Below are 72,089 nucleotides of genomic sequence, written 5' to 3'. Positions count from 1 at the left end.
GACTCAACAGAGATCTTGGGTTAATATCCACAATGCATCAACACCAGTTGTGTGAGCAAAGGGATGACTCAACTGAATAGCAGGAGATGGATTTCACATCTCTTGTATCTGCCAATTGCCTTATCAAAGGTCTTTTCCTGCTTGGCACAAAGATAAACATACACAAGCATTGCCTCTTAAGGAGGACTTCAGACAGGTGCCTGACCAAATAACAGGCCAGGTCTTCCAGACTACATGGAGTTAGAGACATTATACCTCAATGCTCAAGCTATCAATCAAATCAAAAGCAAGTTCACAATGAACTATAGCAACTAAGGTACCTGAAAACAATCCAACACAATCAGTATACAACTCAAAAAAGAATGTCAACAGACAACAGACAGTCAACTGTACACAAGCAATGCATCAAGCAAAGCACAAGCTCAACTCAAAGGAGCTAATCCACCTACAAAACAACTTAATGTTAATCAACATCAATCAAATATCAATCCAAATGAGCAAATAAATCAAACTCCACAAGGCCATATGCTTCTTGTCCTGAAAACACAACTCAAACATAAGCACTAACCACTAGGACAAGGCCTAGGGTCAAAGGGGGAGAAATAACTCAAAACAGAACATGAAAATTGGCATGAATCAAGTTTAATCAATGAAGAACATCATCCAAGTGGTCTCATATCCATATCATCAACCAATTTCATTTCATACACCACATAAGGCAAAGCATGCAAGTTGGAAGCTCATTGAAGCAAACAGAATGAACCAATCCACATCAACTCAAAAGTGACTCAATAAATCTCAAGAAAAATCATGGCTAAACAGCACTCATTACATGATCAACACACCAAAAATCAAGGCATTTGGACAAGTATAAGCATGGCAAATAAATTCTATAAGGCAAGGCAAGGCAAAACAAGCTCAAACAAGGCACAATTTGCTACATCATCTTAACACAAGCCTAAAACAGAATCTACACATGATAAATGCCTCCAATCAAAGCCACAATAAACTTCAAAGTGTGTAGAATCAATGTGCAAAATTTCAAGTTCATAGGGTACACAACCAGCATTTCACAAATCTTTTAAATTCATGACTATCCAAAAGTCCCAACATGACCAATCAGTAAGTAAAATCTCAAAAAAATTGGAAATTCATTCCAAAATTCTACCAAAATTCACAAGCAATCCTAACACCTATACGAATCATCACACAAAAAATCAGATTATTTGGCATTGAATTGGCATGGCAAATAAAATCAGAAAGTGAAGAAAGCAATGGTGTGACACACATTGTCACACCTACCTTAACCAAAGCATATCTCCACAACCAGAAATGAAAAAAATGCAAACTCTATACCAAAATGACCATTAGGATGTCTATTTTAAGCACACAAAATTTCAAGAGTGTTGGATAAAATCTCATCATTTCACAATCAAAATGGAAAAGCATATCAAGAAAACACATGTATGAACATTCTCTAGGCAAAGTAAAAATCCAGGCGTGCACAATTTCTGGAAAAATCACCAAAAAATAGTAGAGATCATGATGAACATTATGAAAAAAAACCCCAGCTCAATTGGATTAATAATCAAGGAGTTATGAATTTTTGAAATGGAGAAAAAATTAAAAAAACAATGAAGCACATAGCATAAACATGGATGAGATAATGACCAAAAGTGCTAAAGTCTTATTTGAAGGTGCATGCGCCTGGACTCGAACCGAGGGAACATTTGAATTGTGGCGCGTTTCAATGAAACGCCGCGTTTCATTATAGGTGACATGGCACTGGGAAACACTTGTGGCCAATGAATCAGCCACGCAGGAGCCAAGTTGACCAATACATGGCGGTAAACAGAAAATCACATGCAGAGTACGCTGGACATGGATCAAACACGTTTCTGGGATTGAAACCCTAAGAAGTTCATCGTGTTCTTCACAGATTTTCCAGATCATGAACATTTGTTCCAGAAATCAACAATAGATATATCATCACACTCGTCTTAACACGCACATCACTAATCTAAACTCGATTTATCCTAATTCTCACTATCATGTCTGGATCGAGTAAAAGAAAATTCACACATCAATCTTATATTCAACATATCTCACTCAAATCTTGATCAAAATTAATGCCACAAAGCTCAGAATACTCATGGATTCAAGATCTACAACATGCATATCCTAATTGCATAAATTGTGAGATTCGAAATCTTACCTTCAAGAGATTGCAGAACTGAATTCGTGACTTTCAAGCCTTGAGAAGCAAAAACAGATGATCTTCAATGCTAGAGTGATGATTTGGATGAATGTTGGATGCTCAGTCTTGCTTGATCTTGCTCAAATCTACAGTTGCCATTGATGATGCTAGCTTCAACAATTCAAGAATCAGCTCAAAATCCTTGCAATCTTGCTTCAATCCAACTCAGTTATGGTTGTAGATGATGATTCAATCGTGGAAATAGCAAGGTTTGTGAAGAATTTTGATGAATCTTCAAGAAAGAGTTTGAGAGCACAATGAAGAAAAAGTTCAGATCTGGAAATTATGCCAAGTTAATCCAATTTTCTGTTATGATTTGCAATATATATGGTCTGTTAATCATGTTTGCTAATGAAGATTAAGCCATGCCAAAGAGATTAATGAAATGAAGGTGTTATGCAAATTTGGTCAATTCACCTTATGTGCATGGAATGATTGCTACAGTACACGAGTTCATGTGTTAATTCACCTTGAAATATCATTTTTAACCAAATGCAAATGTTGGAATGCATGGACAATGCTTATTTTTCAAATTGCAATTTTCCCTCCAAATTCAAATGAAATTCAAATGAAAAATGCAAAACTTTTTTGATGGAGATGCATGGTTTTTGATGTATGTTTTGGATAGCTCATGCCAAAATAGAAATGTTACAAAAAATCCCACTCCATTTGGCCTTGTGGTGTGAAAGTTATCCCCTTTTGAACTTCAAATTGACTTGGCAAAGATTGATCCATAACTTTCCAACCATACATGAGAAATTCATGTTCTTGGACTTTTTGGAATGGTGAGAGCAATATATTCAACTTTCATGTTGGACAAAATTTCATTTGAAGCTTTCTTGATGATGTAATCGTGAGGAGAAGACCTTTCCATTTTTGGCAGTTTCAAATTACAGGTCACTTACTATTTTTGGAAACTTTTCATCTGACCTCAAATCCTTCATTGTTGATGTTTGAAATGTCAAATGAGACTTGTATGGACATGAATGAGGCCTCTCTAACCATCTCCCACCTTCAAATCCATGATTTCATGCACAGTTGACTTTGGTTGACTTTCTAGGGTTTCAGATGAATTGCATCTTGACTGTTGATCTCTGAACATCCAACCTTTGGCCAAACCACTTCAAAATGATCCCTAGGTCATGTGAAATCAATGAACCAACCTTAGGGCTTTGTTTCAATAGGAAATGCACTTGCTTGCTTGCACAACTGGATCTCCTGACCAGTCTTGACTGATGAACTGATGACTTGGCACTTGGGCAATGGACAATGCAATGCTATGCAGTGGACAATGTAATGCTAATGACCTAATCATGAAAATGAATGTACAAAATGGGAGGTGCAAATTTGAGGTGCTACAGCTGCCCCTATTCAATCAACTGGGAACCCGAATGGATGAGAGCAACGACTGTCAGACTTTCAGGGTAAACAGGGATTGAATACCAAGAACCGTAGAAATTTGCACAATGCGGGGATCCAACAGTAACTGATGCTTATTACTGGGGATTTTGGTTTTCTCTCTCAAAGGTACAGCCACATCCAGACCTCGAAAGACGATGAATGGGAACAAAAATCACAACTAGACGTCAATGGAAGACCAGGAAAAACTTGACGTTTATCGAAACCAACGTAGAGGTAACCAGACATCAACGGATGAATGGAAAGAGATACAACCATCTAGATGTCAACGGACAAGTAGGAAAAACTCGACGTTGATCGAAACCAATGGAGAGGTAACCAGACATCAACGGATGAATGGGAATACTCGACCAGACGTCAACGGACGAATGGGAGAAGCTCGACGTTTATCGACACCAACGGAGAAGGAGACCCTACTGGGGAAGAGCGGAATACATTTAGATGTCAACGGACAACTAGGAAAAACTCGACGTTTATCAAAACCAACGGAGAGGTAACTCTACTAGGGACGACCAGGAAAAACTCAACGTTTACCAAAACCAACGGAGAGGTGACCAGACATCAACGGATGAATGGGAAGACTCGACCAGACGTCAACGGACGAATGGGAGAAGCTCGACGTTTATCGACACCAACGGAGAAGGAGAAGCTCGACGTTTATCGACACCAACGGAGAAAGGTGACCAGACAGGACGTTTACCGACGACTCTACTGGGGAACTCTAACTGAGGATCGACCAGGCATTAATGAATGACTGGGGAATAGGATATACAATCAGACGTCAACGGACGAAGGAGAAAAACTCAACGTTTATCGAAACCAACGGAGAGGTAACTCTGAGGGGACGGGTACAACTATACGTCGACGGACGCATAGGAAAAACTCAACGTTTATCGAAACCAACGGAGAGGTAACTCTTATGGGGAGAGGAAATATAACTCAAACAAACGTCAACGGACGACCGGGAAAAACTCGACGTTTATCGAAACCAACGGAGAGGTGATTCTTTGGGGAAAAGTGAACACAACCAATCATCAACGAACGATAGGGAAAAACTCATCGTTTATCGAAACCAACGGAGAGGTAACCCTGTGGGGATCAACAACCATTAACAAATGATCTGTGGGGAATATGCCACTATACGTCAACGGACGAATAGGAAAAACTCAACGTTTATCGAAACCAACGGAGAGGTAACTCTTATTGGGGATAATTCAACTAGACGTTCGCGGACGACTAGCAAAAACTCAACGTTTGTCGACACCAACGGAGAAAGGTGACCTCTGGGGAGGGTATTACGAACATCGAAAGATGATGTTTACCTACATCAAAAGAAGACCAGACATTAACGAATGACTGGGGTAGGACTCGATGTTTACCGACACCGAAAGATGGTGTTTACCGACACCAAAGAAGGACGACCAGACATTAACGAATGACTGGGAAAGGACTCGATGTTTACCGACACCGAAAGATGGTGTTTACTGACACCAAAGAAATAACACACGCGGGTGCTGACACGACACCGACCGGTATCACGAGATGACATCTATATACGTCGGGCAAGGCTAAACACTTGCAGGGGATCTCACTGGGGAGAATCAAGCTTTCCTTTCACCAACGGATGAGGAAAAAAACCTCTCTTGGGGAGATATCAATCCTGAATGCTGTCAGGAGCGACTGTAGCAAACGTGATGTACAGATGTTGAACGACGATCTGCCTCTGCCGGGGATACAGTCTGACTAGGTTAACACATGAATGCATATGTTTGAATTTTTCTATGGCGTAATGCTCCATTATGAATGGAAATGCTACGCATTTTTGAGGATGCAATGGTTACTATATGCCAAATGCAAAATGATGAACTCCGGCTGGGGAGCCAGACTGATCAGATACTCCAACTCTGAGGGGAGACTCTGCTTGAGGAATACTCTGCGGGGAGAGCACCGACTTCTCACTCGTGCTGGAGAAATAAAATTGTTGCTGGGGAAAGGATAGACTCCGTTGAGGACATCCTTCATAACCAATCCACTCGAGGACTCCGCTTGGGGAAACAAACAATGCGACTTTGTTGAGGACTAACAAAACAACTCGCTGGGGAATAAACCACGCGACTTGGGGAGCAAACCAGGCGACTTCACTGGGGAGAGCCGTCAATCCACAGGTAGGATAAACTCTGCTTTGGGAACTAAATGCTACTCCGCTAGGGAAACTCATTCAATCCACAGGTGGGATAACTGCTGGAGATAATCTTCACCAGACCTGATCCACTCGGGGACTCGCTGAGGAAAACCATCAACACAAACCTCTGCTCGGGAGATCTGCTAGGGAAAGCAACTCTGACGGGGATAACACACCACCCACTCTGCTGAGGAAGAGCATAACTCTGGTGGGGAAAGTAATATACCAACCACGTTGGAGAAAGACATCCACAACCCTGCTAGGGATGAGCGCTCACGACCACGCTGGGGATAGCAGTACTTCAAGCCCGACTGTTGGGGAACAGAACTACTTCATTAATAACTCCCCTGGAGATACAACATCCTTCCAACTCAGTGGGGATCTCAACTGGGGAAATATTCACTGGGGAATAAACCCACTTCCAGACCTGATGGGGATAGGCAATTCTTAGATCTGCTGGGGATAGAAGTTACTATCCAAAGGCGCCTTTGCAGGGGAGAATAGCTCTGAAAGCTCTCATACTTGCTTGGGAAATGTCTGCTGTGGAATCGTCCTCACGGATGGCGACCTACAAAACAGCACAACATACAGACCCCAGGGGTTCCCATGGACAAGATATACTCAAGTGTCCTCAACATTCAAAATGATTTTCAAATGTTTTATCTTTCAGCACATTATTGTTTAGCCTTCATGTTTTTGTATGCAATGTTTATCAAGAATTCGGACGTTTTTGCAAACAAAACAATAAAAATAAAAACAAGAGAGTTATTTATCTGAATAACGACTTTTATTGATTGAAAAAATGTGCCTGAAAAGGCAAATACATTGGGAAGCAATTCCTAGAAAGAGGTAATTGCGCACAAAAGGAAAAAATCTATCCTAATGGCAATGTGAACACGGCATCCACTATTTCCCAATTCTGTTATAACTCACAGATCATGAGTTTTCCTCCCAACTTCCTTGCTTTCTGAGAAGAATGACTGGACCGATCACATCTTTCGAGATGGCAGACGACGAAGCGCGATGAAGTACAGATAACTCAAACTGTAGTCTTCGCTTTAATCCCTCTTTTGGCTGGATCGCCCTTTCGGGTTTTCAATCCACCGGGATACCCATTTTTGCCTAAGCCGCCCTTGCGGGTTTTCGACTTACCGGGTGTACAACTTTTTCATTTTTATCCCTAATTTTTGCCCGAACCTTTTCTTTCTGTTTTTTGGTTCGTCGGGATGCCCTTTTTTGCCTGGACTCTTTTATTCTTTTTGTCCAGCGGGTCAATTTATGCGAAGTATTTTTTGACTACATCTGAGTTAACAGGGGACGGGAAATCTTCACCATCCATAGTTGTAAGCATCAAGGCTCCACCGGAGAAGACCTTTTTCACAACATATGGACCTTCATAATTAGGAGTCCACTTGCCCCTATTATCTGTATCGGGAGGAAGGATCCTCTTCAAAACTAGATCACCAGTTTGATAGCTCCGAGGACGCACTTTCTGATCAAAGGCTCTCTTCATCCTTCTCTGATACAACTGCCCCTGGCACACAGCTGCAAGTCGTCTCTCCTCGATAAGGCTTAACTCATTAAACCTTGTTCGAATCCACTCGGCTTTGTCCAGCTTGACATCTAACAAAACCCTCAGAGAAGGGATCTCCACTTCAACTGGTAGGACTGCTTCCATACCATCCACAAGGGAGTACGGGGTTGCCCCGGTCGACGTACGCACTGAAGTACGGTACCCATGCAAAGCGAAAGGCAGCATCTCATGCCAATCCTTGTACGTTACGACCATCTTCTGCACAATCTTCTTAATATTCTTGTTTGCCGCCTCTACAACACCATTCATCTTTGGTCTGTAAGGAGAAGAATTGTGATGTTCAATCTTGAAATCTTTACAAAGCTCTTTCATCATCTTGTTATTGAGATTCGAACCATTATCAGTGATAATTCTCTCAGGAACCCCATAACGACAGATGATTTCCTTCTTGATGAACCGGGCAACCACTTGTTTGGTAACGTTAGCATAGGAAGCTGCTTCCACCCATTTGGTGAAGTAATCAATCGCAACCAGGATGAAGCGATGTCCATTCGAAGCAGTAGGCTCAATCTTGCCAATCATATCAATACCCCACATGGCAAACGGCCAAGGCGAGTTCATGACATTCAGAGGGCTTGGTGGTACATGCATCTTATCAGCATAGATTTGACACTTAGGGCACTTCCGAGCGTATTTGAAACAATCGGATTCCATAGTCATCCAATAATAACCGGCTCTCAACAATTTGTTGGACATTGCATGACCACCAGCATGGGTACCAAACGAACCCTCATGCACTTCCTGCATCAACATGTCTGCTTCGTGTCTATCCACGCATCTGAGCAGGACCATGTCAAAGTTCCTCTTATACAGCACATCATCCTGATTCAAGTAAAAGCTTCCACCTAGCCTTCTCAGGGTTTTCTTGTCATTCTTTGACGCACCTTCAGGATACTCCTGGCTCTTGAGGAAGTTCTTGATATCATAATACCACGGCTTCTCATCAATCACAACAGACTCGGCTGCAAACACATACGCAGGCCTCTCGAGTCGATTCACTGCAACATGTGGCACATGATTCCACCAATGAACTTTGATCATAGAAGACAAAGTAGCCAAGGCATCAGCCATCTGATTCTCATCCCGGGGGACATGATACAACTTCACCTTCTTGAAGAACGTCAGTATTCTTCGGGTGTAATCTCTGTAAGGAATCAAATGCGGCTGGTTCGTATTCCAATCTCCATTGACCTGGTTAATCACCAGAGCGGAATCTCCATAAATGTCAAGAGTTTTGATCCTTAGATCAATGACTTCTTCTATCCCCATGATACAAGCCTCATACTCAGCTTCATTGTTGGTGACATCAAACGTCAATCTAGCAGAAAAGGGTATATGAGCACCTTTCGGATTGATCAGCACTGCACCAACACCGTTACCGTTCACATTCACAGCCCCATCAAACATCAGTGTCCACTTGTCATCAGGATCCGGTCCTTCCTCGACAAGAGGCTCTTCACAATCTTTCATTTTAAGATACATGATGTCTTCATCAGGGAATTCAAACATCATGGGCTGATAATCATCAATCGGTTGCTCAGCGAGATAGTCTGACAAAACACTACCTTTGATAGCCTTCTGCGACGTGTACTGGATATCATATTCTGTTAAAATCATCTGCCAACGGGCAACACGTCCGGTGAGAGCCGGCTTCTCAAAGATGTATTTCACTGGATCCATCTTAGAAATCAATAAGGTAGTATGGTTCAACATATACTGCCTCAGTCGGCGAGCAGCCCAGGCCAAAGCACAACAAGTTTTCTCAAGCTGTGAATATTTGATTTCACAGTCGGTAAACTTTTTGCTAAGGTAGTATATGGCATGCTCTTTTCGACCAGACTCGTCATGCTGTCCCAATACACACCCCATTGAGTTCTCGGTCACTGACAAGTACATTATCAGTGGTCTCCCAGGAACTGGAGGAATAAGGATTGGAGGTTTCTGTAAATACTCTTTTATCTTGTTAAAAGCTTTCTGACAGTCATCATTCCACCTGATTGCTTGATTCTTTCTTAGCAATTTGAATATTGGTTCACACGTGGCAGTTAGGTGAGATGCAAACCTTGCAATGTAGTTCAATCTCCCAAAAAACCCACGAACCTGCTTTTCAGTTTTTGGCTCAGGCATTTCTTGAATAGCTTTGACTTTTGCTGGATCAACCTCAATCCCTTTCTCACTGACAATGAAGCCTAACAGCTTCCCGGATCTCACACCAAACATACACTTGTTTGGATTCAGCCTTAGTTTGAACTTTCTCAGTCTGTCAAACAACTTCTGCAAGTTTACCAGGTGCTCCTCTTCCGTCTGCGACTTCGCAATCATATCATCCACGTACACTTCAATCTCTTTGTGCATCATGTCATGAAAGAGAGTCGTCATAGCCCTCTGATAGGTAGCACCGGCATTCTTCAGCCCAAATGGCATCACCTTATAGCAGAACGTGCCCCAAGGTGTAATGAATGTCGTCTTTTCCATGTCCTCTGGCGCCATCTTAATCTGATTATAGCCCGAGAAACCATCCATGAAAGAGAATACCGAGGATTGAGCCGTATTATCCATAAATACATCAATGTGAGGTAATGGGAAATCATCTTTCGGAGTCGCTCTATTCAGATCCCGGTAATCGACACACATTCTGACTTTGCCATCCTTCTTCGGCACGGGAACAATGTTGGCTACCCACGGGGGATAAGTTGTTACTGACAAGAAACCAGCATCAAACTGCTTCTGAACCTCTTCCTTGATCTTTACAGCCATATCAGGACTCGTTCTACGAAGCTTCTGCTTGACCGAAGGACAATTTTCTCTGAGAGGTAGTCTATGCACCACAATATCAGTATCCAACCCAGGCATATCTTGATAAGACCAGGCGAATATCTCCACGTACTCTCTCAGCATCTCAATCAATCTGCTCTTGACCTCTGTCTTCAAAGCAACCCCGATCTTAATGTCTCTTATGGCGTCCTCAGTACCAAGATTCACGACCTCCAATTCCTCCTGATGAGGTTGGATGACCCTTTCCTCTTGCTTCAGCAATCTAACCAATTCTTTCGGGAGTTCACAGTCTTCCTCACTCTCCTCTTCAGCTTGGTAGATGGGATTGTTGAAATCATACTAAGCCATAACAGAACTGTTCATAGTGGATGCCATAAGATCACTTCTGCATGTTTAATGCTTTGTTTTAGAAAAAAGAGTTCAATAAAGTCACAAAAACAAAAACATTGCCATTTTTATTTTTTGAAAATGAAAAACAAAAATAGAAAGACAGGGATCACAAAATTGTTTGCAAAACGTCCTTTATTAATGATAATCATTGAAAACATGTTGTGGCCCTACAATGAACCACTACGCCTTGGGCAGAACGTAGGGTTTTGTGCAGAAATGAAAAAACAAAAGAAAATTACTCTGTTTGAAGAGTAACTTGGACTACATCTTCTGCCGTCCAATTGCTGATCACTTCCCCTGGTGCACACGGGCGAACCCAATTGTCGAGATCATAATCACTGTCACCATCTTCACTACTGGCCGCAAAGACGTCACCGTGATTCATCAGCCCAGCGCTGGTAAAGGTACTTGGACCTGCTTGCACGCCCTGCTCCGCTTGCAAAGGTTGATAGCCAATTCCGAACTTATCCTCTTTGATAGGCAAATCCACCATCTTGCCCCAGCCTTTAGCCTTGCCAGAGTCAACAACCTCCTTAGCCTGCTTGTAAGACGCAATCGAAGCACCCGACTTTCTCTGATCAGCAAACGCCACTCTCTCGAGAGCAACAGTCTCGAATGCCTGGCATAAGATTTCATGGATCTCGCCATCCACCTCTACATATTTGAAAGAGGATAGGTGACTCACCAAGATATCTTCTTCGCCACGCACGGTCACAATCTGACTGTTCCAGACATACTTGAGCTTCTGGTGGATAGTTGACGAAACTGCCCCTGCTGCATGGATCCACGGACGCCCCAACAAACAACTGTAGGCGTGCTGAATGTCCATAACATAGAAGATGATATCGAAAACCTCCGGACCTATCTTCACCGGCAAGGTAACTTCACCAAACACAAAACGTTTGGATCCGTCGAATGCACAAACTATCAGGTCACTAGGAGTAAGCACAACCCCTTCAACAGATATCTTCTTCAAAATTTGCTTAGACAGCACATTCAGCGACGAGCCGGTGTCTACCAACACGTGAGACAATACAACACCCTTGCACTCCATAGTGATAAGCAAGGCTTTGTTGTGATTACGACCCTCAGGCGTCAAGTCTAGGTCAGTGAACCCCAAACCATGCCTGGTACTCACGTTGGCAATCACACCCTCCAGTTGGTTGACGGAAATCTCTTGAGGTACATACGCCATATTCAGCATCTTCAACAGGGCGTTACGATGTGCCTCAGAGCACAGCAGCAAAGAGAGAATGGAAATCTTGGACGGAGTCTGGTTAAGCTGATCTACAATCTTGTAGTCACTTTTCTTAATTATCTTCATAAACTCCTCCACATCTTTTTCAAATGAACCCTCAGGCACCTCCTTCTGAGCAGGTTCTTCGTCAACCACAGCCTGTTTGCCCTTCGACTTAGCAGAAGCCTCAGCATTGGCATCCCTCAACGGTTGAGGAGCAAACAAACGTCCACTTCGAGTAAATCCTCCTGGTCCACCGACATTGTCCACAACTGGACCTGCAACCACAGGAGTTCTACTGGGTACACTGATCGTCACAGGCGCTTGATTACCTGGTCTACTCTGATTCTCAGCCCTTCTGTTATTGCGGTAGGCGTTGTCATATCTCCACGGAACAGCCCGACTGTCAACAGCCCTTCTGACCGGAGCGACAATTGTCGTTGGACTACTGGCAGTTACAGGTGCAGAGATGGTAACAGGGGTACCACTAACTGTAGACGCACTAATAACCCTTTGTCCACGTCCTTCAGATGGTTTGAAAAACATAGTGACAGTTGACACTGAACCACGATCTCTAACAGCCCTACTGAATTGCAGACAACCCTCATCCATTAAACCCTGGATACCGGCCCTTAACTAATCACAGCCATTCTCAGAATTATCACAACCAACACAGCCCTCATCATAGCCTGGGTAGACACCCCCACTCAGCAAACGGCCCTTTACAACTGTCAGAGAAGTCTGAACATCCTCAACACAGACTACCAAATCCTCAGCCTCTGCCCCTTCAATGCTATTCACCCGGTGAGCACCATGCGGCGGCATAGGGTTATTCACAACATTCGGTACAGGAGCAAAATTGATAGTCTTGGCATCAATCAGGTCCTGGACTTTATGATGAAAAGTCCTGCAGTTTTCAATATGGTGTCCCGGCGCACCAGAATGAAAGTCACAACGCACATTGGCATCATACCCAGGTGGTATTTTTATCAATGGCGCCATGGTCCTTAATTCCACAAACCCTAATCTGAGCAACTCAGGCAGTAACTCAGCATAGGTCTTTGGCAAGGGATCAAAACGTCTATCAGGCATCCTCTGACTCGGCTGATACGGACGTTGTTGTTGTTGCTGTTGTTGTGGCATTTGTTGTTGAACCCTCTGTTGCTGCGGTTGTTGACGTTGTTGAGGTGCAGGAATTGTCACTGCGGCAACCTAACGATATTGATTTCTGTTTTGATTTCGGCGGTGTTGAATAGCATTAGTCTCACCCTCTCTTCGGCGAGGTGCCCCAGCAAAAGGTTTCTTGGAAGATGAGGACCCAGCATCTTGAATCTTACCAGCTTTGATCAAGCTCTCAGTCCTCTCTCCGCAGATCACTACATCCGAAAAAGTACCGAATGGGCAGCTCCCCATTCGATCCATAAAGACACCCTGTAGCGTGCCAATAAACATGTCAGTTAACTCCCTTTCCAGCATAGGGGGTTGAACTCTAGCAGCCAGCTCACGCCACCTCTGGGCATACTCCTTGAAGCTTTCTCCGGATTTTTGACAAAGACTCTGCAGCTGAGTCCGGCTAGGCGCCATGTCCATATTATGTTTGTATTGCCTCAAGATGGCCTCACCCAGATCCCTCCAGCATCGGATAGAATCTCTCTTTAGCTCCATGTACCAGTCCAAGGAAGCCCCAGATAGACTATCTTGGAAGAAATACATCCACATTTTTTCATCATCGGTATAAGCAGAGATCTTCCGATAATAAGCCTGCACATGAGTGCGAGGGCAAGAAGTACCATTATACTTGTCAAAAGAGGGTGCTTTGAATTTGTAAGGGATCCTCAACCCTTCCACCAGACCCATGTTGGTCACATCGAAACCCAAGGAATTCTGACATTCCATGGCTCTTATCTTCTCAGCAAGGGCGTCCACTTTCCGATCCCTATCCTCAACCCTTCCAGCAACTTCATCATCTTCACTCAGCAATGTGAGCATGTCCTCTTGTCTATCAACAATCGGAGCAGGATGACGAACAGGAGCCCGGGTAGCTCTGGCATTGACAGTCTCTGCAGCAAGAGGCTGTCCGTTGATTCTTATCCCCCTCAACTCATCCCTGACAGCGTAATCATTGGCAAGAGCAGCAACATTAACGTTGTCATGAACTGGGATGCCCACCGGCGACGCGCGGTTGGACTGCGGAATCACGGTCTCTTGTCTCTGAACCAGGGCTCGAAGCTCCTCCTGACCTTGCGCAACCCCTTGCATCATTGTCATAAACTGGGCCATGTTCGCCCTCATCTCAGCCAACTCTGTCTGAACTTGATCCATATTTCTCTGTTGATTGAGTCTGGTTGAATAACGATGCGGTCTTCGATCAGCTATCCTGCCTGACACGGGAACCAGAGTGAGAAGTCGCGAACAAGAGCACCTGTTATGCAAAATGATATGAGTATGATGCTAATGCATATGATGCACATGATATGTTCATTTCTCAGGCATTCAAAGAGCCTGATTCATCTTCAAAAGATGGCAACCTGCAACAAGAACAACACAGGAAGCACAGAAACAACATACACAAGAGCAATGAGTACAGAGTGAAACACCAACAACCTCATCTATAAATGAGCAACAAGATCATACAACAAAGATTCAAAGATCCAACAAAGTACAACAACGAATCCCACCCAACAAGCCTGGGGGTGATTCTTCAACATACACATCAGAAATACAAGCTAAGACAAGCGACTTCCAGGAATGAGCGTCTTCAAGTAGTGACACTGGTCTATCAACAGTTCACACTCTGAACATTCTGGAAAGGGAGTAATCTTCTCCTTCAATTGCCTTCTAAGCTCCACAACTTCTCCTCCGAGTTGGTTCTCTGTTGCAAGTCTCTGGTCGGCTTCCTTCTTCAACTGGATATCTTTGTCTCTGAGTTGCTTCTCCAAGTCTCTGATCTTCTTCAGATAACTGGCTTCAGCTCTCTGCAATCTCAAACACTCTCGGTGCTCTGCATTCAGCAAGTTCTCCATCTCTGCATAAGATCTCTTCTTGCTCCTTACTCCACCAACATCCACATTTTGAATGTCTCTGAGTTGATGAGTCAGGTTCAACCTATCAGCTTTGGCTTGATACAACTCCATCTGGGCATCTTGCTCTTTCTCCTTCAATCTGCGATTCTCCATCTGGGCTTGCTTGTACTGCTCAGCAGGTATACTCTCAGCAAGGATCAAAGGTGGTTGCACTTGCAAAGGATTCATCCTATCATAGGGCAACAACAAAGTTTCCACTCTCTTCTTAACCCAATCAGTGTAATCAGGCATAGCAATGGCAAACTTCTTCCCTAGAATAGATCCATCCTTAACACCAATAGACTTCCAAGCTCTTCCAATCTGCTCGAATCTAGCAGGGTCACTCCACTTCTCAAAATACACACTCTCAGCTATCTCAGCTTCAAGTGGTCTTCCACTCATCACGAACCCCAACTGGCGAAGAGAAAGAACCGGGTTGTAATTGATGCAACCCTTAGTCCCCACAAGTGGCACATTCCAGAATTCTCCACAACTCATAATAACATCACGCACATCCATCCGGTAAGGTTGCCATCTGATATCATATGAAGTAAGAGACATGACCCTCTGAGTCCACCTATGAGTGCTCTGAGCATCCACAAAAGGTCCACTGACTGGCAGGAGAGACAAGAACCATCTGAGCAGAAGTGGGAGACAGCATCTGATAGCTCCACCCTTACCATGCCTACTGTGGATAGCATAGTAAGTGTCAGCTAACAGAGTAGGAACCGGGTTTCCTCCAATGAAGATGATGACTGCAGCATAATCCATAAAGTTGGGCATACTCGGAAACAAAACAATCCCATAGATCATAATGGCTAATTGAGCATGAAAAGCTTCCCAATTTCCCTTCTCTGCTTCTCCTCTAGCAATCCTCAGTAAGAACTTCAAAGGCAATCCTACAACATCCCCACTGGATCTCCAATTATCACTGACTTCTTTGACACTCAGATGAAAAGCTCTGGCAACAACCCTGAAGTCAACCTCCTTCGGAACGTCCAAGAAAAGAACCTGATACCGGATCGGAATATTCAGGAGAATGGAGTACTCCTCGAGAGTAGGCGCCAACTGATAATCCTGAAAGGTGAAACAACGGAGCTCTGGATCGTAGAACTGAAGAAGAGTCTGCAACGGCACTGGATCGACTACCATCCTCAACAGTGTCAGAATATCCCCATACTGATCCACAAACCCCCTCTGACTACCACTGGTCACAAGGTTACTCAACTCTATCAGAGACGTCAAAGGCTCACGGTGAAAGCTGTAGGAACAAGTCTTCCGCTTCGGCTCTGGGACTGTTGCCATCTCTATCAGTGAATAGACTCTGGAATGTACCTGAGAAATGATATGCATGTAGGGATTAGCTTTTTTCTTTTCTTTTTTTATTCTTTTAAATTTCTTTTTGTTTTTTTGTTTTTTTGCGTATATTTGAAAATAAACATGCTATGATGCAGATGATGCAGACAAGACTGGCAGGCTGTGCATCTCGGAACACAGGATCAAAGCTTCGGCTCGAACTCGGAACCACAATTCATCTGAAACCCACAATCATCTGATAAACTGTCATCTGAACCCAATCTGAGGAACCAAGTCACCAACAGGATCACAAGTCACCAACAAGTCACCGACAAGTCACCAACTGTACCTGTAATAATGATCATTCCCTCCCCACTCACGGGTGTCATCTAGGCCAGGGTAAGGTCAAGAGAAACGCAACATAAATAACCTTTCGCAGAATATTATCATATACATACCCGAAGTATGCAACGATAATATCCCACCAGGGTCTGAACTGCTCGTGATATCAATGTTCCGCTAAGTGGCGCATACCACCCGCTTCCCATGAATCACTCTATTCCTAGGTTTCCTAGAATTCACTCATAGCCTGGGTATTGGGCCTTTTACCTCGAGTAACTCCCACCCCCAAACAGAGAAACACAGCACAACCAGCACAAATGAATATGAATGAATGCAAACATTAATGCACACATAAATGCAAACAATAAATAAATGAATGCAATAAATAACAGCAAACAGCAACCAAAACCCTAACCTAGAGAGCGCTAGGAGAGACTCGCTTAGGGAAGATGGACCAGCAAGAGATCAACTTCTCTATTTCCCCAGCAGAGTCGCCAGCTGTCGCATTATGCGAAAAAACCGGCGGGAAACGAAAACAACAGAGCCGCCATCATGCGTTATTTATCCCAAAAGAGGGAAAGGAAACGCTCGAAGTAAACCTGGAAAAGACATGGTCTCGCGATCAAAGAGAGATGGGATCGGGAGTCGGTTATGCGAAGGGAAGGTATTAGCACCCCTACGCATCCATCGTACTCGACGGGATCCACGCACAAAAGGAAAGAAAATGGTTGCTAAACACTGCTCAAATAAACATCAAACACTGGCTGAAAGAGACACCGAAAACAAAAGAAACTAACTCGGCAGGATATCGCATCCTAGGCCTACGTAGTCTATCAGGCATAGACATCAGAGTCGACGTAGTTCGGGACTAGGGGAAAACATGCTCGCTAGGATGTCGCATCTTATGCATACGCATCTTCTTAGACTAAAGAAGAATCAGAGCACTCGTAGCTCGGCTATAGCACGCAAGACAAAACAACACAGGAAATTGACTGCCAACCGCTGGACTTACGTCAAACTCCACAATTACATGATTTTGTAGTAACAAGTTTGCCTTTTTTTTATTAGTGTCTTCTTTACAATGATATAAAAGAAAGGTCCAAATGGACAAAGAACAAAATAGCATAATCAAAAACAATATTTTATGAAATTCTAAACATAAAATATAAAGTAAATGACATAAAATAAAGGTATAAATATAATTGACTTTGAAGTAAAGGTTAATACAATTAAAGTGTTAGTAGAAAATGTAAAGATGTTTTGGTCATTTTTGGAGAAAACTCAACTATCCACTCATAAGAATAAAAATATGGTCTTAGGCATCATTTATAAGAAGGGCTCCAACTTGGATAAAACTCAACAAGTATGTCACTAGCTCTCACAAATGAAAAAGGAGCAACATTTTCACACAATACCATAAGGAGTAGGAGACTTATAATCTCACTTATAAAAATGCCATTTGCCTTTGGGATAAATTTAGCACTATGTTAAGCAATTGTAATTGGACTTATGTAGATGTCACAACCATCTGAGACCGGCCAATAATAATGTTTGTGTTAATACACGCTAGAGAAATGAATGATAAATCATTCTCCTAAAGCCATGCCACATAAGAAAAGAAAAAGAAAGAGGATGATCAAGCACAAAGGCTAGGAGGATGGCCCATTACTTACATCCACACTTCATGACACTTAAGGAAAACTTATGCATCAATCATAAGTACCTTAAATGATTCATGATCACTTTGAAGGTAGATTTGAAATGATGAAAGTTCATCAAGTATCAATCCACACATCATTGACGGTAGAGAAAAACAAGAAAGGGGGGTTTGAATTGTTTTCACATGAATTTAAAATATTTTTGCAATAACACACACATAATAAATAATAACAACACAAATGATTTAGCGTGGTTCGCTTGAAATTCAAAGTTACTCCAGTCCACCCGACCAAGGCAATTTCGCCTTCAATAAGGACTTAAAACACTAATCTCAACAGATTACAAAATTCGTCTAAGAGTTCTACAACCTCTTAGTTCTCTTAAGTCTACAGACCTAAACAAGTCGCTTGAGGAATCAGAAACAATTTCAAGAATTACAAGTGTTTGGCTAGATGGTTCTAGATAAGAAGTATAAACATGCTTTAAGAAACATGAAAGAAAACCACACAATATTGAGCAATAACTCTTGTATGGAAACTATTTCTTACGACAATAATGGTGAAGAATATTCAGAGTATGAGAATGTTGTTTATCAAAGTTATGTGTTCAGCAAGTGTCGCATTACGCGAAAAAACCGGCGGGAAATGAAAACAACAGAGCCGCCACCGTGCGTTATTTATCCCAAAAGAGGGAAAGGAAACGCTCGAAGTAAACCTGGAAAAGACATGGTCTCACGACCAAAGAGAGATGGGATCGGGAGTCGGTTATGCGAAGGGAAGGTATTAGCACCCCTACGCATCCATCGTACTCGACGGGATCCACGCACAAAAGGAAAGAAAATGGTTGCTAAACACTGCTCAAATAAACATCAAACACTGGCTGAAAGAGACACCGAAAACAAAAGAAACTAACTCGGCAGGATATCGCATCCTGGGCCTATGTAGTCTATCAGGCATAGACATCAGAGTCGACATAGTTCGGGACTAGGGGAAAACATGCTCGCTAGGATGTCGCATCCTATGCATACGTATCTTCTCGGACTAAAGAAGAATCAAAGCACTCGTAGCTCGGCTAATGCACGCAAGACAAAACAACACAGGAAATAGATTGCCAATCGCTGGACTTACGTCAAACTCCACACAAACAGGCAAACATGGAAACCGAATGCCAATCGCTGGACTTACATCAGACTCCGAACCAACAAACACACACGGGAAACCAACTGCCAATCGCTGGACTTATGTCAGACTCCAACAAGGAAACTGGAAACCGAATGCCAATCGCTGGACTTACATCGGACTCCGAACCAGAAAAGGAGAAACAACTCACACAAAAAACACAAAAGGGCGCCCGGAGAGATCAGCTCATCTCCTGCCTACGTACCTCATCTGGTATGAGGATCAGGGCGACGTAGTTCCCCTACGCAGGGACAAAGGACTAGCCTAACCAGATACAAAGGGAGACACAACTAGGGAGACTACGACTCGAGCCTAGATGTTATCATGCATATCATCCCTAAGTTAAGGTTGCTATCTAACTTGCACAGGGAGCAAGCTAAACCTAAGCAGCACAGGCAAAGCAATCACACAAATAGCACACACTATATACAAACAAAGTGGGCTCACACAAGGGTTAGGCTGTGAAACACAAGCCATCTGGAATCAGGTGATGTTAGCTCTTAACCCTAACATTGAGAGTTAGGGTGAAGCAGATGAGATAGGAAGTGAGGGGTGTGCCTCACAGCTCTTATCCCTGGCCTGGGAGAGCTTTTAGACAGATGAAAGTGTGGGTCCAGAAAGTGGGAACCCTTCTACACTTATGACTGACTCAACAGAGATCTTGGGTTAATATCCACAATGCATCAACACCAGTTGTGTGAGCAAAGGGATGACTCAACTGAATAGCAGGAGATGGATTGCACATCTCTTGTATCTGCCAATTGCCTTATCAAAGGTCTTTTCCTGCTTGGCACAAAGATAAACATACACAAGCATTGCCTCTTAAGGAGGACTTCAGGCAGGTGCCTGACCAAATAACAGGCCAGGTCTTCCAGACTACATGGAGTTAGAGACATTATACCTCAATGCTCAAGCTATCAAGCAAAGCAAAAGCAAGTTCACAATGAACTATAGAAACTAAGGTACCTGAAAACAATCCAAGACAATGAGTATACAACTCAAAAAAGAATGTCAACAGACAACAGACAGTCAACTGTACACAAGCAATGCATCAAGCAAAGCACAAGCTCAACTCAAAGGAGCTAATCCACCTACAAAACAACTTAATGTTAATCAACATCAATCAAATATCAATCCAAATGAGCAAATGAATCAAACTCCTCAAGGCCATATGCTTCTTGTCCTGAAAACACAACTCAAACCTAAGCACTAACCACTAGGACAAGGCCTAGGGTCAAAGGGGGAGAAATAACTCAAAACAGAACATGAAAATTGGCATGAATCAAGTTTAATCAATGAAGAACATCATCCAAGTGGTCTCATATCCATATCATCAACCAATTTCATTTCATACACCACATAAGGCAAAGCATGCAAGTTGAAAGCTCATTGAAGCAAACAGAATGAACCAATCCCCATCAACTCAAAAGTGACTCAATAAATCTCAAGAAAAATCATGGCTAAACAACACTCGTCACATGATCAACACACCAAAAATCAAGGCATTTGGACAAGTATAAGCATGGCAAATAAATTCTATAAGGCAAGGCAAGGAAAAACAAGCTCAAACAAGGCACAATTTGCTACATCATCTTAACACAAGCCTAAAACAGAATCTACACATGATAAATGCCTCCAATCAAAGCCACAACAAACTTCAAAGTGTCTAGAATCAATGTGCAAAATTTCAAGTTCATAGGGTACACAACCAGCATTTCACAAATCTTTTAAATTCATGACTATCCAAAAGTCCCAACATGACCAATCAGCAAGTAAAATCTCAAACAAATTGGAAATCCATTTAAAAATTCTACAAAATTGCACAAGCAATCCGAACACCCAGAAAAATCATCACACAAAAAATCAGATTATTTGGCATTGAATTGGCATGGCAAATGAAATCAGAAAGTGAAGAAAGCAATGGTGTGACACACATTGTCACACCTACCTTAACCAAAGCATATCTCCACAACCAGAAATGAAAAAAATGCAAACTCTATACCTAAATGACAATTAGGATGTCTATTTTAAGCACACAAAGTTTCAAGAGTGTTGGATAAAATCTCATCATTTCACAATCAAAATGGAAAAGCATATCAAGAAAACACATGTATGAACATTCTCTAGGCAAAGTAAAAATCCAGGCATGCACAATTTCTGGAAAAATCACCAAAAAATAGTAGAGATCATGATGAACATTATGCAAAAAACCCCAGCTCAATTGGATTAATAATAAAGGAGTTATGAATTTTTGAAATGGAGAAAAAATTAAAAAAAACAATGAAGCACATAGCATAAACATGGATGAGATAATGACCAAAAGTGCTAAAGTCTTATTTGAAGGTGCATGCGCCTGGACTCGAACCGAGGGAACATTTGAATTGTGGCGCGTTTCAATGAAACGCCGCGTTTCATTAAAGGTGACATGGCACTGGGAAACGCTTGTGGCCAATGAATCAGCCACGCAGGAGCCAAGTGGACCAATACATGGCGGTAAACAGAAAATCACATGCAGAGTACGCTGGACATGGATCAAACGCGTTTCTGGGATTGAAACCCTAAGAAGTTCATCGTGTTCTTCACAGATTTTCCAGATCATGAACATTTGTTCCAGAAATCAACAATGGATATATCATCACACTCGTCTTAACACGCACATCACTAATCTAAACTCGATTTATCCTAATTCTCACTATCATGTCTGGATCGAGTAAAAGAAAATTCACACATCAATCTTATATTCAACATATCTCACTCAAATCTTGATGAAAATTAATGCCACAAAGCTCAGAATACTCATGGATTCAAGATCTACAACATGCATATCCTAATTGCATGAATTGTGAGATTCGAAATCTTACCTTCAAGAGATTGCAGAACTGAATTCGTGACTTTCAAGCCTTGAGAAGCAAAAACAGATGATCTTCAATGCTAGTATGATGATTTGGATGAATGTTAGATGCTCAGTCTTGCTTGATCTTGCTCAAATCTACAGTTGCCATTGATGATGCTAGCTTCAACAATTCAAGAATCAGCTCAAAATCCTTGCAATCTTGCTTCAATCCAACTCAGTTATGGTTGTAGATGATGATTCAATCGTGGAAATAGGAAGGTTTGTGAAGAATTTTGATGAATCTTCAAGAAAGAGTTTGAGAGCACAATGAAGAAAAAGTTCAGATCTGGAAATTATGCCAAGTTAATCCAATTTTCTGTTATGATTTGCAATATATATGGTCTGTTAATCATGTTTGCTAATGAAGATTAAGCCATGCCAAAGAGATTAATGAAATGAAGGTGTTATGCAAATTTGGTCAATTCACCTTATGTGCATGGAATGATTGCTACAGTACACGAGTTCATGTGTTAATTCACCTTGAAATATCATTTTTAACCAAATGCAAATGTTGGAATGCATGGACAATGCTTATTTTTCAAATTGCAATTTTCCCTCCAAATTCAAATAAAATTCAAATGAAAAATGCAAAAATTTTGTGATGGAGATGCATGGTTTTTGATGTATGTTTTGGATAGCTCATGTCAAAATAGAAATGTTACAAAAAATCCCACTCCATTTGGCCTTGTGGTGTGAAAGTTATCCCCTTTTGAACTTCAAATTGACTTGGCAAAGATTGATCCATAACTTTCCAACCATACATGAGCAATTCATGTTCTTGGACTTTTTGGAAAGGTGAGAGCAAGATCTTCAACTTTCATGTTGGACAAAATTTCATTTGAAGCTTGCTTGATGATGTAATCTTGAGGAGAAGACCTTTCCATTTTTGGCAGTTTTAAATTACAGGTCACTTAGTATTTTTGGAAACTTTTCATCTGACCTCTAATCCTTCATTGTTGATGTTTGAAATGTCAAATGAGACTTGTATGGACATGAATGAGGCCTCTCTAACCATCTCCCACCTTCAAATCCATGATTTCATGCACAGTTGACTTTGGTTGACTTTCTAGGGTTTCAGATGAATTGCATCTTAACTGTTGATCTCTGGACATCCAACCTTTGGCCAAACCACTTCAAAATGATCCCTAGGTCATGTGAACTCAATGATCCAACCTTAGGGATTTGTTTCAATAGGAAATGCACTTGCTTGCTTGCACAACTGGATCTCCTGACCAGTCTTGACTGATGAACTGATGACTTGGCACTTGGGCTATGGACAATGCAATGCTATGCAGTGGACAATGTAATGCTAATGACCTAATCATGAAAATGAATGTACAAAATGGGAGTTGCAAATTTGAGGTGCTACAGCAAGTTGTAAGGAGTCCTTTATATAGCACTTGAGATGATACCGTTGGGGGGAGGGGGAAATCAATAGATATTTCGTGCCAGTTGTGGGAGTTAAAGTTAGTAAATTTCTTGTCCTTTTCCATAGCAGTCTTGGAGTATAATCTATTGTTTCCATAAAAAGAATTGTACTACAATTTGAATTGGCATGGCAAATAAAATCAGAAAGTGATCATCGCAGTCAACGAATCTCTAGAATTCCTTCACCTGGTTTGTATAGATGGGGCCATAGAGATGGTTGAAGAAAGTAAGTCAGCCTTGTTGTTCAATGGTGTTCATTTCCTGAGATAATTCAAAGACATGTTGTTCTTGAGCATTCATGATGAAGTTGTAGTGAAGGAGATGACGAGAAGTTGTAGAGAAAGTTGGAGGTTTTGGGTTTGTGTAAGTAGTGAGTAGTGAAAGTGTGAATGTGGGAGTCGTAGGAGTGTATAAACACAAGTTGAAATATTGCAAAAACGACAATGTTAGTTGAGAGGGAACACAAAAATTTATTATTGCTAAAATAGAGTTTTGACAATCATGGGAAAAATTAAATGCAACTAATGATGGGGGTCTAATCTCAAGATTTATACACTGCTCGAAGGGATCTCAACAGTTTGGCCCTTGAGTCCTGAGCTAGACATGTGTCTAGAAGAGGCAGAGCCACACGTTTGAGGGACCACGTGTTAATGTATCTGGAGTCAATAATACCAAAAGGTTTCTGACTAGAGAGGTTTCTAATAAAGATATCTTCTAACTTGTAGAAGTATCATAATTATAATCAGATAAACATCATATGCTTGAGTTAGAGTTTGATTTTACATTAGAGATGAAAAACACACGTTCAGAGTCATTATGGGCAATCTGCCACATTTAAAATTTTCATAATGAAGAGAAATCTATCTTCAGCTAAGGGTTTTATAAAGATATCATCCCATTGATGGTCTATATTTATAAATTTTAAAATAATTGTCCCTTTTTGAACATAATCTCTAATAAAGTGGTGTTTAATTTCTATGTGCTTCGCTCTGGAATGTAAAATTGGATTCTTACTTAAGCAGATATGAGCAATATTATCATAAAAAATAGTAATGTACTCTCATAGATCTGAAAGTCCCCAAGCTGATTATTCATCCAGAGCATCTGAGTGCTGCAAAGTGAAGCTAAGACGTACTATGCTTCTGCAGTTGATAGTGCAATGGTTGATTGTCTTTTGCTTGCCCATGAGATGAGGTTTCTTCCCAGAAACTGACAGTTCCCAGATGTACTTTTGCATTCTAACCTATCTCCAGCATAATCTGCATCATAATACCCAGAAAGCCTGTACTATGATGTTTTCTTATACATCAAGTCGAGATTATGTGTTCCTTTCAGATACCTAAGGATTCTCTTAACAATAGTTAAATGAGATTCCCTTGGATCTAACTAAAATCTAGCTCACAGACATATGCTAAATAATATATCAGGATGAGAAGCAGTCAGATAAAGGAGAGAGCCTATCATACCACGATATAGTTTCTGACAAACCTTTTGACTTACCTCTTCCTTTTATAGAATGCAAGTAGGATGCATGTGAGTCTTGGTTGGCTTGCTTTCTGACATGTCAAACTTCTTCAGAAGTTCTTTTATGTATTTGCTTTGATAGAAATACATGGCGTCTAGTGTTTGATTGATTTGGATGCCCAGAAAGAACTTCAGTTCTTGCATTAGGCTCATCTCAAATTCTTCCTGCATTAGCTCATAAAATTCTTGGCAAACAGAGGGGTTAGCAGAGCCAAATATTATATCATCAACATAAATCTGACAAATCATAAGATCATTTCTGATGATTTTGCAAGAGAGAGTGGATTCCACTTTTCCTCTGATAAAATCATTTTCCATAAGAAATGAACTAAGTCTTTTGTACCAAGCTATGGGAGCTTGTTTCAGACCGTAAAGAGATTTCTTAAGTTTGAAAACATGTTATGGAAGTTTTGAATTTTCAAAGCTAGGAGGTTGATGGACATACACTTCTTCAGAAATGTAACCATTCAAAAACACGCTTTTGATGTCTATTTGATATAATTTAATGGAATAATTTACAACAAAAAAGGAGACGAATAAAGTCTAAGGTTGCTACTGGAGCAAAGGTTTCATTATCGTCAATTCCTTCTTGTTGACTATAACCTTGTGCCACCAGCCGTGCTTTATTTCTGACAACTTCACCCTTTTCATTTAGCTTGTTTCTGTAAACCCATTTAGTTCTAATCACATGGATTCCCCTGGGTCTTGGTACAAGATCCCAAACGTCATTTTTGGAAAATCGATCAAGTTCTTCTTTCATTGCCAGAATACATTCTTTATCTTAAGGAGCTTCTTCATAGAATGTTGGCTCTATCAGAGATACTACTCCCATAAGTTTTTCTTCAGAAACATTCTGCCTGTTTCTTTGTCTTTTCAGATTGATTGTGCGTTCGGGTGCTTCTGAAGTTCCCCTTTTTGCTTCTTCAGAACCAATTGTCTTTTCGTCAGAACCTACAAGTGTGATCTCTAGATCTGCAAATTTCTCAACTAACTTTGACTTATCAGAGTCAAGCTTGTCATTAAATCTGACATGAATTGATTCTTCCACAATTTGTGTTTTTGTATTGTATACTCGATATCCTTTAGAACATTCTGAGTATCCCAACATAATAATACACTTTTGTGCCTTAGAGTCAAACTTGTTCAGATTGTCTTTAGTGTTCAGAATAAAACAAGAGCATCCAAAAGGATGAAAATAAGCAGTTAGGTTTTCTTCCCTTGCACAGTTCATAAGGAGTCTTCTCCAGAATAGGTCTGATAGAGATTCTATTCTGAATGTAACATGTTGTATTCACAGCTTCTGCCCGAAAGTGCTTATCCACATTAGTCTCATTGATCATACTTCTGGACATTTCTTTGATAGTCTTATTCTTCCTTTCTACAACTCCATTTTGTTGTAGAGTTATAGGACATGAGAAATCATGGGATATTCCATTAGAGTCAAAAAGTTCTTCAAAAAGTTTGTTTTCAAATTCTCCACCATGATCACTCCTGACTCTGATAATCTTATAGTCATATTCATTTTACACTTTTGAATAGAAACTGGTGAACACAGAAAGTGACTCATTCTTGTGCCTTAAGAATTTCACCCATGTCCAACGACTCTAGGCATCAACAATGACAAGTCCATACTTCATACCATTGACTGACGTTGTCTTAACATGTCCAAAAAGATCAATGTGTAGAAGTTCCAAAGGTCTGGAAGTGGAAAAAACATTTTTGGTTTTGAAAGTAGTTTTAGAAAATTTCCCTTCCTAGCATGCTTCACAAAGAGCATCTGAAGAGAACTTCAGCTTAGGCAGGCCTCTGACTAAATCAAGTTTATTTAACTGAGAAATCCTCCTCAAGCTAATGTGACCCAAGCGTCTATGCCACACCTATTTCTCTTCATTAACAGACATCAAGCATTTCATTTTTCTGATTGACAACCTTGTGTAATACCCCAAAATGTACCCTTCATAAAAAAGAAACGAAAAACGAAAAAAAGAAAAATAAACGGAAAAAGAAAATAAATAAATAAATAAATAAATAAATAAATAAAAGAAAAATCTTGGACTTGGACCTCTCTCATTTGAGCCCACAGGTCCACAAAAATCAGGTTATAAATTCAGAGTTTCAGTGAAACAAAAGAAAATTCCTATTACCCTGTCTGGGAAAAAGATAGTGAGAGAAGAACCCTGGGGAAAAAGATAGTGAGAGAAGAGCTAACAGAGTTCAGAGCAGCCTCCAAACCCTGAAGGAAACTCAACTGCACAGAATCACCTCTGCCTCACATAAACCCTAAAGATTGTTTTGTAAACCTCACAGGTGCAACTCAATTTCAATCAAGCTCTCCAATCAGGTTTGCCCTTATTCCCATTACCTTTGAGCTTTGAATTTGAATACTCTGAATGTTTGAGGTATTATGGGTGAATTTGATACCCTTTTGATGCATGTCTTTTTTGTGAATTTTAATGGCATGATTCATGTGGTTACATTTTGATTTGGGGGCAACCCTTGATTACCCTATTTTTTTTTGTCTCTAACCTGTTTGTTGAGTTTTTGTGAAGGAACATGACTTTTGCAGGGATAACTTGCGTGGTTTCCCACTTTATTTGTGGGATACCCCCTGGAGGTTCATTCCGATTACCTGTACTGACCCACTTTCTTTGATGATGTTAGCTTGGAAGGATCTCAGGGTTTATCGTTCCTTTAATTGCTGTTACCTCGGATCTTTATCCGTGTGGTACTTTTACATTTTCCCGTATTTTTACCGCTTTCTTAGCTGGAAGACCTCGATAGGAGGCAATGTTTTGTGTGTTTACTTTATGCAGGTTCCTTCGTCAAGGACTGCCTTTTTGCATGAGCATCCCTAACCCTACCAACTCATTAATTTTTCTTCTCCTAAGAACACGTTTACTCCTTTTACTACAGGCGAGTAAGTCTCCAAAGGTCGAGCATCGGGTAGATTGCGTAGTAACGTTGTTCGTCCAAAACCCAATCCATAACCCTATAGTTAGCCGAACTACGACTTGCTCTGATTTTCATTCCAGATGAGATACGTAGGCATAAGACGCGATGTCTTAGCGAGCACACATCCCCCCAACCCATAGGTCAGCGAGCTACGAAGACTCTGATTCTCATATTCAGATGAGATACGTATGTAGTGGATGCGACATCCGCGCGAGTCATTTTCATTTAACCCGTTTTTTAGTAAACAGCACAAGATAAACTCACACCCTTTAGACAAGAACTACAAAAGTGAATCCCGTAGAGTACTACGGATGTGTAGGGGTGCTAATACCTTCCCTTCGTATAACCGACTCCCGAACCCAAGATTTGGTTGCGAGACCTTGTCTTTTCCTTTCCTCTTTTCATGTGTACTTCAAGCGTTTCCTTTCCCTCCTTTGGGATAAATAACGCACGATGACGACTCTTCTATCATTTTCTTTCGTCGGTTGTTTTTTCGCACACTGTATTTTTCAGGTTGCGACAACTGGCGACTCTGCTGGGGACCCGGTTTCCCTAAGCGAGTCCCTCCTAGCTTTTGTAGTTTGTTTGTTTATTGGGTGTTCATGCTTCTGTACAGTTATTTATTTACCTGCTTTACCTTATTGCATTGTGTACATATCATTGCTGTATCTGTTGGCTGGCTATGGCTGCTTGGTGATCTTTGTGAACAGGGATAACCGGAGGAATAACTTTCAGAACTATCATCAGCAACCGTATGTTGCGGCTGTGACCATTCCAACTGCAGCACCACTACAACAACAACAACCACAACGTCAACCAGCTCAGTACCAACCACAACAACCGGGTAACAGACCCGCCTATCAACCGAGGCCAAGGACGATGGACCGACGTTTCGACACTCTTCCAATGTCGTACGCTCAGTTGCTTTCTAGTCTTCAACAACTACAACTTGTGCAGTTGCGCACTCTGGCTCCTCCCGTTGGTAGGCTTCCGGTGGGTTATGACGCCAACGCTAGGTGTAGCTTCCATTCTGGGGCACCTGGCCACAATATTGAGAACTGCAAAGCTTTTAAGCACGTAGTTCAGGACCTCATTGATTCAAAGGCCGTTAACTTTGCACCAGCTCCTAATGTCGTCAACAATCCCATGCCCCAGCATGGTGGAGCCAACGTTAACATGGTTGAAGGAGAAGTCAAATTAGTCTCTGCGGTCAACAATGAAGATGGTGATAGTGATTGCGACATCGATAACTGGGTGCGTCCGAGGATCCCGGGTGAAGTTCTCAACAATTGGTCTTCTGAGGAGATTGTCCAAGCCACTTGTCTGGAGGAGTAATTTTCTTTGTTTATTCATGCATATCCAAGTCTTACGTTCCGCCAGGGCGTAATGACTCATTGTAGGGCCCATCTATGTGACACTTGCATTTTTTATCATAAATAAAGGACGTCTTTTTGCATTCAAATATTTCGTTCCCTGTCTTTCTATTTTTGCAGTTTTTCAAAAAATAAATGGCAATGTTTTGTTTAGTTTTCACTTTTTTTTTTCACACTCATAAGCACATACCATCACTCATGCAGATGCACATCACCGGATCCTATTGATAACGGTTCTGCTATGGCTCGCTTCGACTTTGAAAATCCAATCTTTCAAGCTGAAGAAGAGGGTGATGAAGACTGTGAACTCCCTGAAGAACTTACCAGGTTAATAAAACAAGAGGAAAGACTCATTCAACCGCATCAAGAGTCTGTTGAAGTGATTAATCTCGGCACCGAGGACGCCAAGAGAGAAATCAAGATAGGGGCTGCTTTGGAAGACAATGTGAAGAAGGGGTTGATTGAATTGCTGCAAGAGTATGTTGACATCTTCGCTTGGTCTTATCAGGACATGCCAGGGCTTGACACAGAAATCGTGGTACATCGCTTGCCGCTCAAAGAAGGTTGTCCTCCGGTCAAGCAGAAGCTCAGAAGAACAAGACCATAGATGGCTGTCAAGATAAAGGAAGAAGTGCAAAAACAGTTGGATGCAGGGTTTCTAGCAGTCACAAATTATCCGCCATGGGTTGCAAATATCGTTGCGGTACCTAAGAAGGATGGAAAGGTACGGATGTGTGTTGACTATCGGGATCTGAACAAGGCTAGTCCTAAAGATGATTTCCCCTTACCTCACATTGACGTTTTGGTGGATAACACGGCTCGGTTCTCGGTATTATCCTTCATGGATGGCTTTTCTGGCTATAATCAAATTAAGATGGCACCAGAAGACATGGAGAAGACAACATTCATAACCTCATGGGGCACCTTCTACTACAAGGTGATGCCGTTTAGTCTGAAAAATGCCGGAGCAACATATCAGCGAGCGATGGTGACTCTGTTCCATGATATGATTCATCATGAAATCGAGGTTTATGTTGATGATATGATTGCCAAATCTCAGACAGAAGAAGAACATTTGGTAAATTTGCAGAAACTATTTGAGGGTTTGAGGAAATTCAAGCTGAGGCTTAATCCGAACAAGTGTACTTTTGGGGTGAGATCTGGAAAACTACTGGGTTTTGTTGTTAGTGGAAAAGGGATTGAGGTGGATCTGGCCAAAGTGAAAGCGATACAGGAAATGCCTGAGCCAAGAACAGAGAAACAAGTTTGTGGTTTCTTAGGGAGGTTGAACTACATTGCAAGGTTCATCTCTCACCTAACAGCCACGTGTGAGCCAATATTCAAATTGTTGAGAAAAGATCAGGCTATCAGGTGGAATGATGATTGTCAAAGGGCGTTCGAGAAGATAAAAGAGTATTTGCAGAATCCTCCTATCCTTGTGCCTCCGGTCCCAGGGAGACCGCTGATTATGTATTTGACAGTACTAGACAATTCCATGGGTTGTGTTCTCGGTCAACACGTCGAGACAGGTAGGAAGGAGCATGCCATCTACTACCTGAGTAAGAAATTCACAGATTGCGAGTCGAGATACTCAATGCTTGAAAAAACATGTTGTGCACTTGCATGGGCTGCTAAGCGATTGAGACAATACATGCTGTCTCACACAATCTTACTGATCTCCAAAATGGATCCAGTCAAGTATATATTTGAGAAGCCAACTCTCACCGGAAGAGTTGCTCGTTGGCAAATGGTACTGACAGAGTACGACATCCAATATACTTCCCAAAAAGCCTTCAAGGGGAGTATTCTGTCAGACTATCTTGCTCAACAGCCGGTTGAAGATTATGAGCCGATGAAGTTTGATTTTCCAGATGAAGACATCATGTTCCTCAAGATGAAAGACTATGAAGAGCCAATTGTGGAAGAGGGACCTGATCCAGACGAAAAGTGGACTTTAATGTACCATATACCTCGTGATGAGAACCAGATGGCAGATGCTCTTGCTACTCTATCCTCCATGATCACGGTGATCCGTTGGAACCATGCTCCCAAGATCGACATGATGCGCCTTGATAGGGCCGCGTATGTGTTTGCTGCTGAACTGTTAGTTGATGACAAGCCCTGGTATCACGACATCAAGTGATTTCTGAAGAATCAAGAGTACCCTGCAGAGGCATCCAACAATGATAGAAAGACTTTGAGAAGATTGGCAGGCAGTTTCTTCTTGAACAAAGACGATGTTCTGTATAAGAGGAACTTCGACATGGTTTTGCTCAGATGCATGGACAAACACGAAGCAGACATGTTAATGCAGGAAGTTCATGAAGGCTCCTTCGGTACTCATGCCGACGGACATGCAATGGCTAAGAAATTGTTGAGAGCAGGTTATTACTGAATGACCATGGAATCTGATTGTTTCAAATATGCTCGGAAGTGCCATAAATGCCAGATTTATGCTGATAAGGTGCATGTGCCGCCGAATCCTGTGAATGTGATGTCTTCGCCGTGGCCTTTCGCTATGTGGGGCATCGATATGATTGGAAAGATTGAGCCGACCGCTTCCAATGGGCATCGTTCCATCCTTGTTGCCATCGACTGTTTCACCAAGTGGGTCGAAGCAGCATCATTTGCGAAGGTCACCAGATATGTGGTTGCCCGATTCATCAAGAAAGAAATCATTTGTCGCTATGGGATTCCCGAAAGAATCATTACTGATAATGGTTCTAATCTCAACAACAAAATGATGAAGGAGTTGTGCTAGAACTTCAACATTCAGCATCAGAATTCTTCCCCTTAATGCCCTAAGATGAACGGTGTTGTTGAAGCGGCAAATAAGAACATAAAGAAGATTATGCAGAAGATGGTCGTTACGTACAGAGATTGGCATGAGATGCTACCCTTCGCCTTGCATGGGTACCGTACTTCAGTATGTACATCAATCGGGGAAACCCCTTACTCCATTATGTATGGTATGGAAGCAGTCCTACCTGTTGAAGTGGAGATTCCTTCTCTAAGAGTCCTGTTGGATATCAAGTTAGACGAAGCTGAATGGATTCAGACAAGGTTCAATGAGTTGAGTCTTATCGAAGAGAAGCGAATGACAGCCATTTGTCACGGGCAGTTGTATAAAAGTCGGATGAAGAAAGCCTTTGATAAGAAAGTGCGTCCTCGATGCTTCCAGGTCGGAGATTTGGTGTTGAAAAGGATCCTTCCTCCTCAGACAGATCACAGGGGCAAGTTGACTCCTAACTATGATGGACCGTATATTGTCACCAAGGTTTTTGATGGTGGGGCCTTAATGCTTGCATCGATGGATGGTGAAAACTTCACTTCCCCGGTGAACTCAGACGCAGTTAAAAAATACGTCGCATGAAATAGACCCGCTGGACAATAAAAAGAGTAGTCCAGGAAAAAATGGGCATCTCGGCGAACCAAGAAAATGAAAAAGGTTCGGGCAAAAATTAGGGATTAAAAGTGAAAAGATTGTACACCCGGTAAGTTGAAAACCTGAAAAGGAAACTTAGGCAAAAATGGGTATCCCGGTGGATTGAAAACCCGAAAAGGGCGATCCAGGCAAAAGTTAGGGATTAAGCGAATGACTGCGTTCTGAGTAGTTCTGAATCTCATCTCGTGTCAATGACTGGAAACTTTTGAAGGATAGGAAACAGTTCAATCACTCTTTTCAGAAAGCTGATCATCTGGAGGATCTTGAAGACGAGCAAGTCATAGCAGAATTGGAACCCAATAGAAATCCATTTCACATTGCCATTAGATTAATGTCTGTTTTTATCTGTTGTGCGATTACCTCTTTCCAGGGATTGCTTCCTGATGTAAATGCCTATTCAGAGGCCGTTCAATCAATAAAATCATGTTATTCAGTATATCCCTGTTTTCATTTTCATTTTTCTGTTTTGTTTGCAAAAATGACGTCCGAATTTTTTGATAAACATTGCATCATGACACATAAGAGCTTTACAGGTACATGCTTAATAAACATTTAAAATTGCTGTAGATTTTAAGTGCTTTGGATCGTCTATTCAGAACAGGTACCCTCTGGGCATTTCCTTAAAATCCCCTGCAGATGATCGTGAATGTTTTCCCCAGTGAAGTCGCCAACAAACGAATTCGGTATCTTATCCCTGCAGAGCTGATCAGAGCGTTGGATTCTTCAATCCCTAGCAGGTTCTAACCATTGTACCTCCCCCCAAGCGGTGGTTTCAGATTATACACTCCCCAGTAGAGTTGAAAGTGTCAGACTATATACCCCCAGCGGAGTTGACAGTGCCAAACTGTATCTTCCCAGCAGAAGCGACTGCTCCTCAGAGTTCGAGGCCAGATCGATAATCCCAATGCCAGATCCATGGTTTCTTTCCTTGAAGCAGAACCTCGGTACCGTATCGGTGTTTGCTTCCCCTGCTGAGTCATCTCTCGCAGATCGTGGTTGCCAAAACCACTATCGCTTTCCCCAATAGCAGGTTTTCAGTGTTGTTCTCTCCCCAGTCAGAATCTCGGTATTTCGTCATTGCTAGAACACCGTGTGGCGGATCATTTCCCCACAGAGTCCTTTGTGTTGTGCATCTCCAACAGCCTTGCCAGGGTCCAGAAGATGTTGATCATTTCCCCAGCAGATCCCCTTGCCTCAGCTTGGCATTCTACCCAGCATTTAGCATCCCTGCATGTAGAATCATATTGCATTGCATCCTCCCAAATCGCGTAGCATTTCCATTTTCATGGAGCATTACGCCATTGAAAAATTCAAACATACGCATGTAAGCATAAAACATTCTCGGTATCCCAAGTGATAAGCCAGAAGTTGTTTCCAGTACTCAGACTGAAGATTGTTCATGACTTACCTTTGTTATACCCAGCAAGTGTCATTGGCCCATGCGCCGCCTCTATTATTGTTCCCTATTTCTGTCGATGCTGACAGGCATGAAGTTTCCGGTATTCAGACCGAAGTGGCGTTCATGCCAGTTTTTCGATATTCAAATCGAAGAAGTTTCCGACGTTCAGGTCGATGCAACTTGTGGCGTTCAGGCCAGTTTTCCGATGTTCAGATCGAGGAAGTTTCTGACATTCAAGTTGATGCAACTTGTGGCGTTCAGGCCAGTTTTCCGATGTTCAGATCGAAGAAGTTTCCGACGTTTAGGTCGATGCAACTTGTGGGCATCAGACCAGTTTTCCGATGTTCAGATCGAAGAAGTTTCCGACGTTCAGGTCGATGCAACTTGTGGCATTCAGGCCAGTTTTCTGATGTTCAGATCGAAGAAGTTTCTGACGTTCAGGTCGATGCAACTTGTGGCATTCAGGCCAATTTTCCGATATTCAGATCGAAGTGGCATTCAGGCTAATTTTCCGATGTTCAGATCGAAGAAGTTTCCGACGTTCAGGTCGATGCAACTTGTGGCGTTCAGGCCAGTTTTCCGATGTTCAGATCGAAGAAGTTTCCGACATTCAGGTCGATACAACTTGTGGCATTCAGGCCAATTTTCCGATGTTCAGATCGAAGAAGTTTCCGACATTCAGGTCGATACAACTTGTGGCATTCAGGCCAATTTTCCGATGTTCAGATCGAAGAAGTTTCCGACGTTCAGGTCGACGCAACTTGTGGCATTCAGGCCAGCCTCTCGGTGTTCAGACCGATATTAATAATCTCATATCTCCCGATGTTCAGATCGAAGTCATTTCCAGTATTCAGACATATGAGCGGCATTCAGGCCATGATTATTTCTGTGTTACCATTTATTTTGGTATCCAGGTTAACATTCTTTTTCGGTATTCAGATTGACACTCACCGTACCAGACAGATTCTTCTTTCAAGACCACCTCTTTGCCGATTCTGACAGGCATTGTTACTTCACTTCACTTCAGTGCAAATTTTCGGACTTTTATCGTATTCAATCCCTTGATACCTCGAAAGCACGAAAGCCGCTGCTATCTTCTTTCCAGGTCTCCAGTTGATTGAATAGGGGCAGCTGTAATACCCCAAAATTTACCCTTCAATAAAAAATAAATAAATAAATAAATAAATAAATAAATAAATAAATAAAAGAAAAATCTTGGACTTGGACCTCTCTCATTTGAGCCCACAGGTCCACAAAAATCAGGTTATAAATTCAGAGTTTCAGTGAAACAAAAGAAAATTCCTATTACCCTGTCTGGGAAAAAGATAGTGAGAGAAGAACCCTGGGGAAAAAGATAGTGAGAGAAGAGCTAACAGAGTTCAGAGCAGCCTCCAAACCCTGAAGGGAACTCAAATGCACAGAATCACCTCTCCCTCATATAAACCCTAAAGATTGTTTTGTAAACCTCACAAGTGCAACTCAATTTCAATCAAGCTCTCCAATCAGGTTTGCCCTTATTCCCATTACCTTTGAGCTTTGAATTTGAATACTCTGAATGTTTGAGGTATTATGGGTGAATTTGATACCCTTTTGATGCATGTGTTTTTTGTGAATTTTAATGGCATGATTCATGTGGTTACATTTTGATTTGGGGGCAACCCTTGATTACCCTATTTTTTTGTCTCTAACCTGTTTGTTGAGTTTTTGTGAAGGCACATGACTTTTGCAGGGATAACTTGCGTGGTTTCCCACTTTATTTGTGGGATACCCCCTGGAGGTTCATTCCGATTACCTGTACTGACCCACTTTCTTTGATGATGTTAGCTTGGAAGGATCTCAGGGGTTTATCGTTCCTTTAATTGCTGTTACCTCGGATCTTTATCCGTGTGGTACTTTTACATTTTCCCGTATTTTTACCGCTTTCTTATTTGGAAGACCTCGATAGGAGGCAATGTTTTGTGTGTTTACTTTATGCAGGTTCCTTCGTCAAGGACTGCCTTTTTGCATGAGCATCCCTAACCCTACCAACTCATTGATTTTTCTTCTCCTAAGAACACGTTTACTCCTTCTACTACAGGCGAGTAAGTCTCCAAAGGTCGAGCATCCGGTAGATTGCGTAGTAACGTCATTCGTCCAAAACCCAATCCATAACCCCATAGTTATCCGAACTACGACTTGCTCTGATTCTCATTCCAGATGAGATACGTAGGCATAAGACGCGATGTCTTAGCGAGCACACATCCCCCAACCCATAGGTCAGCCGAGCTACGAAGACTCTGATTCTCATATTCAGATGAGATACGTATGCAGTGGATGCGACATCCGCGCGAGTCATTTTCATTTAACCCCTTTTTTAGTAAACAACACAAGATAAACTCACACCCTTTAGACAAGAACTACAAAAGTGGATCCCATAGAGTACTACGAATGCGTAGGGGTGCTAATACCTTCCCTTCGCATAACTGACTCCCGAACCCAAGATTTGGTTGCGAGACCTTATCTTTTCCTTTCCTCTTTTCAAGTTTACTTCGAGCGTTTCCTTTCCCTCCTTTGGGATAAATAACGCACGGTGGCGACTCTTCTGTCATTTCTTTCGCCGATTGTTTTTTCGTACACTGTATTTTTCAGGTTGCGACACCTTGCACATTTTTTGATTAAAAATAATATCATAACCATTATCACTTAATTGACTTATGGATAGAAAATTATGCATTAGTCCCTCAATATAAAGAACATCAGAAATATAAGGAAGAGATCCGTTACCAATTGTTCCAAATCCTCTGATTCTTCCTTTCTAATTTCCTCCAAAGCCTACGAAACCAACGTCTTTAAGTTCTAGGTCTTGGAACATATGCTTTCTTCCCGTCATGTGTCGCGAACATCCATAGTCCACGTACCATGATTGGTGTTTTAACTCTACTACATAGGATATCTACAACATACACTATTTTAACTTTTTGTACCTAGAAACTTTTGGGTCCTTTAGGATTAGTTCTCCTAGAGTTTCTGAAAACTTTGGGTTTTCTAGCGTTACTGAACTTCTATCTCTGTGTAGGTGTATAATGTTAAGAAAAAGGAGATTTTAGTTTGTTTCTATAGTAGGTTTCTGGTCATCGCCATCAGAGTCATAACTATTATACGGTGAACTGACTTTTGTGTTTTGCTTTGAAAAGCAATGTCGCGGATAGCAAGAGTCGCCACCGACTTTTCTTTTATCCAATAAGGAAAGGAGGAAAAGAACAGGAAAGACCTTGATTAGATTTTGGGTTCGGGAGGTACATTATACAAAGGGAAGGTGTTAGCATCCTTTGTATCCATGGTTATCCATGGGTTCTTAATTGCTTAGCTCACTTATGTTTTCCTTGTTCGAGAAAGTGTTTGAGAAATGTGGTGTGTTTAGAACGTATTTTGAAAGGAGAGTTTAACTTTATAATGATTCTTGTACGAATGTATACAAAGTGTTTATCTCGTTTGATTTTGAAAGATGTTTAGAAAAATATAACTCGGCGATGATTCTGGTGTGAATGTATGCCAAGTGGTGATTTTCTAAAAGATGTTTTGAAAAGTGTGAGGTGTGAAAAGTATTTTAAGCTGTGAGCAAGCATTTAAGAGTTATACCTAACAAAGGTCTTTATGGGTATTTCCTATCCTTAGGAGGGTAAAACTGTCCTTACTATTGAGAAGTAAGTAGTCTTATCCTTTGGATGTAAAGGGACATCGTAGGGTCGTCGATCGGTCATTGAAGGCAACATTTGTAAGGATACCTTAGCATTCGAAGGGACGATCATCATTTAACCGTAGGCTACCACGAAGGGTCATCGAGGGACAAAGTCATGTATTCGAAGGCAAAATTCGAGGGACTATGATGATTTAACCGAAGGGTCTTTGCTAAGGGTATCCTTACGTTCGCGGAACATGGCCGTAATATCGTAAGGCACCAAAGAGAGGGCCCAGATCATATGTTCGAAGGCAATGTAATCAGTCAAGTAATTAAAATGAATCTTCATAAGGGTATCCCACAAATAAAGTGGAATACCTAGCGAACTGTCTCTTTAGGAGTATGTGAACCCTCACAAAATTCAACAAACGGGTTAGAATACCAAGCTAGGGTGCAACCAAGAATTGCACCAAACAAAGAATCACAGTAATAATGGTGTCGGGCAAACAACGTGTAGATGCAATAGAAAACATGTCAATCAAGTACATAACTGATTAGAATGCAAATGGAAAAAACAAATACTGTCATGTTCGCTACTGCCTCGCCTAGCGAAGGCTTGGCGAACCCTCGCTACATGTTCGCTCAGCAAAGTGTTGGCGAACGGCTAGGGGTTCTTCTTTGATAACAGTGCGATTTCCGGAACCCCAAACCCTATGGCATCCATTACAGAAATTACATGGTTAAACATTCAAGATATTGTGTTACACATTCATGCATACTTAAACCCATATGCAAAACCTAATGAGAAATTCAATCATAATGCCTCATGTATTTGCAGATATCAAATTAGGAGCATAAAATTAGTGGGGGTGTGGCAAACCTTTTTGCAATTGAGTTGGGCAGAGGTAACCTTTGTGCAGATGAGTTTCCTTCGGGGTATCCGGGGGTTACTCTGAATTAGCCTCCAGGGTTTTTCCGGTTGCCTCTGTTAGGGTTTGCTTGTTCCCCCTTTGTCCACCGTCTGTCTATGTGTCCTCTTCTCTGTGTGAAGTTCTGGTATTTGTAATAGTTGTGTCTTGGTGGGCTCAGAATTAAGCCCAAAATTTTCTGGTATTTCGTGAGCTCGCTAGGCGAGTGAGGTAGCGAAGGATTTGCCTAGCGAAGGGTTTGCTCGCCTAGCGAGCATGCCAGTTTAGGTCATCTTCTGGATTTGGTAACCTGTGCGCTGGACCCTTGTTCCTTTAACATTAATGTCTTGAAAATGGATTAGAATGACTTGAAAAATGTCCTGAACACTTAACGGGCAAATTTTGGGGTATGACAATAACCAATTCCTCTTTTCCTATTATGACTTACACCATAGATCATAGAAGCCATTTTGCTTCAATCTAGGATATTATTCAGAAATTTCTGAAAGGCTTTATCATATTTATATATGATAGTGTCAAAAGTAGGTGGAGCTTTAGAAAGAGTTTCCTCAAGTTTTGAACATTTCTTAGTTAAAAATTATATTTCTCTTTCAAGAATAAAATTATTTTCTTTGAGTTTAGAAATTTCTTTCTCAAGCTGATCACACTCTTCAACAATCTCTTCATGAACCTTTTTCAAGTTCTTGAATTTCTATCGACGCTTCTGATACAAGCTCAGAGATTCTGAAAAACAAACTTCCAGATCATAACGAGAAAAGTCAGAGAATACCTCTTCAGAGACAGACTCTATTTCATATGAACTTCCAGAGGTAGTGACCATGAATGCTACGTTTGTCGACTACTCTTCAGAATCAGATTTTGGAGCTTCAGATTTAGAGTCATCCATGTTGCCATGATTCCTTTCTTATTTTATTTGAAGGAGTTCTTCTTGAAGCTTTCCTTTCTGGAGCTATCCTTCTTTAGCTTTAGGCAATCATTTTTGTAGTGTCTAGTCTCTTTGCATTCATAATACATTACTTCCTTGTTGGGCCTGCTTCTGGAGGTTGAATCTGGACGGTCTCCCATCTGTCTGGGCCTTCTGAAGTTGTTTTATCTTTTTCTCTAGAGCTGTTTGATTCTTCTGGAAAGAAGAGATAATTCTTCTTCATCATCAGAATCTTCATTCTAAGAGTCATCAGCTTCTTCCTCTTCAGCTTGAAAGGCTTTGTTCCTTTATGGATTTCTTCTTTCTGATCTAGACTTTAGAGCAACAAATTTGCTTTTCTTCATAGGTTTATCTTCTTCTAGCTCTATTTTATGACTTCTGAGGGAGTTGATAAGTTCTTCAAGACTTATGTTGTTCAGATTCTTGGATAGCTTTAGAGCAGTAACCATAGGTCTCCACTTCTTGGGAAGACTTTTGATTATCTTCTTGACGTGATCGATGTAGTATATCCTTTTTCCAGAACCTTGAGTTCTGCAATCAAGGTTTGGAACCTTGAGAACCTCACTTCAACAACTTCATCATCTTCCATTCTGAAGGCTTCATACTTCCGGATTAAGGCCAGAGCCTTAGTCTCTTTAACTTGATTTTTGCCTTCGTACGTCATTTTCAAAAAGTAAAAAAATTCTTTGGATGTTTCCTTGTTGGTTATCTTCTCATACTCGTTATAGGAAATAAAGTTTAACAAAATGGTTCTAGCTTTATGGTGATTCCTGAGATCACACTTCCAATCGTGACTCATTCTTCTTCTTGGAATAGGAATACCAATAGCAGAGATGGGTGGTTCATAACAAGTTGTAACCATATCCCAGAGATCAGCATCGTAGCCTAAGAAGAAACTTTCAATTTTGTCTTTCTAGTAGTCAAATTTTTGTCCATCAAAAACTGGAGGTTTTGCGTTGTAGCTATCTCTTTCATTTGTGTTAGCCATGAAGTTTTTCTCACCCTGGGTCTCTCTACATGGTTAAGAGTTTGATTCAAAGAATCAATAACAAAGTCGAAGCTCTGATACCAATTGAAGGTAGAGAAAAACAAGAAAGGGGGGTTTGAATTGTTTTCACGAAAATTTAAAATCTTTTTGCAATCACACACAAAAAATAAATAATAACAACATAAATGAGTTATCCTGGTTCAATTGAAATTCAAAGCTACTCCAGTCCACCCGACCAAGGTGATTTCGCCTTCAATAAGGACTTAATCCACTAATCTCAACAAATTATAAAATTTGTCTAAGAGTTCTACAACCTCTTAGTTCTCTCAAGTCTATAGACCTAAACAAGTCGCTTGAGGAATCAGAAACAATTTCAAGAATTACAAGTGTTTGGCTAGATGCTTCTAGATAAGAAGTATAAACATGCTTTAAGAAACATGAAAGAAAACCACACAATATTGAACAATAACTCTTGTATGGAAACTATTTCTTACGATAATAATGGTGAAGAATATTTAGAGTATGAGAATGTTGTTGTATCAAAGTTCTATGTTCAGCAAGTTGTAAGGAGACCTTTATATAACACTTGAGATGATACCGTTGAGGGGAAATGAATAGAGATTTTGTGCCAGCTGTGGGAGCTAAAGGTAGTAAATTTCTTGTCCTTTCCATAGCAGTCTTGGAGTATAATCTACTATTTCCTAAAAAGAATTATACTACAATTTGAATGCTTCCAGCTTAAGTTTCATATCAAGTGGTATCTGAGTAGCAGAATGAGTCGTCCATTAGGCGGGTGACTTCACTAGGGATGGAAGATCAGACCGGATCATACGCTAGATCGTATCTGAGTAGAAGAATGAGCCGTCCGTTAGGCTGTATCTGGAGAAATAAAGGTCAGAATGGATCGTACGCTAGATCGTATCTGAGTAGCAGAATGAGCCGTCCGTTTGGCTGTATCTGATGATAAAAGGTAGTCGTACGCTAGACTACACTTCAGAATGTACCGTACGCTAGGTAGTATCTGAGGAATAAAGATCAGAATGGATCGTACGCTAGATCGTATCTGAGTAGCAGAATGAGCCGTCCGTTTAGGCTTTATTTGATGATAAAAGGGGTAGTCATACACTAGACTACACTTCAGAATGTACTGTACGCTAGGTAGTATCTGAGGGGATGAACATCCAAATGGGTCGTACGCTAGACCGTATTGGAACAGTTGAAGGAACCATACGTTAGGCTGAATCAGAATGAACCGTACGTTAGGCTATATATGATAATATTTGTATATGTTGTATTTGCGATAAATGTCCGGGATGGGCTTAAAGATGTCATCATTAGGAGGATGTCAGAATGCTTATCACAATGAACATTCATATGGATTATATCTGAAAGATGCATCTGAATCTCAAATGTAACCGATGAGGGCGTCCTTCTGAATGAACCTTTATTTTGACTATATCGGGAGGATAATTAACCTGAAAAAGTTAGCCCCATGCCATGTCATGATGCATGAGATGTTTTATGCTTTTGAAAATAAATGCGAACATTGCATGCATGTGTATGATGTGAAATGACGCATGAATGAATTATGCGTCTGAAAATTTTTGCCAGGGGAAAATAAATCCCCACATTCTGGTTGGAGATATTTGTATTGATGACCCTTTCTTAGTTGGGGGTATTTGATTTCTTGTCTGATGGTAGAAATATTCACCAGGACCTGGCTGGGGGATAAAAGAGATGACCAGTCTGTCTAGTAATGCCAATTTCTTATGGGAAATAACTGGTTTTGCTGGGGAATAGGATTAGCGTCTGGATTCATCGGAAAGCATGGTTAGACTTTATCCTCGACCCTAAAGTCTTTTAGTAATTGCTATTCCTATTTTATGCATGTATTTTTGGTAAACATCAATCATGTTCAAACGCATATATTAATTCGAATTAAATCAATGGACGTTTATGCAAACAAAACAGAGAAAGTAAAACAAAAGCATCTTTTTGGAAATAAAATTGTATCGATTTTGAAAGAGGGCCTATAAACAGGCAATTTGAATACAAGGAGACAGAGATCCTAGTAAGAGGAAATTGTCAAGAAAACAAAGAAAAAGCTATGAAGAAAGAGTCCTATTGATTTTAATTTCACTACTGTCATTATGTCTTCAAGCCTCTCATCTCCTGCTGTCGGATAGAAGTGATTGGCTTGTTCAGTCCCTTTGACTTGGGTGAAGCTAACCTAGAACGGGACATAGTCATACGCTTTAATCCCTAATTTTTACCTGGACCGCCCTTTCAGGTTTTCAGTCCACCAGGATACCCTTTTTTGCCCTAGCCGCCTTTTCAGGTTTTCGACTTGTCGGGTGTACATTTTTATATGTTTATCCCTAATTTTTGCCCGAACCTTTTTGGTTCGCCGGGATGCCCTTACTTTTGCCTAGATACGTCGACCTAGCGGGTCTCTTTTATGCGTAGTATTTTTTAACTATGTCTGCGTTCACGGGATGTGGGAAGTCTTCGCCATCCATTGTAGCAAGCATCATGGCTCCACCAGAGAATACCTTCTTAACTACAAATGGCCCTTCGTATGTGGGAGTCCATTTTCCTCTAGAATCACCTTGTGGTAGAATGATACGCTTTATTACCAAGTCGCCAATTTGATATACCTGTCTCTTGACTTTTTTATTAAACGCCTGGGTCATGCGCTTCTGATATATCTGTCCATGACAAATAGCCGCGAGTCTCTTTCAATCAATCAAATTTATCTGATCGAGTCGAGTCTGAATCCGTTCATCTTCATCTAAGCCTGCATCTTTCATAATTCTTAGAGAGGGAATCTGAACTTCCACTGGTAAAATAGCTTCCATTCCGTAGACCAAAGAGAAAGGAGTTGCCCCTGTCGAAATGCGCACTGAAGTGCGATAACCATGAAGAGCAAAGGGTAATATCTCATGCCAGTCTTTGTATGTTACTGTCATTTTTTGTATGATCTTCTTAATATTCTTATTAGCAGCTTCTACGGCACCATTCATCTTTGGCCGGTACGGAGAAGAGTCATGGTGTTTTATTTTGAACTGCGCGCAGAGTTCAGTAATCATCTTGTTGTTCAAATTAGTACCATTATCAGTGATAACTCTTTCAAGGATGCCATACCGACAAATAAGACTATTCTTGATGAACCGTGCCACCACATTCTTGGTGACAGAAGCAAATGAGGCTGCCTCTACCCACTTTGTAAAGTAATCAATAGCAACAAGAATGAAACGATGTCCATTAGAAGCAGTAGGTTTAATCTCTCCAATCATATCAATGCCCCACATTGCGAAGGGCCAAGGTGTTGTCAATACGTTCAATGGAGCAGGAGGTACATGTACTTTGTTCGCATAGATCTGACACTTGTGGCATGTTCTGGAGTGATGGTGGCAATCAGCTTCCATGGTAGACCAATAATACCCTGATCTCAGAATCTTCTTGGCCATCGTATGTCCATTAGAATGAGTCCCAAATATACCGTCGTGTATGTCTTCCATAATCTTTTATGCTTCCCTTTTATCCACACAGCGCAGCAAAGTCGAATCATGATTACGTTTGTATAATACTCCATTACTCAAAAAGAATTTAGCGGAGAACTTCCTCAGAAATTTTCTGTCGTTGATGGATGCCCCTTCAGGGTATTCTTGAGTTTCTAGATATCTTTTTATTTCGTGGAACCAAGGTTTCTCTTCTACTTCATCAGTATTCAGTTCATAACAATATGCTGGTTCATCTAATCGTGCAATGGTGATCATGGGAGCTTCATTGTCCTATCTGACTCTGAACATAGATGACATGGTAGCCAATGCGTCTGCCAACTGATTCTCTTCTCGTGGAATATGTTCGAATGTAATCTCTTCAAAGTATGGGATTAATGTTAACACCCGCTCTCGATAAGGGATGAGATTCAGATGTTTAGTGTCCCATGCTCCTTTGATTTGACTGATTACTAAGGCTGAGTCTCCGTACACACTCAAAAACTTGATTTTCAGGTCTATAGCAGCCTTGAGTCCCAAAATACATGCTTCATACTCAGCCATATTGTTGGTACAGTCAAAACATAGTCTAGCAGTGAAAGGCGTATGGCAACCCCTGGGAGAAATAATTACAACACCAACACCATTGCCCAACGCATTAGAAGATCCGTCAAAAACCATAGTCCATCGGGATCCCAGTTCGGGTCCTTCATCTGGTCCAGGTTCTTCATAATCAGTAACAAGCATGACATCCTCATCTGGGAACTCAAAATTCATAGATTTGTAATCATCAACTGCTTGATGAGCCAAATGATCAACTAACACGCTTCCTTTGATGGCTTTCTGAGTAGTATATTGGATATCATACTCTGTTAAAATCATCTGCCATCTTGCTATTCTTCCGGAGAGGGCAGGTTTCTCAAATATATATTTGATAGGATCCATCTTAGAAATCAATAAAGTGGTATGATTCAACATATACTGTCTTAGTCGGCGAGCAGCCCAAGCCAAAGCACAGCAAGTTTTCTCGAGCAATGAGTATCTTGTTTCACAGTCGGTAAACTTTTTTGCTAAGGTAGTATATGGCATGCTCTTTTCGACCAGACTCGTCATGTTGCCCCAACACACACCCCATTGAATTTTCTAACATGGTCAAATACATGATTAGAGGTCTTCCTTCAACTGGTGGCATCAGAATTGGAGGTTCTTGGAGATACTTCTTGATTTTGTCAAAAGCTTCTTGACATTCATCATTCCATATCATCTCTTGATTTTTCCTCAGTAATTTGAAGATGGGTTTGCAGGTAGCAGTCAAATGGGAGATAAATCGGGCAATGTAATTCAAACGTCCCAAGAAACCTCTGACTTCTTTATCTGTACGGGGAACTGGAATTTCTTGAATAGCTCTCACCTTAGCCGGGTCAACCTCAATTCCTTTACTAATGACAATAAAGCCCAAGAGTTTACCGGATCTTACTCCAAAGGTGCATTTGTTCGGGTTCAATCTCGACTTGTATTTCTTCAACCTCTCAAACAGTTTGTATAAATGATCGAGATGTTCTTCTTCAGTATGAGATCTGGCTATCATGTCATCCACATATACCTCTATTTCATGATGGATCATATCATGGAACAAAACCACCATAGCACGCTGGTATGTTGCCCCTGCATTCTTTAAACCGAATGGCATTACCTTGTAACAGAAAGTGCCCCATTGCGTCACAAACGTAGTTTTCTCCATGTCTTCAGGTGCCATCTTAATCTGGTTATAACATGAGAATCCATCCATGAATGAGAATACCTTGTGTTGAGCGGTGTTATCTATTAGAACATCAATGTGTGGAAGTGGAAAGTCATCTTTGGGACTCGCTTTATTCAAATCTCTGTAATCTACACACATTCGCACCTTACCATCCTTCTTTGGCACTGGTACCACATTAGCAACCCATTGAGGATAAGAAGTAACAGCCAGAAAACCTGCACCAAATTGTTTCATAACCTCGGCTTTGATTTTCTTAGACATTTCAGGACGCATGCGACGAATCTTTTGCTTAACAGGACGACAATCTTCCTTCATTGGCAAACGATGCATTACTATATCAGTATCCAGTCCTGGCATGTCTTCATAAGACCAAGCAAAAATCTCTATATAGTCATGTAACATCTGAATCAATCTTTCTTTGACACTATTTCCCAAGCCTGCTCCTATTTTGACTTCTTTCTTGTCTACTTCAGTACCCAGATTTACAGTTTCAATTGATTCCTCATGCGGCTGTATAGTCTTTTCCTCTTGTAGTAACAGTCTGGCAAGTTCTCCAGGTACTTCACAATCTTCCTCACTTCCATCCTCGGCTTGGTAGATCGGATTTTCAAAGTCATAATGAACAGTAGCAGAATTATTATCAACAGGATCCAGAGTGGATATGGATCTGCAATTTGTTACGTGAGTGTGTGTAAGAAAGCATAACTTGTTTAAAATATGACAGGAAAGATAAAGAGCGCAATATTTGAATGCATAAAGTCCATTGATTTATTGAATGTGGATATGCTTATGAAAATGACAAAACCCTTAAGAAATTAGCTATTTGTGCCCCGGGCATAGACACAATGCTTTAAGAAGTTCAATTGTAAAATATTAAAAATTTGCAACACTAAAATAGACAATAACAATTACTCCTGACTAAAGGAAATCGGGATAGTGTCTTCAGCCTTCCAATTATTGAGTCCGTCACCAATTGTTGGGAAAATCCAGCTATCCCAGTCGCAATCGCTATCAGCATCTTCTACAGCATTAATTGATCTTTGACTACCTTTTCAGAGCTAAATCCCAGGCCAAATCTATCAGACTTGTACGGTACATCGATCAGTCGACCCCAGCCAGTACGACCACCATCTTCGACCACGGCCTGAGTGTCTTTCAGAGAAGTCATAGCAGGAGGAGCACGAATAACCTTGGGCACATGGGAAGTTGGCTTAAGGACAGGGCTGGTCGGAGGAACTACTTCAAATGACTGAGAAGGAGTCTCAAAGAATTCGCCATCCATCTCGACGTATCTGAAGGTATGCACACTACTGATAATATACTCTTCTTCTCCACACACAGTGACAATCTTACCCTCTATTGGATACCTCAGCTTTTGATGGAGAGACGAAGCTACAACACTTGCCCCATGAATCCAAGGGCGTCCCAGCAAGCAGGAATAGGCAGGACGAATGTTCATTACGTGAAAGGTAGTGTTGAAGACTTGAGGTCCTATCTTGATAGGGATAGCCACTTCACCATGGACAATGCTCTTCGCACCATCGTAAGCACGCACCACGACGTCACTAGGTTTCAGTTCAATGCTTTTACAGTCAAGTTTATCGAGCACAGCTTTCGGTAGCACATTCAAAGAAGAGTCATTATCGATCAACACATGAGACAAGGTGATCCCCTTACACTCAATGGAGATATGCAGAGCTTTATTGTGATTCTTTCCTGCTGGTGTCAGGTCAGCATCGGAAAAGCCTAGGCCATTGTCAATAGCCAAGTAAGCAACATAATTTTCGAACTGATCGACAGATGTCTCCTGAGGTACATGAGTGGTCTTCAAGAATTTTATCAATGCATTAGCATGAGATTCAGAAGATAACAACAAGGATAACATCGAAATTTTAGACGGAGTATGCCCCAACTGTTCTACCACATCAAAATCACTCTTGCGGATGATTTTCAGCATTTCTTCCATTTCCTGTTTGGCAACATCTTCGGTAGTAACTTCGACTGGTGTCCTTGACTGAGAAGGATTGATTACTGGCTCTTTTCCTCGAGTTTCAGGGATGGGAGGTGAGATTTCTGGAGAAAAGATCCTTCCGCTTCGAGTAATTTTACTAGTCCCAACAATGTCAATGTCATTAGGATTAGCAGAATTATCATCTTGCTTTATGCCGTGGATGTAAACATCACCTCCATAATTCCACGGAATGGCTTTGCTTGAGGAATACGGTACCGGGCCAGGTGCAGTAATAATTAGGGGAGCTACCTTGGGCTCAGCAGTAATCTTCACAGGCACTCTAGTAGCGGTAATCTTCACTGGAACTTTGGATCTGGGAATCATAGATATTTCTTCAATAGGGTTTTCCATCTTAGGAATCTTTTCAAAGAGAATTGTACGATCATCCATCAGTTGTTGAACACCATTCCTCAACTTTAAGCAACCATTGGGTCGGGGTATACAGGGATCGCAATTTTCAGCACAACCTGGAAATAAACCAGCTTGCAATAAATTCTTCTTGATGATCAGGAGAGGAGATGCTAAGTCAGCTATATTAGAAATGTGAGAATTGTCATCCACAGCATTAACAGTCTTGTCATGATTAGGCATAGGAGCAGTGATGACATTAGGAGTCTCTGGAGGGTCAAATTCAATTTCTCCAGCGTCGATCATATCCTGAATCTTATTCTTCAACAACCAACAATCGTTTGTATCATGCCCGGGGCTATCGGAGTGATATGCACACCTGGCCTTGGGATTATAACGAGGAGAAGTAGTGTTGGGATTTGCAGGAGGATCTTTGAGGGTAATTAAATTTGCTTTTAGCATACCCTGCAGTGCTTGTGCTAGAGTCATATTGATCTTCGTAAACTGTCTTCTTGGCCTGTCTTGTCTGTGTTGGAAGTTTTGAGATGGCGGTGCTGTAATCCTAACTGCTCCAACAGCATGGTCACGATTTTTCTTGTTGTGACCCCTTTGACCGTACACCGCATTTGATTCGTTCCTCCCCTGATAGGACTTTTTGGTGCTTGCAGAGGTAGCCACCTGTATCTTTCCACTTCGAATGCCACTTTCAACACGTTCACCCGTTAATATAAGTTCAGTGAAACCCGATGAGGAACTTCCCAATAGATAGCTGTAGAATGGGCCAGTCAGTGTACCCATGAACATGTCCACTAATTCTCGATCAGTCATAGGGGGTTTGACTCTGTCAGCCAAATCTCTCCATTTTTGAGCATATTCTTTGAAGCTTTCTTTAGATCCCATAGTCATATTCTGCAATTGTAGCCGAGTAGGCGCCAATTCAGAATTATACTGGTAGTGCTTGTAGAAAGTTGTCGCTAAATCAGTCCAGGTGTGGATGTTAGAGCTCTCGAGCTGATAATACCACTCTAACAGTGTGCCAGACAGACTCTCTTGGAAGAAATGGATCCATAGCTTCCTATCAGTGGTATGCGGCTGAATCTTTCTCACATAAGCTCTCAAATGCATCTGAGGACAAGACACACCATCATATTTAGTGAAAGCGGGGACTTTGAATTTGCGGGGAATGACCACATCAGTGACCAGACCTAAGCCTTCGAAGTCCAGACCGGGCGCCTTCTGACCCTCCATAGCTAACATGCGTTCTTCCAGCAACTTATACTTATCATCTTTTGGAGAGTACTGTTCATTTTCATAATCTTCATCATCGTCCTCAGGGTTGAAGGGATCAACATTTTCCTCTTCCGAATCATTTTCTGTCTCCTCTTCTTGATCCTTCGGAATTCTAATCTTGACTCCTGCGGCCTGTCCTTTAAGCCTTCTTCACGGGTTAATGTAACTCACAGCTTTCTTGTCTTTCTTCTTCTCGAGCAAGAGAGCCTTCAGCTCATCCTGCCCCTTGGATAAGTTCAAGATCATCTCCTGGAATTGAGCATTCTGAGCCTGGAGATCTTTGACAGTTTGTTCGAGAGCCATCTGTTTGTTTAGAAGGAAGACCGTCAGAACATTGATCCTTTAGAATACCTGTTATGCGATGTTATGTTATGCTATGCAATGTATGAAATGTTTTCAAGGACTTTCGGGATTTAACATTGCGTAAACCACCAAAAAGGGGAACTTTTATTAATAATTTCTTTAATCAATGTTCGTTACAAAAAATAATAAAAATACAATGAAAGTTCAAGTCTCCCAGGGACGGCTTCTTTTTGGGCGGAGATATGCATTGAGTCTCCGTTCCTCATTAAGCTGGCTGGTGAGCTCTAATACTTTCTTCCTTTCTGCACCGAACTGAGTTTCAAAAGTATCCCTTTCCTCTCTCAACTGGATCCAGGATTTCTTCAATTCTTCAACATTGGTAGGCATATCTGAATAAGGAATGATCTGAGGGGTACCTCCTTCAACTTTTGGTTCAACAATCAGAGGTCCGATTGCAAGATATGGCATGATAAGCTCACGAGCTCTGGCGCGTACCCATTTGAGATAAGGTTCCATAGGAATATAGTTTTTCTGTCCTAAAGTACTTCTTTTCACCATGCCCCAAGCTCGTACAAACCTTTGACGGAGACCTTGAGAGTCGTTGTCATAGTCAAACACAGTGCCTTGAATAATTATTTCATGTGAACCGTCTCTTCTAGCATAACCGAACTGACGTAGGGCTAAAGCTGGGTTATAAGTAATACCCCCTCTTATCCCCAGGAGTGGTACGTTAGAGAATTCTCCGCAACGGTCAATGATGATAACATTTTCTTTGGGTTGGGGACACCAATGGATGTCCGAATGACAGAGCGACATTATCCTTTGAGACCATTTCAAATTTTGCTCATTCTTTAAGACTGATTGAGGAAGGTGCGAAATAAACCACCTAGATAATAAAGGTACGCAGCACATGAGAGTCCCTTGCCTTTTCATAGTACGAGTGTGAAGGGAATGCAAAATGTCTCCAAGCAAGGTGGGCACAGGGTTATGAGTGAGAAATGTCCTAACAACATTTATGTCTATGAATTGATTCGGGTTAGGAAATAGCACCAAACCATAGATTAGTAGAGCTAGAACATCTTCGAAAGCATGGACATTCATAACTTTTAGGAATTCTCGGGCCTTATTTATCAGAAATTTGGCAAGTAAACCCTTAACTCCACTTCTTGTTACCCAATTAGTTTCAATGTCGGACTTTGTCATGTGTAAAGTCGCGGCAACTTATTCAGACTTCGGAATCTTTTCTAAACCACTGAAAGGTGTTTTATCAAGGATAGGTATCCCAAGCAGCCTGGAGAATTCTTCTAATGTGGGTACCAACTGATAATCTGGGAAGGTGAAGCAATGATGTTTAGGATCGAAGAACTGGAATAGAACTCTCATCATATCTTCTTTGAAACCGGTGGTAACTAAATTGAGGAGAGAACCATGTTTCTTGATGAACTGAGCATGATCGGGCAGCTCTGACACTAAATTCTTAAGTTGAGGAGAGATCACTACAAGATTGATCCGGATGGTCTTCCTGGAAGCCATAGCCTGTTTAACAGAGCAAAGTTAAACCCCCAAGTCCTTGAAATGGTTAGTACAATGTCATGATGTTATGATGTTATGATGTTATGATGTTATGATGTTATGTAAGTAACAAACACAAACAAGTCACACCGCAATCATTCCTAGGTTTTTAAGGCTTGCATGAGTTCCATAGGTAAGTACCCTCCCCACTGAAGTTTGGTTGGTTCCACCTGTCCTAGAATAGTAACCGGGTTCTAGAAGGATCTCAAATCATCGACCTTTCCTTAAGTCCACTTCAGTGCAACACCAAGCGGTTGACCAAAATTTCCCTAAAGTCCAATCTCAAACAGTGTAGTATCGAGTATCAACCAACCCCAGTCGGAACCGAAGTCAGTTATCTCACTACTTTCTATTGGCTAGGATGAGTCAATTAGGGTTCTAAAGGTCTGGTTAATGCTTTGATGACACCACGCAGACGCCAAATTTTTCCTCAGGTAAACATGAGGAACATCAGGACATCTAAAGTGTCACATTAACCGTAGCCATCATTTTAACCATTCCAGTATACGCCGGACAGTCGCGATGATCTCTTGCTACTTACCTAAGGTACACTAGATCCGGGTGTAGGATCTTTCACTCAAGCATAGAATACCCAAACAATCCCTTAAAAGTAAATCAGGCGAAGGAACAATTCGAAAACATAAATGAACTTATTTTGTTATTTTTTATTTATTTATTTATTTATTTTATTTATTTTATATTTTTAAAGGTAACCTCTCTTTTTAAGTCCCCAGCAGAGTCGCCAGTTCTGTTATACGGTGAATTGACTTTTGTGTTTTGCTTTGAAAAGAAATGTCGCGGATAGCAAGAGTCGCCACCGACTTTTCTTTTGTCCAATAAGGAAAAGCGGAAAAGAACAGGAAAGACCTTGATTAGATTTTGGGTTCGGGAGGTACATTATACAAAGGGAAGGTGTTAGCACCCTTTGTATCCATGGTTATCCATGGGCTCTTAATTGCTTAACTCACTTATGTTTTCCTTGTTCGAGAAAGTGTTTGAGAAATGTGGTGTGTTTAGAACGTAATTTGAAAGGAGAGTTTAACTTTATAATGATTCTTGTACGAATGTATACAAAGTGTTTATCTCGTTTGATTTTGAAAGATGTTTAGAAAAATATAACTCGGCGATGATTCTGGTGCGAATGTATGCCAAGTGGTGATTTTCTAAAAGATATTTTGAAAAGTGTGAGGTGTGAAAAGTATTTTAAGCTGTGAGCAAGCATTTAAGAGTTATACCTAACAAAGGTCTTTATGGGTATTTCCTATCCTTAGGAGGGTAAAACTGTCCTTACTATTGAGAAGTAAGTAGTCTTATCCTTTGGATGTAAAGGGACATCGTAGGGTCGTCGATCGATCATTGAAGGCAACATTTGTAAGGATACCTTAACATTCGAAGGGACGATCATCATTTAACCGTAGGCTACCACGAAGGGTCATCGAGGGACAAAGTCATGTATTCGAAGGCAACATTCGAGGGACTATGATGATTTAACCGAAGGGTCTTTGCTAAGGGTATCCTTACGTTCGTGGAACATGGCCGTAATATCGTAAGGCACCAAAGAGAGGGCCCAGATCATATGTTCGAAGGCAATGTAATCAATCAAGTAATTAAAATGAATCTTCACAAGGGTATCCCACAAAAAAAGTGGAATACCTAGCGAACTCTCTCTTCAGGAGTATGTGAACCCTCACAAAATTCAACAAACGGGTTAGAATACCAAGCTAGGGTGCAACCAAGAATTGCACCAAACAAAGAATCACAATAATAATGGTGTCGGGCAAACAGCGTGTAGATGCAATAGAAAACATGTCAATCAAGTACATAACTGATTAGAATGAAAATGGAAAAAACAAATACTGTCATGTTCGCTACTGCCTCGCCTAGCGAAGGCTCGGCGAACCCTCGCTACATGTTCGCTCAGCGAAGTGCTGGCGAACGGCTGCGGGTTCTGGGTTCTTCTTTGATAACAGTGCGATTTCCGAAACCCCAAACCCTATGGAATCCATTACAAAAATTACATGGTTAAACATTCAAGATATTGTGTTACACATTCATGCATACTTAAACCCATATGCAAAACCTAATGAGAAATTCAATCATAATGTCTCATGTATTTGCAGATATCAAATTAGGAGCATAAAATTAGTGGGGGTGTTGCAAACCTGTTTGCAATTGAGTTGGGCGGAGGTAACCTTTGTGCAGATGATTTTCCTTCGGGGTATCCGGGGGTTACTCTGAATTATCCTCCAGGGTTTTTCCGGTTGCCTCTGTTAGGGTTTGCTTGTTCCCCCTCTGTCCACCGTCTGTCTATGTGTCCTCTTCTCTGTGTGAAGTTCTGGTATTTATAATAGTTGTGTCTTGGTGGGCTCAGAATTAAGCCCAAAATTTTCTGGTATTTCATGAGCTCGCTGGCGAGTGAGGTAGCGAAGGATTTGCCTAGCGAAGGGTTTGCTCGCCTAGCGAGCATGCCAGTTTAGGTCATCTTCTGGATTTGGTAACTTGTGCGCTGGACCCTTGTTCCTTTAACATTAATGTCTTGAAAATGGATTAGAATGTCTTGAAAAATGTCCTGAACACTTAACGGGCAAATTTTGGGGTATGACAATAACCAATTCCTCTTTTTCTATTATGACTTACACCATAGATCATAGAAGCCATTTTGCTTCTATCTAGGATATGATTCAAAATTTTTTGAAAGGCTTTATCATATTTGTATATGATAGTGTCAAAAGTAGGTGGAGCTTTAGAAAGAGTTTCCTCAAGTTTTGAACATTTCTTAGTTAAAAATTATTTTTCTCTTTCAAGAATAAAATTATTTTCTTTGAGTTCAGAAATTTCTTTCTCAAGCTTATCACACTCTTCAACAATCTCTTCATGAACCTTTTTCATGTTCTTGAATTTCTATCGAAGCTTCTGATTCAAGCTCAGAGATTCTGAAAAACAAACTTCCAGATCATAACGAGAAAAGTCAGAGAATACCTCTTCAGAGACAGACTCTATTTCATATGAACTTCCAGAGGTAGTGACCATGAATGCTACGTTTGTCGCCTCCTCTTCAGAATCAGATTTTGGAGCTTCAGATTTAGAGTCATCCATGTTGCCATGATTCCTTTCTTATTTTCTTTTAAGGAGTTCTTCTTGAAACTTTCTTTTCTGGAGCTATCCTTCTTTAGCTTTGGGCAATCATTTTTGTAGTGTCTAGTCTCTTTGCATTCATAATACATTACTTCCTTGTTGGGCCTGCTTCTGGAGGTTGAATCTGGACGGTCTCCCATCTGTCTGGGCCTTCTGAAGTTGTTTTATCTTTTTCTCCAGAGCTGTTTGATTCTTCTGGAAAGAAGAGATAATTCTTCTTCATCATCAGAATCTTCATTCTAAGAGTCATCAGCCTCTTCCTCTTCAACTTGAAAGGATTTGTTCCTTTATGGATTTCTTCTTTCTGATCTAGACTTTAGAGCAACAAATTTGCTTTTCTTCATAGGTTTATCTTCTTCTAGCTCTATTTCATGACTTCTGAGGGAGTTGATAAGTTCTTCAAGACTTATGTTGTTCAGATCCTTGGATAGCTTTAGAGCAGTAACCATAGGTCTCCACTTCTTGGGAAGACTTTTGATTATCTTCTTGACGTGATCTGATGTAGTATATCCTTTTTCCAGAACCTTGAGTTCTACCATCACGGTTTGGAACCTTGAGAACCTCACTTCAACAACTTCATCATCTTCCATTCTGAAGGCTTCATACTTCCGGATTAAGGCCAGAGCCTTAGTCTCTTTAACTTGATTTTTGCCTTCGTACGTCATTTTCAAAAAGTAAAAAAATTCTTTGGATGTTTCCTTGTTGGTTATCTTCTCATACTCGTTATAAGAAATAAAGTTTAACAAAATGGTTCTAGCTTTATGGTGATTCCTGAGATCACACTTCCAATCGTGACTCATTCTTCTTCTTGGAATAGGAATACCAATAGCAGAGATGGGTGGTTCATAACAAGTTGTAACCATATCCCAGAGATCAGCATCGTAGCCTAAGAAGAAACTTTCAATTTTGTTTTTCTAGTAGTCAAATTTTTCTCCATCAAAAATTGGAGGTTTTGCGTTGTAGCTATCTCTTTCATTTGTGTTAGCCATGAAGTTTTTCTCACCTTGGGTCTCTCTACATGGTTAAGAGTTTGATTCAAAGAATCAATAACAAAGTCGAAGCTCTGATACCAATTGAAGGTAGAGAAAAACAAGAAAGGGGGGTTTGAATTGTTTTCACGGAAATTTAAAATCTTTTTGCAATCACACACACAAAATAAATAATAACAACATAAACGAGTTATCCTGGTTCAATTGAAATTCAAAGCTACTCCAGTCCACCCGACCAAGGTGATTTCGCCTTCAATAAGGACTTAATCCACTAATCTCAACAAATTACAAAATTCGTCTAAGAGTTCTACAACCTCTTAGTTCTCTCAAGTCTATAGACCTAAAAAAGTCGCTTGAGGAATCAGAAACAATTTCAAGAATTACAAGTGTTTGGCTAGATGCTTCTAGATAAGAAGTATAAACATGCCTTAGGAAACATGAAAGAAAACCACACAATATTGAACAATAACTCTTGCATGGAAACTATTTCTTACGATAATAATGGTGAAGAATATTTAGAGTATGAGAATGTTGTTGTATCAAAGTTCTATGTTCAGCAAGTTGTAAGGAGACCTTTATATAACACTTGAGATGATACCGTTGAGGGGAAATGAATAGAGATTTTGTGCCAGCTGTGGGAGCTAAAGGTAGTAAATTTCTTGTCCTTTCCATAGCAGTCTTGGAGTATAATCTATTATTTCCTGAAAAAGAATTATACTACAATTTGAATGCTTCCAGCTTAAGTTTCATATCAAGTGGTATCTGATGGCGTGTTGAACATGTGTCAGAGTGAGCATGATCAGAGTCTTCAGAGTTAGAGTCTTCATATATCTTTTTATAGAGTCTTCAAATATCTCTATCAGAGTCTTCAAATATCTCTTGCAGAGTCTTCAGATTCAGAGCTTGATCTACAAAGTCAGATTCTTCAGTTTATTACTCTTTAGATGTACTATATTCAGAGTCATATATGATTTCTATTTGTGTTGGGTCAACGTTTCTGGAGTAATGAAGATGCCAGATATTAGTTTCATCAGAGTCATTTTAACTTAGAATCCTGCACACTTAAGAAAATTATTAGGGCACCAAATTGTTTCATTCTCTGTTATCATTAAAACTTAGAGATATATTGCGGAATCAAAATCTTGTTCTAACAATCATGAACAAGATGTACACAAGCCATCCAATTGATCAAAGGGAAAAGAAGGAGATGAAGAAGAAAGAAACAAGAGAGGTCACACCCAAATTGAATAAAAAATTTGATCAAGTCATCATCAAAATCAATCATCCATTTTGGTGGATTAGGGTTTTCACCCCATCAATATCCAAGATCCATTGATTTTGATGAGACTTGAAGTCCAAACCATCATGATCCAAGGCCAGCAGAAGTCCACAAGGTCATACAAATTTAAAATGCAATTAAATGAAATAAAAATGCATCAAAGGTATTTTTAAATGATTTTTTAAAATGGAAATAAAATGGAAAATCCACAAAGTCCTTCAAAACACCAAATAAATGGCCAAGAAAATTATGGAAGGATGGAAATAAAATAAGAAACATATAATAAAAAACTCAGAATTTTAAAATGCAGAAAAGTATTTTTAAATAATTAAAACAAGTGATAAAAGAGAAAATTCATGAAAAATAGGAAAACAATGAAATAAAATGTGAAAAAATAAAAATCAGATGAAGAAAAATAATGCTCAGAACTACCTTGTCCAGATGTTGATCAAAAGTTGATTAAGCTCGATCTGGTTAGAGCACTTCAAAAGGTCTCATATATTGGGAATTATTGCAAATTTTTTAGAGGATATCGATGGAGCTAATGGAATCAAGAAATTGGATTGAAACAGGCTGAAACTCAAAACACGATAGTTGAATTTTCTGGAAAAATTTCAAGTTGCAGCAAGGGTTTCTTGGCTCTCCAAAGCTTTCAAATGAAGGCAATAGCTCCCTCTATTTATTGGGAATGTGTTTGGATCAAAATACGTGTGGAATGATGCTGAATTCATGCAAAACAAATTTGATCCAAGTGTGTGAAAAATGTGACTTGAAATTCATCAAAACTCAGCCAAATGATACGCTTTAAGTGTGAATTAACTTCTGGAGACTTGTTAAAATATGTATAGGATCAAAACACTTGCTAATTTGACTTGGAATTGAGATTAGTCATAATCAAATTTCGAACAATTGTGATTTCTTCAGTTCCAAGTCACCATGTTCAACTCAATGGGGCATCCTACTCAAGAGCCTTTTTAATCCCATTCTTTTTGCAATGTGTTAAAATCTTGGCCAGGATTAAAATGTACGAAGAAAGGTTGCATTTGGATGTTTGAGCACAAATTTATGGCATGTTGAAGTTGGCATAAAATACTGGTTATGTAACTTAGAAAAATTTGAGTGCTTCATGGCTGAAAATGACCTATAATGTCCCAATGAATTCCATGGCCTTCTAAGCATATTTTGACCTTGGTCCTTGAAGAAAACTTGTAGAGGGTATCACCAATGGCATTTTGCCAAAATAATCAACCTCATATGTTGAATATTGAAGAAGTTATGATCCTTTAAAGTTGGCAAAAAGTCACTTAAAAATAGGTCAAATTTCACTAACTCCACAAATGACCTATAATGTCTCCAAACTTTTGGTGATCCTCCAATCATAATTGGCTTTTGGAATTTAAAGCAAAGTTGTAGAGGATGTTGAGAAGAGTCATATTAAAAAAGGGGAATCTAAAAATGTTGAGAATTAAAGGAGTTGTGATCCTTGGAACTTTGCCTTCAAAGTATTGACTTTTTGGTCAATCCTCTTGGAACAAGCTTGTGCACTTGGACTTTTGTTGAACTTCAAAGCACATGGGTGATCATATGAACTCAAAATAAGGTGTACTTGATTCTATATTGATTAAATTGATCAAAGCTTGAAGTTACTTATTGAAGAAGGCATGGAAATAAACACACGAACCTTTGAATTTTCTTTAGAAGTAAGCCACTAAACTTTGAGATGCTCTTAATTTGAGGAGCCCTACCTTGCACAATAAACTTAAGGGAAACAAGACATATTTTTGATGTTTTGATTAGTGGTTAGATAAGAAATGAATCAAATAAACACAAAGGTAAAACAAAGAGGTGCTTGGTGATCCCTGCAAGAAGCAAACCCAAAGATGGATAAATGGGAAGGACCAAAATGTGACCTTGCTTGTATGCAAATGATGAAAATGATATGTGGGATCTTAGGGTTAAAAATTAGGGTATGAAAAATTCCCCTATTTAAGTTTCTTAAATTTGGAGATATGAAGGTTGAAATCTTCGTCTCGACAAGATTGGAGAGACTTAAATATTGAAGACCCAATTTTGGTCCTAAGATACCGCAATATGTTTAGGATATGATATGAATGCAAACAAGGATCTCTGTGGGGAATATAGCATCACGAGAGACAAAGAACTGCTAGAGAAGAAATGAGACTTAAATTCTGCAGGGGAATGGCAGATTCCAAAGGGTATATCCAACTGGGGACAAACAAAGTTCCACAGTGGAAAAAGAAGAGATTAAAAATAAAAGAGGCATGGTTATAAAACAAACTAAAGATTCAACGAGGAAGAATTGTTGAAGCAAGACTTTGCCGGGGAAAAGCAAACATCAACAGGGAAAAACCCTGACTCCAACAGGAGAGGAATATTACCTAACTATCAACCAAGTGATAGCTTAACAAAGGTAAAACGCTCAAACAAAATGATTACCAACTACCAACCATGTAATAGCTTAACGAAGGTAACCAATCAGAGGTAAAAGGAACTATTACCTACTATCAGCCGAGTGATAGCTTAACAAAGGTAATAAGCTCAAACAAAATGATTACCAATTACCAGCCAAGTGATAACTTAACAAAGGTAACCAATCATAGGTAAAAGGAACTATTACCTACTATCAGCCGAGTGATAGCTTAACAAAGGTAATAAGCTCAAACAAAATGATTACCAACTACCAGCCAAGTGATATCTTAACAAAGGTAACCAATCATAGGTAAAAGGAACTATTACCTACTATCAGCCTAGTGATAGCTTAACAAAAGTAATAAGCTCAAACAGAATGATTAATAACTACCAATCAAGTGATAGCTTAACAAAGGTAACCAATCAGAGGTAAAAGGAACTATTACCTACTATCAGCCGAGTGATATCTTAACAAAGGTAATAAGCTCAAACATAATGATTAGCAACTACCATCCAAGTGATATCTTAACAAAGGTAACCAATCGGAGGTAAAAGAAACTATTACCTACGATCAACCGAGTGATAGCTTAACAAAGGTAATAAGCTCAAACAGAATGATTAACAACTACCAGCCAAGTGATAGCTTAACAAAGGTAACCAATCAGAGGTAAAAGGAACTATTACCTACTATCATCCGAGTGATATCTTAACAAAGGTAATAGTCTCAAACATAATGATTACCAACTACCATCCAAGTGATATCTTAACAAAGGTAACCAATCGGAGGTAAAAGAAACTATTACCTACTATCAACCGAGTGATAGCTTAACAAAGGTAATAAGCTCAAACAGAATGATTACCAACTACCAGCCAAGTGATTGCTTAACAAAGGTCAGCAATCGGAGGGGGACCAAAGTTCATACCAGGAATGAACTGGAGATAAGCAGTCAAAGAGGACTCAATCCAATGAGGGCATGAACTCAATAAGGGATTGATCCCATCCAGATAATGAACTGGAGGGGAAAATTGAAACAAAATCTTCCACGAGGATCAGACTAAGTGGGGAATTAGAAAGGATAAACTCTTTTTACTTAAGATCAACACTCTATTAGAGAGAGGACGTACATACTATGTAGGGAGAAAAGTTCCATAGAGTGGTGAGGAATTATCGCAAAAATGAAAAAATGCGCAAATAAACATCATGATGTTATGCATATGCGTATAGTTATGCTGACAAAACAAACACAAAGGCGCGAGACTGATAACATAGCACAACCAGATACTAGGCTAATCTCAACAAGATGGAGATGCTGGAAGAGATTCATTAGGGATTCTACCACTCTTGCAATCTGATATTGGGGAGACTATTATGAAAGAAGATTCAGCTTGGGGAAGTCACTGAATTCCACTCTTCGGGATCTTACCATCCTTGCTGTTAACATTTCTCTTTTGTATTCACAAGTCGAGGAAAATACATATCCTTTTTTTGCAAATTTTCAAAAAATATGATTTCTTAAATATATTTTTGTTTCTTTCAAAAAAGATCATAAAAATTAAATGAAATTTTGTAAACTAAAACAAAATAAGAATAGCAAACAAATAGGCAAAAGGCTCAAATTTTATTGATAAAATGGTAGTCCGCAAATGGCGTGACTCCATGGATCATTACAAAGTTGGAAAATGGTAAATACATGGAAAAGGTTACATTAAAATACAATGACTAATATTCTCCCTAACAACTTTGAATTTCACTATGCTCTGAGCTTTTGTCGAGGATGACTGGACATGAACCTGTGATAGGCATTGTTGCTTCAAACGATCAAGTCTGGCATGATGCAGTTACTTGCCGTAATCCTTAAATTATTCATTGATTTCCTTTTCAGGGTCAATCTACCAGGATGATTATTTTCTATTTTATGTCTCTAACTTTTTCCTGGACCATCCTTTCGGGTTTTCAATCCATCGAGACACTTATGTTTGCCTAAGTCGCCCTTTTGGGTTTTCAACATAGCGAGTTGTTCTTTTATTTTTCTAGGTAAAGTATTTCTTGACTGCATCGACATTCACGGGACGAGTGAGATCCTCACCATCCATAGTTGTAATAATCAGTGAACCACTAGAGAAATCTCTCTTAACAACATATGTGCCTTCATAATTAGGAGTCCACTTGCCCCTAGAATCAGTGTTGAAAGACAAGATATTCTTGAGCACAAGGTTACCTTCTCTAAATACATGAGGTCGAACCTTCTTATCAAATGCTTTCTTCATTCTCTTTTGATATAACCGACCATGACACAAAGTCGTCATTCTCTTTTCTTCAATCAAATTCAACTGATCATATCTGCTCTGACATCATTCAGCCTCAGGCAAATTGGCTTATATCAGGACTCACATTGATGGGATCTCAACCTCCACAATGAGCACTGCTTCCATGCCATACGCAAGAGAGAAAAGGGTTGCCCATGTTGAAGTGCGGATAGATGTAAGGTATCCATGCAAAGAAAATGGGAGCATCCCATGCCAATCTTTATACGTTACAACCATCTTCTGAATAATCTTCTTAATGTTGTTATTGCTAGCTTCAAGAGCCCCATTCATCTTGGGCATGTAGGGATAAGAGTTATGATGTTCAATCTTAAAGTCATCACAAATTTATTTCATCATCTTGTTATTCAAGTTCGACCCATTATCAATAATGATCTTACTTGGAACACCGTATTGATAAATAATCTAATTCTTGATAAATCTGACCACAACCTGTTTGGTCACATTAGCATAAGACGCTGCATCAACCCACTTGGTGAAGTAATCAAGATGTGATCCCAAAGCCAATAAAAATGATGAGATATCATGAGGGATCTTAGGGTCAAAATTATGGTCTTACAGGATGAAACGATGTCCATCCGAAGCTTTAGGTTCAATCATACCAATCATATCAATTCCCCACATAGAGAAAGGCCATGGGGATGAAATAACATTGAGAACCGTCAGAGGCACATGAATCTTATCAGCATAAATCTGACATTTATGGCACTTTTTGACATATTTACAACAATCAGATTCCATTGTCAGCCAATAGTAACTTGCCTTTAACATCTTTTTAGCCATTGCATGTTCATTGGCATGAGTACCAAAGGATCCTTCATGAACTTCTTGCATTAACATGTATACTTCGTGTATATCTATGCATTTGAGCAAGACCATGTCAAAGTTTCTCTTGTACAACACATCTTCATTTAGAAAGAAATTACCAGGCAATCTTCTTAAAGTCTTCTTATCTTTGTTGGATGCCCCAAGTGGGTACTCTTGATTTTAGAGGAAACTCTTAATATTGTAATACCAAGGCTTATCACCCGTGACTTCTTCTACTGCAAACACATTAGTAGGTCTATTTTAAGACCCCAATTTTGACCCTAAGATCCCTCATGCTATCTCAACATTTTCATTGCCTTTGAGATCACATATTGATATTCTCCTCTTCACCTCCTTCATTGGGTTTGCATTAGGAGAGATCACCAATCATTTTTTATTGTACCATACTTTGTTTTATTTGGTTACTAACCAAAATTCCGAAAATATGTCTAGTATAGTTTCATTTCTTTTGTAGGTAGTGTGTGCATCCATTTGTGTGCCATCAAGTTCATATCTAGGGTTTGAGACCCTCAATGCAAGAGATAAATCAAGGAAAGGTTAAAAATGGTTATAAGCATAATATATGGATCCCCATGTTCTTTATTTATCATTTTGATCAAGAATTCATCAAGAGTTTGAAGCTTGTTTGCCTTGGAAGCCCTAATTGATCTGGATATCTTGTGTGTCTTCCTCAATAAGTTTCTTCAGAAAATGGTCAAATATATCAAGGGATACTTCATCATACATCATATTAAGCATATATTATCATCCATGAGCCCCAAAGATCAAAAGGACTTCAAGTTTGCAAGTTTGTTTAAAGAGGTTGACCAAAGAAAGTCAACTGGTCAAATCTGGGGTTCCCTAGATCCTATCTCCTACAATTTTTGTCATATGGAACTGATACCAAAATAAAATTTACTCTTTATGACATTACAAACAACTTTAATGTTTTCATAAAGATCTAACTTTTCTCGGAAGTCATTTTCTTTACGGTGAAATATTATAGGTCATTTTGTTTGTGCCCTAGATAGAAGGTCAACTTCCAAGTACCATAACTTGCTAAATTTTTAGATATGAAGGCCATAAAAGTTTCATGATTAAACTAAAGATGTCTTCTACAACTTTTATTCTTTGATAAATGTCAAATTATACTTGCAAGGATATGTACTAAGAGGAGACATTATAGGTCATTTTCGGCCATCATCATTGAACAAGCAATTTTCATCAACTTCTAAAATCCATAACTCCCTCACTCAAGATCCAAATGGTGTCAAAATTGTGACCAAATTTAAGATTATTAAAATAGATACAACTTTGAATAAGGAACCATTTTCATATGAAGCTCATATCAAAAGTTATTCAACGTGGAAAAATGGTCATTTGACTTTTAACTTAGAAAATTTTCAACTATGTTTGATTCCTCCAACTTCCACCTCAAAATTCTTCATGATCCAAGCTCCAAATGGAAAAAAATTCAACATCATAGTTTCTCCCCTTCATGTTATCTTTCTAAAGAGTCCAATATCATGGCATTTGGAGCAGTTTTGAGTGACTTGTGCATGGGTGTAATGCATAGCCCCATTTTGAAAATTTCATGACCAATTTTCATTTCACTAATGCATGGTTCCATGTTATTGTTTCAGGTTTATTTGCACATGATTTTGTACCTATTCACATCACTTGATGGGCCTTGTACACGCCCACGCAAGCATGCAATATGACATTGCTATTTTTGGCATTTGATGGAAATTGTGTGAAAAGCAATTGGATGGCTATAAATACATTGCCCTTGAGCTCAGAATGGGGATCCCCTTGCCCTAGCTTTGAACTTCAGCTTCCATAACCTCCATTAATAGGATAATTATAGCGGTAAATTCATGACCATCAAGCTATAGATAAACTTAACGTTAATAAAACCAGAGTCGCCACCACGCTTTTATTATTTCCAAAGGAAAAGGGAAAAAGTACGAACAAAACCCAAAGATAAGAAGTTTTCAAATCAAAACTAATTAAACGTTAGAGATTACAGGTAAGGGGGTTGGTTACACAGAGGGAAGGTGTTAGCACCCAAAGTGTCCTAGGTACTCCTAGGGAGCCATTTTTTGTGTGCAAGTGATTTGGTCTAAATGATGTTTGATAAAAATAAGAATGAGGGGATGAGAAAAGAATTCACATCATTTGATGGGCCTTGTACATGCCCATGCAAAGTACTTGTACATGACATTGCTATTTTTGGAATTTGGTGGAAAGTGTGTGAAAAGTAATTGGATGGCTATAAATACATTTCCCTTGAGCTCAGAATGGGGATCCCCTTGCCCAAGCTATCCTAACCCCCATTAATAAGATAATTGTAGCAGTAAATTCATGACCATCAAGCTATGGATAAACTTAACGTCAATAAAACCAGAGTCGCCATAACCCTTTTCTTATTTCCAAAGGAAAAGGGAAAAAGTACGAGCAAAACCCAAAGATTAGAAGTTTTCAAATCAAAACTAATAAAATGTCAGAGATTATAGGTAAGGGGGGTGGTTACACAGAGGGAAGATGTTAGCACCCAAAGTCTCTTAGGTACTCCTAGGGAGCCCTTTTTTTTGTTCAAGCTATTTGGTCTAAATGATGTTTGATAAACATAAGAATGAGGGGATGAGAAAAGAATTCACATCATTTGATGGGCCTTGTACACGTCCGTGCAAGCATGCAACATGACATTGCTATTTTTGGCATTTGATGGAAAGTGTTTGAAAAGCAATTGGATGGCTATAAATACATTTCCCTTGAGCTCAGAATGGGGATCCCTTTTCCCAAGCTTTGATCTTCAACTTCCCTAAACTCAATTAATAGGATAATTATAGCGGTAAATTCATGACCATCAAGCTATGGATAAACTTAACGTCAATAAAACCAAAGTCGCCACTGCACTTTTATTATTTCCAAAGGAAAAGGGAAAAAACGAACAAAACCCAAAGATAAGAAGTTTTCAAATCAAAACTAATTAAATGTTAGAGATTACAGGTAAGGGGGCTGGTTACACAGAGGGAAGGTGTTAGCACCCAAAGTATCCTAGGTACTCCTAGGGAGCCCTTTTTTGTGTGCAAGTGATTTGGTCTAAATGATGTTTGATATAAATAAGAATAAGGGGATGAGAAAAAAATTCATTAATTATATTTTTGTGTTTGACAAGACCTTCGGTCTTGTGCCTACATACCAACATAAAAACGAGGGATCAAAACCTCGTAGTTCATGGTAAAAATTTCAAAGAAGTTGGTGAATTGATTTTAATCAAAAGTTTAATAAGAAGGCCCAAAAGGCCAAAGTTTTGAATGAGGTTCTTAGTTCTTTTTGTATTTTTGAAATTAAAGTCAATATGGTTAAGTTTATTTACAAATTTGATTAAGGAAAAGATTTGGAAATTCAATGGCCTAAGGCCAAGGTTTCTAATCATTAAAACATGTTTAAGTTTTGAAATCACAAGCAAAGAAAGTTATTTTTTAAAAGAGGGAGAGATTTTTGAAATTAAAGAAGTGTGAGGAGATGAAGAGACTTTCCTAGACAAGAATTAAAAGTTAAGAGTTGAAAAGATGTGACCAATGGGATGCAATCCAATAGACAAGAATGTCATATAAAAATCCATTTTCCTCTGGACTTTGACAAACAACAAGCAATAAGAAGTAAGAAATATCCAATAAAATCATATGAAGACCAAGGAATCAAATAAAGATATCCATATCATCTAAGCAAGCAGTCCAATAGCTAGAAGTCTTCAATATCTTCTAATGTATCAGATGAAATATTTCTTGATCAACTCAGAACAAACATCAGACATAGACAATAATAACAATGTAACCATTAAGCATAAAGACAGAGTAACAAATGAATCAAACGGATCCAAGGTCTTGCATCAGATGAATGCATAGTCAAAGATAACTCAGTCTCAAATGTTGGCATTGGCCAAGTCCTTTAGCACAGGGAATGTTGCCTAATTCTAAGTCCAAGAGTTCAGATCAAATCCTTTAGCCAAGTCCTTTAGCACTTTCGTTATTATTAAGTGTTTTAAGGTTCTAAGACCACAAACAAAACAAAGACAAACAAACAATATATACAATCACAAGATATGGCTCAAATGAGCAAAGTGAAAAGGGCTTGGAACATAAACAAGTTGCATGAAATGTAAATGGCAATGAATGATAAAGGTACTTGAAATTTAAAGTGCATAAAGTAAATGACTTGAAAATAAAACAACATTAATTAAGAAGTTAGTCAATGGTTAGTCAATTGTTAATGCTCAGTTTTAATTGATTAAGTCATACTTTGGAGAACACTCAACCATTCATGCACAAGTATGAATCCTTGAACCAAGACATCATCCATGAGAAGGGCTCCAATATGAATAAATCAACAAGTATGCCACTATCTCTCATGAATGGAAAAAAGGTCAAGTTTCCATACAATTCCATAAGAATGCGAGACTTACAATCTCACTTACTAGAATGCGATGTCTTCAGGGACAAATTTAGCTCTATGTTAAGCAATTGTAATTGGACTTATCTAGAAGTCATAACTATCTAAGGCCGGGCAATAAAAATATAGGTGTGAATGCATGTTAGAGATTTGGTACAAAGGACCAAACTCCTAAAACATACCACACACTAAAAAAGATGGGAAGACCTATCTCAGTCAGACTTGTGTTGATTCATATGACACAAGGTCATTGATGAATCAACTAACATTTAGACATTAGAGAAGTCATTGGTCAAGATGGATTGGGGAAGAATAGGGATGAAGATGAAGAGGGAATGGGAAATAGAAACTCAAATTAATCATGAGAGGAATTTCATCTGATCAATACCATCCATTCATTTTGGGAGATGAAATGTACATTTCATCAATCCCCTAAATCCAATGGTATTAATCAAACAAAAGTCAAATTAACCATGACCAAGGTCAAACAAAATCCAAACATCATAAGACCATTATAATAGCTCAACATAATTTTCAAGCATTTCTTCAATTAAAAATGAATTAAAATGTATTTTAAATTTGACAAAACCTCAAATCCCTTCAAGACACCAAATAAATGGTGAAGGGGTTTATCCTAGGTCAAACAAGGTCAAAGGACCTTAGATAAAAAATTTCACAATTTTTGGAAAGTCATAAGTATTTTAAAAATATTTAAAAGAAGTCAAAAATCATTTAATTCATGACAAATATCAAAATTAATCCAAAAAATAATTTTAACTCAAAATATGAAAGAGGAAAATATTTAAAGATTTTTGGTCAAAGTCCCATATTTTTTGGAATAAAATGAAATTAATATTGTAATACCCTAATTTTGACCATAGGATCCCTCATGGCATCATGGTATTGCACAAGTGCACTGCCTCAAGGATCATAGCATGTTTGGCTCCTTAACCCTAGGGTTGGGACTTGTTTGAGTGTTTTGAAACCACCAAACATGCTTGTATTGTATATTATTTCTTTTCTTATTTTGATTACTAACCAAAAGCACAGAAATATGTCACTAACTCTTTTTGTTTTGAAGCTCAAGTGATCATGTGCTCCAATGCTCCTATGAGGCTCCTAAGCCCAATAAAATGGCTAGATGAAGATGAGTAAACGCATGAAAATAGTCCACAAAGCTCCTAATCATCATATATGACTCCCAACTATCTCAATTTGTCAATTTGATCAAGATAACCCAAAGGGCTTGAGGATTGTTTCCCAAGGAAACCCTAATTCAATTATGCTTTGACTGTGCCTTGCCTATAATCATATTTAATCAAGGTAAGTTCTTTCATTCATTATTTTATGAATCTATGAGCCTATTTGAGAATCCTCAAGTCATTTATTCATCAAGATTGGAAGTTTGGCCTTGGGAAGTTGACCAATCGAGTCATCTGACTAAACTGAGGTCCATTGAAATATAACTTTTGATGTGTTTGTCAAATGAAGATGACCCCAAGATAAACAATAATCTTAAGAAACATATTAACAACTTTCATGTTCATCAAAAATTCATTTGAAACTTTGAAGGTCATCATTCATTTCAAAACAATATAGGTCATTTTGACTGAAACCCTAATTTTGGGTCAACTTACCAAGGGCATAACTTCCTTAATTTTTACGATTTTAAGGTGAAAACGATTTCATTGGAAAGCTTGAGATGTCTAATTAAAATGTTATGTTGGAAAAAATTTCTTAATCATAATATAAATACATGTGATAATACAAAACATTAAAGGTCACATTGGACCTAAGTCATTGAATTTGAAAAAGTACCCAACTTCAAATGCCCATAACCTTGTCATGGAAAATCCAAATGAAGTAAACTTTGAGTCTAAATTTATCATGTTGAAAATATCTATAACTTTGATGTTGGAGTTTTTTCTATTTGAATCTTGTATCATGAAAACAGAGGAGGTTTGAATAGGCTTGCTTTTGGTGAAATTTTTCAAAGGTGACTTAACCATGTTTTGTACCTAAATTTTCACAGCCAGTTTTCATTAATTTCCAAATTCCAAATGAATTTTTCCCTAACATGACTTTTGTTACTTATTTCAAGGGCTTTCCAACCATTACTCACATTATTTTTTTTGGACTTACCATTGGTGAGTTTCAAAGAGCTCTTCATTTAGGTACAATTTGGCATTTTTATGATGAAACTTAATGTGCAGGCCAGTTCCCTCCAAAATGCATGACCAATTAATCTTCAAATGAACTCAGCAAGATGTTTCACTCATCATTGAGCCTCACATGCGCCTGTGCAGGCCTATGCATATCCATTTTCAAATGCCATGCACACGAGGGAAGCATGATGCACAACCAACTTCAGCTATAAATAAGCACTTCTTCTCATTCATTCATCAACCTTTTGGAGATCTGAAACGTTGCCGCATTGAAACCATAACCATACCAAAGGAATTTTCCAGAAATTTTTCTCACTTTCAAGCTTGAAATTCAACATCATTAGTTGATTTTCAAAGCTTAATTCCTTAACCTATCATCTCCACTACATCCCTAGAGTAAAGAGGAGTCAAGATCGTGAAGGTTTCGTGGCTTAAAGAGCTTCAATTCAGAGGTATACCTTCAAACTTTTTGGATCTAGAACTTGCAATTCAATGTAGTATTCTCTTGTTTGTGTGGTTTTCTGAAGTCCTCACACCTGAGGCAAGCCAATGGTGGTTTCAATTTTCCATTTCGTGCATTTACAGTTGGTACACCATGATCTTCCACTTCAAATTTCTCTCAATATAGGAAGAGTGAGGAAGATCCATGGATACAGTGGTGATCTCCATCACACGAGCTTCATTTGCATGTCCTTACTTTTCATTTTTGTTAAAAAAAAAACTGCAACTGGTGGCCGGAGGTTGTTGGTTCACTGGAGAAGATGGTGGTTTCCACCACCATCACCACATGTATGCCTTCATGGCCCTTGGATCATGTTTCCACGTTCTAATCTGGATCCTTAATTGCGTTTACTTTATTTAATTCATGTTACCGCGCGCTTGACTAGTGTACACGTTGCTCCCTCACATCTGGATAATCCATTGATGCCACGTCAATTAATGAGGTGCATCACGCGGTTGTGGTTTTTTTCCATTTAATCCATTTTCTTTTATTTTCAGTTAATTCCTTTTATTTTCAAAAATTCATAAAAAATTTATTTGAAGTCATAAAAATATGAGACCAACTCCAAAAATTTTCTTGAAAAATTTAGTTTCGTATTTTGATTTTTAATTATTTTTGTGACTTCATTTAATATATTTTGTGAATTATTTGGTTTTTAATAGTTTTACTTCATTTTAAAATACTTTCTGATATTTGAAAAATCCAAAAATATTTTCCTAGCAATTATGGATCATGATAAGTCAATGAAAAAATAGTCTCATCAATTTCTTATTTGATTTGAGATTTATTTGAGATTTTAATCCATTTTGTGCTATTTTTAATTGTTTTTTTAATTGCTTTCTGATTTCAAAAATTGTTGAGAAAATTAGTCAAAGCTTGTTAGACTATGTTAGACCTATGAGAATTTAATTGGACTTGTTGAAGTTGATTTGAATTGAATTTGAGGATTGACCTTATTTTGATTATTTTTATTTGCATTTTATTTTAATTGAAAAAATACCAAAAAATTATTGTTGACTTCTAATTTTCATTTCTTTTCTGTTTGACATTGATTGATGATGACTTGATTCACATTAAATCAATTGGACTTGATACTTTTCTTCTTTTCCATTCCCTTTAATCTTCATCCCATTCTTTCCATCAAAGGCCAATGAGTTAAGTTCTTATGGTTGGTCTTGACAAATGAGAGGTTTAACCTTCTTTGATCCAAACCAAACTCAACTTGATCCATGATCAAATGAGTTGTTTTGTGTCCAAGATAGGTTGCTTCTTGGTCAAGCAAATATTCTAAAGACAATACAAGGCCCTTCCCCTTTTGTTTTGGCATTGCTTAACATAGCACTACATTGTCTCATGACAAGCTAACATAACCTCACTAATTACTAACTTTAATTTGAGCATTTAATTTCTTGCCATTTACTTTTAATGCCATTTATTTCTCGCTCATTATTCATATTGCTTTTCATTTTTCTCTCTTGAGCACATATTTTATGTTTATGTCATTTTTCTTTTGCTGATTTGAGCTCATTATTGTATATAAATATATTGCTATCTTGTGTTTGCTTTGTGTCTGTTTTGTTTGAACCAAATGCAAAGGAGAAAGGACTTAGAATTAGGACATACCTATGCTTAAAAGATTTCAAGAGCAAATAGGCCTCATGCCTTTAGAAGGCTAAATTGTTGAAGAGAAACTAGGCCTCATGCCTTTAAAATGCTAAAATCCAAAGTTGATCTCAAAGGACTTCTCATCCAAACTTATTATTTGTCCATTCCCCTTATTTTTGTTGTGAACTTTTTGATGTTTGCTCTTGTGTGATAGGGATCCTACCTTGAGATTGTTCAAAGAGGACCATTGTCATGAGTAGCCAAATTAAGAAACAAGCCAAATGGAGATCCTAGGAGATTGAATCCAAATTGTGTGATTGCTTGTTTGTGTGCTAAGTCTAAAGGAAAGGAGCATCTTGAATCATCTCTATGATTTCAAGAAAAGGAACTCCAAGGGTTTATCTTTCCTCTCTTATCTTTGCATGCTTTAGGACTAGCCCTTCTCTTCTTCTCCCTACTATAACCAAGCCAAAAATATTTTCTTCAAATTTGACTTTGTTTCAAACTAGAAACCTAGGCCTTATGCCTTTGACTTTTCAAAACTCTTTTCAAAAATACTCATTTGTGAATAAATCTTAATCCAACTTTGACTTCATTTTTTGTAAATAAATCTAACTTGTAAATACAACTCACTTCAAGTTTGTTTTGTGGTTCCAATGGCCACTTGTTAAAACTTTTCAAAAACATTAGTCATAGGTTTGAG

This window comes from Lathyrus oleraceus, chromosome 2 (genome assembly GCF_024323335.1).
Source record: "Lathyrus oleraceus cultivar Zhongwan6 chromosome 2, CAAS_Psat_ZW6_1.0, whole genome shotgun sequence".
Taxonomy (NCBI): Eukaryota; Viridiplantae; Streptophyta; class Magnoliopsida; order Fabales; family Fabaceae; genus Lathyrus; species Lathyrus oleraceus.
Note: the sequence above shows the minus strand (reverse complement) of the source record.